The 72,089-nt window shown below is 38.4% G+C and overlaps 2 long non-coding RNA genes across 3 annotated transcripts in view; both read left to right on the top strand.

Moving 5' to 3' along the window:
* The first annotated feature begins 1,241 nt into the window (after positions 1 to 1,241).
* Positions 1,242 to 45,678, top strand: LOC122820610. Of its 2 annotated transcripts, XR_006368844.1 has the most exons (5): positions 1,242 to 1,446; positions 1,787 to 1,901; positions 2,693 to 2,728; positions 42,902 to 43,051; positions 45,591 to 45,678. It is a non-coding gene; the product is annotated as an uncharacterized LOC122820610 (long non-coding RNA). The 2 variants fall into 2 exon arrangements; XR_006368843.1 differs by lacking the exon at positions 1,787 to 1,901.
* A 12,441-nt stretch (positions 45,679 to 58,119) lies between these two features.
* The window catches only part of LOC122820611, a 19,769-nt gene continuing 5,799 nt past the window's right edge, over positions 58,120 to 72,089 (top strand). The window contains exons 1-3 of the long non-coding RNA XR_006368845.1: positions 58,120 to 58,368; positions 64,917 to 65,011; positions 65,103 to 65,206. This is a non-coding gene — a long non-coding RNA (uncharacterized LOC122820611). The remainder of the gene's footprint in view (positions 58,369 to 64,916; positions 65,012 to 65,102; positions 65,207 to 72,089) is intronic.

A 72,089-nucleotide genomic window follows, 5' to 3' on the forward strand; every position in this document is an offset into this window, starting at 1 on the left:
GGATTTGCATTCGAGGGGGTAAATAGCTAGCTTGAGTGTCGCTGGGGATAAATCACATAATTTGTCAAAGACAATGACTAATTTGCAGACCAACTGTCTGTTTTATTAAAGAAGGCACAGGCAGACATTCGTCTTTGTCGGCCCAGGCTACTTATGGTCACATTTTCCAAATGTGTAGTTTACATTTATTTCCCTGTGGCATCTGCTCTTTTCTTCTCTCCTTCACACATCCTCCAAGTAGCGGCTGCAATTATCCTCCATACCTTGTAGCATGAAAACACTCCGCATATTTCTCACTCTCCTCTAAAGCTTGAGAAATAGACTGCAATTATATTAGAGGTGCTTTAGATCTGGTCAATTTGCATGCAAGCAGCTGCACTTATGGATCATAGAAGCACAATTAAACAAGAAGCACTTCCTCACAGTGCCTGCGGCCTCATGGAACATGTGATCAACTGCATTTTACTAATTGTCAAATAAAACCTGTTTAAGATCTTTTTACCCCTGGGAAGGGAAGGACTATTGAGTTCAAAAGTACTCGCAAATGCTCAATGCTCTACTCAAAAGTAGCCTTAAAAGGGGAAGTTAGTCAAGGCAACTGTGGTTCACACCATAAAGTGTTGACAACCACCATATGGATTGTATAGGATTTTTCTCTGTGACTTCAACTTTAAATCCTTAAGCACCAAAAATGGCTTCATATACCTTAGACCAGAGGTCCCCAATCTTTTTAGTATAGCGGACCGGTCAACCCTTCGTAAATTTTTTGCGGACCAGGGGGGTGCGTGCGTTATATGGATCGACATCGATGCTGTTCTTTCTTATGAAGGGGGGGTGGTGCGGTGCTGTGAGGACGGATGCCATTGTTTCTTACTCATTCTGCTGCATGTTGGCGCGCAAGACGTAGCCAACAGCATCTGGTTTAGGATTTTCAAAATAAAAGCTCCTCCAGACTCAATACATACAACAGACATATTTAATTATTTTTTGCGCGGCCCGGTACCAATTGGTCCACGGACCGGAGGTTGGGGACCACTGCCTCACCACAAGACGGAACAAGGTTAAGATGACCAGATTACTAGTCTTCAAAATACAAATTTAAACAGAGTTTGCAGCAGTTGATTGCACTGGCTCCTGCTTGCTTTGAGGCCTGCACCGGCCAGAACAATCTAAGCATTAAAACACAATGAAACAGGCAGTGTTAATTTGCTGTACATCTCACTAATTCACTTAGCCCAGAAACAGCTTCATGGTTGTTGGATTCACTCCTCCTGTTCCACTAGAGGGCTCTGTCGTTGCTTTGCATTGGGTACATGAGTTGATGTGAGGAGGAAGAAAACTGACGGTGGACCAGTAGTGCACTTAGGTTGCCGTTACCTGAAACTAACAAGCTAAATCTGCCATAGAATCATATCCTTCTGGCGTTCATGAGTGTTGCCCAACGTGGTGAGTTATATTAATGCTGTAAGCTGTGGTGTGATGAGTTTTTTTATCTGTTCTAAGCATGCGCTTGGTGAATTTGCTAGATCTAATTAGCCTAATGCTAACTGTGTTTTGCTGCACTGTGATATTTGAATGCCGATGTTTATTACATTAGGAAGTGTTCTAAGAGTAAACTTTGCCTTATAACCAGTTAGTCAACTGCAAACTATCTCGATCTCTCACCAGCTGTCTCTCTTGAAGAAAGTAGCAGAATGAAAGAATTGTTGCCTGAAATCCAAGTAAAACTGTGTTATGTCATATAAAACTCTGTGATGTCATAACAGATCAGATTTCACCCACGCAGGTTGAGTCAACTTAGCAACCGTTGCTAGGTGTGAAGAGACATAGCCACATGATCATAGAGGTCTGAATGGAATAAGAGCAGAAAAGATTATCTGACAAACTGAGAAAGACCACAGGTGATATTAAAGAGAAACACTTAAAATACATCATTATGAGACACGATTAAATGATAATATGTTTATATTTCATATTTCTCTCTAGCTTTGTCAGTTTTTCTGTTTTCCTCATTCATGCAGTTCTATCCTGTCTCATCTTTTAACAGTATGGAAGTATTCTAAAACAGAGACATATTATCATCTCAATCTCCCCCAAAAACATTAGAATGTACAGATGACATAACTAAAATTTACAATTTAAGAAATAAAATTGGATTTGCTTTCTTTGGTTTGGAATTTGGTTATTTTGAGATGAAGAGCTGGATTCTTCCTAGTAAAATCTTAGTATAAATACTAATCCTTTTAATCAGCTGATGAAATGTTAAAAATGCCATATTTAGCAAAACAAAAGCTTTTTTTTTCTAATTTATAAAACGCTAACATCTGGGACTTTTCCGGGGACGGCTTCACCCGGGGACAGGCCATCTAAAATGGGGACTGTCCCCGGAAATCGGGGACGTCTGGTCACCCTAGTGTAAAGGCACTTGGCAATAAAAAGTTACCAACAGCAACAATGGCAACGGTTATCTTATGTTCTTTGTAACATGGTGTCATGGAGGATCAGCTTGTGAGCCGCGGAACAGACAGAGCGCCTCTCTGTGTAGGGTTTTATAACCTTCAAGATGTCACTGGGGATCCCAACTGCCTATGAGTTCCCTCGGCCAGTGGGTTTATTCTGGGTTTTTCTTTCCAGTTCCTTTGTTCTCTGTAGTCTCTCAGAGAATAATTGCATTCCTTTGTTTTCCATGTAGATGAGGAGGATCCCCGACAACGTAGGCTTCGTACAGGTGATGGTGAAATTTCTTCTCTCTTTTCTTAAGCTACGCAGCAGAATACACTACTTTAATACTTAAAGCTGGAACCTTTCATCTGGTTCACAGCAAAAAATTATAACCTACAATCATGCTCAATGGACTTTTAGTGGTACTTCAAAGCAATATATCGTATTTATATCCAGGAAGACGACAAGTTACCAAAAAAGTCACAGATAATTAATAGATGTTTGCATGAAATCAGTAGAAAATATGGTAGGACTCAAGGATAAAGAACATTTAATACGAAACTAGATCTTGTGTTCAGCACTACTTTTACCCCATAAAACTTAAGGACATAAATCAAATGATCTGGGACAACTGGGATGTTTTTTAAATGAATTTAAATTTACAAGAGTGTTTTCAAGGTGACAGGTGACAAAAATACACAAAATAGTTTAATCATCATTGTGCCCCCATCAAAGCCAGGACACAATGTTAAAGACCCACACCATACATGGATCTTGCAAATATTCCCCCCCCCACCTCCAAAATAAAAAATAAATAAGACAGATAAGCAAGCAGTAATGTAATGTTCCAATACATAGGCTACATTTTTTTTAATTCTACCCAAAGCTAATGTAGTTCTGAGTTTATTAACTATCATATGTTTTCTTATGTGTATAAGAAAACATATACACATTGCTTCTTTGCAAACACTTTTGCAAAGAACCAAAAGTGTTTGCTTCTTTCAGAAATCCAGTCAGACCTTTTGGTAATGACTTTTGTTTGTAGATTTTTTATTTTTATTTTTTAAGCTATGTAAGATAACTAGGTTACCGATTCTGGTCAAGTTGTCATTTAATTATAGGTTATAGACAAATTGTGAGTTTCACCAAATATTTCAGTGGTTTTAGGAAAAAGTGAAAAATTTTCCAGTTGTCCCATAAATATGCTCCAGTCAATTGAACAGTGATTTAAATAAGCCAAGAAGAAACCCATTCAATGTACATTTCTTAATATATTATTTAGCAGTTTAGCTTTTTTCCCCCACTCCATAACACGTTGAGCTTGTAATGAAAATAACAGACGCTCAACAAAAATAAAAATAAAAAAAGGCTTCCTGCCACAAATCCCTCTGAGCCAGCCCTTATCGTCAGGCTGTGGCAGGCAGAGATCGAGCACAGTGATTGAAGGGTTCCAGTCACTTGGCAGGATTACTGGTTTTGAGATGATAGCAAGATTTAATAGACCTCCGTATCAGAAGGCAATTCACCCTTTGAGGAAGAGCGGAAACCTTTGCCCCTCCTGTTGACCATCTTCTGCCCACTTACAGACCTTTTAACCTTCCTCTTGAATTGGCGTTGCCCATGTCTCTTTGAGGTAAAGCCATCTTTCCAGTTTTGTGAACCTATCGCTTTTTTCATATTGCTTAAATCTTCACAATTTGTCAAATGGCTCAGTCCAAAACGCTTGGCCCTGGCTACAGTGAATATCCTTTGCTCTGCCATCGCATTTTAAAAACCCTAAAAAAATAAAAATAAAAAAAAAAAGGCTTAGGCCGTGCAAAGGAACTTAAAATACATTCAAGGAATTTGCCTGATATGTTTATAATAGCTCACGCTTCTTGGGCCATCTTTTACTTTATACTTAGTGAAGCAATTCCTAGTATTACCCTTTTATTCAAGTCATCAATTTTAAGCTTAATCTTCCCCTCTGACCTTAATCCTTTTTAACCCAACTCCACTTCTCTTTAATCTTCTCCTTTTTATCTTTGGCCTCAGTTACTCTCATGTTCAGTATATCCAGAAGGACCATAAAAGGACATCCATGCCCTGTCTTGACACACATTCTGACTCAAGAAGTAAAAGAAGTGGTTTCATAGCTGTAATATCCATTGTACATGAATCATCTTTGATTCTTTGCACAGAATTGTATACGTTTATTAGATCCCAGTTTAGCAATTACTGTAATATTTCAAGGAAAACAAATTGAAGCAGTTTTGAAATTTTGCAAGCTAAAACTTTTTCATTGTTGATTTAGTTAACTAGTAGTCATAACCGTAATTGACAACAGTGCAAAATTTTCTCTGGACAATGATTTTCTACCCATTTTTGGTTACCGTGGTAATCAAAAAGCTAAAAAAAAAAAACAACAACTATATGCAATACTTTTATTTTTTATTTTTTTTTAATTATACATTTTTCAACTGTTACTTTGAAAGTAAGTGTTAGCTATGCTGAGGTGCTAGGAGTAGCATTTGGGTAAACAATAACAAGTGGATATTCATGTTGATCTTTGTCTTGAAGATGTTTCAGCCCTCATCCAAAATGTATCTTTAGTTCTGAAACTTATCAGACTTATAAGTTGTAGTCAGCTTTACGTTTACCTCACATAGAGTGTATGGAGTATTGATGAGAAGATGATGTGAGATTCCAGGCCCAACACATCCTAAGGCCACTATCAAAGTAACCTCGGCTTCCATTGGACCTAATTTGATGCAAGTGTGTTGAACCAGGGACACCTTTAAAAGTCGCAGGACACTGGACCTCGAAGAAAGGAGTTCAACTTGTATTATAAACTGAGATTGATTTCCCTTAGCATGCTAAATGCTTGGAATTGTGCAACATATAACCTTCACCTTAAACCAGTGGTGTCAAACTCCAGTCCTCAAGGGCCGCTGTCCTGTAACTTTTAGATGTGCCCCTGCTGCACCACACCTGAATAGAATAATTAGGTCATTAGCAAGACTCTGGAGAACTGATCTACACAAAGAGGAGGTAATTAAGCCGTTTCATTCCAGTGTTTTGTACCTGTGGCACATCTAAAAACCGCAGGACAGCGACCCTCGAGGACTGGAGTTTGACACCTGTGCCTTAAACCATGAATAAAATGGGACCTGTTCTGAATCTGTACACAGCAGTGAATTTTACAACCTCCAGTCTAATACACATACAGAGTACAAAATAGGGAAAATCAAACGCGGCAAGACAACTTATAACACATACAAAATGTTTTACATTTAGATCATGGTAAAATATGATTGTAGACGACATAAACTGTAATAAGACAGACTGAAGATCCTTCCTTCGCATTTTGGTGAAGAAGATGAGCAGCCGTTATCACAGTTGCTGCTTGGATAGCAGAGAGTAATTTTCTTCAACAATATTTCTGTTTAAAAAAAAAAAAAAAAAAAGCAATTCAACCAGATCTTTAGTGTAGTGTGACTTTTTGTACCACATCACAGCAAAAAGAAAAATACTCCAGATGACATTTCAGGTATGAAACGCATATTTATTCAATCTGTGGTGTCTTTTGAAGCAAAAGGAATTGGACTGGGATTAATGTGACAACCCCCCAAAATTGGATATCTACTCAACTGGCCACTTGGAATTTGATAGAAAAATAATAATGATTTGAGGCTGTGAGACAACACTGTTGATCAGCACTTAAGCTACAAAAAGATTTCTTGGTAATAAAGGCGCTAAAATCTATTGCTTTGGAATTGCAGGAAGCAAGAGGATGGTGTCGTGGTCATGGTTCTTAAGTTGAGCCTTCGGGTTAAGTTTGATGCGTTTTGCACTTTTGATGTTGTTTATTAAAGCTGCCTTTATCACATCAGTACTTCGGATTAACTGTTTCACTGTGCTTAAATACCAAGGTTTTCTACCATCTGCAAAATTTCCAATCTGTTCTAACACAGGATAAGTGCAATTACGGAGGTACTGAGGCAGTCGATTTCTTATGATTCTGAGACACGCGGCCTGAAATTAATTTTCTTTATCAGATAAAACTTCAAAACATCAGATGTCTGCTGCACCCTTTGGAAGAAGCAGATAGGGATCCAGCAAAGGTTTTACAACCCTCTTCTGCGAGAAAATATGCGGCACATATAAATAAATTTGAAAAATACTGGGAAGAAATAAGTTTGTACTGGTGGACAAAACATGCCGTTGCCATAATTCAGTGTACACTGTCACTATCAATTAGTAGGGTCATTAAATATGAGACCATTTTGATGTTAGGAAATCTCATTGTCTACGATGCAAAGGGTGTGATATCTTATTAATTCATCTTATGCTCACAATGACTAAATAGCCTAAAGTTAAATGCATCTGAATTAAAAGTGAAGAGGCCATGTTCCAGAGGATTTTGCTAAGTTGCAAGATAAGCATCCTTTTATGAAGGGCTTGATCTGATTTCCAACTTGTGCATGTAAACCAAGTGACCGTAAAACAAAAGAAGCTTTCCCAAGGCTTAAACTCATTGATTTCCAATAAGTGTACTGTTTATAAACCAAGCTACTGTATCCTATTTCTCCTCCATTCAAACCATTTCTGCACCTCTCACCTTCCTCCCTAAAATATATATATATATCTTGCATCAAAACCAGGGTAAAACTGTAATTAGTCACTTTTTTTTTTCCGCCTGAAGCAGCTGTAGACAAGCAAATTCAAATCGAGTGGTAATGATGACCTTGTAGAAATTTTAATCAACATAAAAATCATGCACTTTGTGAGGGGAAAAAAATCCACTTAGCATTGATGAAACATAAGGCAAGGACATCTTTAAAAATGTGCAGTAACTTGAGTTTTAATGATCCTGACTGTGAGTTGCTAAATAAGATAAAAGCTTCAAATATGTATCGAATTAACTATTTTAAAAGGGCTAGTAATAAAAGTAATCAAGTAGTTTTTTGGGGGGTTTTTTTAGTAAAAATGCTCACTTAGGCTTTGTTCGTTATCTTAAACCTCGACACTGGTAATACGGTAAATATTGATGGTAGAACAGAACAAATCAATCTTTGGCCATCAAAAAACTCTGTTCTTTCTGAGCACTAAAGCTGCTCAACTAGATTTCAAGATTAAGAGAAAAACCAGCCTTTAGTTTAGCCTTTAAACGCTATTCAAATAAATACCATTGGCTTGTATAAAAACGCTATCAATGCGAATGAGGTCAGCTTTGATACTTTGCTCTGAAAACGTTCCGCCTCTAAAATGCCATGAAGGGAGATCCAAATATGGCGATACAATTTCCATCCCAAAAATCATCCATACTTGGAGACAAAATAAAGCAGCAGAAAAATTGCTGTTGCTGTCCTATCCCAGAGTGGCCTCTATGACAGACAGAAGCAGCGTATCGTCTTACTGCAGTGATCTTTAAACCGAAGACATGGTCTTAAGAGAAAGGCATATTGGTGGCGATGTAGTCAATTTCGTGAGGAATCAAAGCAATCAGCTCGTGTGGAACCCAAATAGGCACTCTCTCCTTGTCCCGCGGGGATTCTGATGTGAATGCTGGCAGATTCTCTAAAGGTTCATATCATTGTAACTTTTTTTTTTTCCCCCCCTCACTCCCATTTTGAGCCAAGTTCCAAATTAGATCATTAAAATGACCTTTTTCTTGACATTTAAAAGTCAAAACAGATTCTTGAAAACTTGTAGGTCTATAATCAGCTTGAATTCCTACAGCAAGGAGTTTTTGTCTTATTTCAGAACCAGAGATGAAGATTGTAACAGATGAACATGGAAGTTGGACTGAATGAGGGAAAAGCTGGAGCATCCGGAGGGAACCCATGCATACACGGCGACACTGCGCTTTTTTAGAAAGAACTAATACTACTACTACAATTAAAACTAAGCAATATTTAACTAGTAGCAACTAATAAAAATGAGCAAATACAAACTAATTAAAACCACCTGAACTGGACAAACAACAAGTCACTACTAAATAAAGCTAGATTATAATAACAAACCCTAAACTAACCATGGAGGCCCAGACTTCTCTCACCTCGTCCCCAACTCTCTGGAAAATCTAAAATATCAGAGCCCATGTTAAAATCTACTGCGGCTGCTTTCCACTTCTCTCTTTATGCTGCCGCAGACATGATGGAGGGATGGCTTTTTAAAGTCTCCTTCACAATTAAATCCTTTCTACTGGGCTACTCTCCAGAAATGTTGTCCTGCTCAGCCTGGACAATGACTTCTGGTGTTTCTGATCCATGAGGAGAGACCGTTTTCATTTCATCCACGTCTCCAGAAAGTCGTGCATTGCTTGCTGACTGACCGTTTCCATTTGTGACTTCCTACTTCCTGATTCTTCGGATTGTAAGTCTTCTCCTTCCTGGCTGGATCCCTCTTTGGTTGTAGAATCTTTTTCTGCTTCACTAAACTTCTGTGTTTTCTTTCAGCATTTCAGATGAAGCTGCAAGTTGTGTCTCCTTTAGCTCAAACACTGTCTGGAGGTTCTCTGTTTTTATTTGTAAAACAGTTTGTGGTGCCAGAGTTTTGGCTTCTTTGCCAAAGTTTTCAGTTTCAGAGGTGTCCATCTTGGTTTGGTTTATGAGAACTTCCAGTTCATTTTCTCATATTCAGATTCCCTAAACTTATGGAAACTTGCTTTCCTTGCTGCCGTTCTCATTTTCTTATATGGCGTGTTCTTAGACGGCTTCTTCTCCACTTGGTGCTCCCCATTTTGTTGCTTTCCAGAGACCTTTTCTTCCTCAGTAACTTGAAGTTTAGAGAGAAAAGCTTCATTTGGATTTATGTCATTTTTGACAGTGGATGTTTGATTCTCAGCTGTTTCTGTTATTGAATTTGTTGATCAGAGTTTTCTTCAGAAGCCTTCTGATTATTGAGGGTTTCCAGCTCAGAAACAGATTTTATTGTCACATTTTCCTCTTTCAGTTTAGATTTCTTAGATGGCTCTTTCTTCACCTTATGTTTTTGTTTGTTGTTTTTTTTCAACTCCTCCCTCTAATTTTGTTTCAGTTTGTGTTGCGTCCAGCGTCTCACAGGTTGGCTCTTTCTTGAGGACCCACCTTATGAATTCTGGTTCAATCTTTCGCTTTATTGGCCCCAAATGATTCACCGGTGACCAGTGAATCATCTCGCTCTTCACTAGAAAACGTCTCATGAACGGGGTCGTGCATCTCCAACCAGGCCGGCAAAGGGATCATTTTCTTCTTTTTGGGCTTAGGTGCCTGTTTCTCCCCTTGTTCATTTACTATCTCTTGTGTGTTAGAACCAGCTGCTGGTACCGTGACCTCTGAACCATCTTGGAAAACAATGCTTTTTTTGTCCTGAAGCCAAGCGTTGGACTGCCCCTTATTTTTTTCTTGTTGCGCCTGGCCCTGGGCGCAACAAAAAGGTTGTTCAATGCTTCCATGTCATTGATTTGCTCGTTAGGCTGCATCTTATTAGATTCTTCAAAGTGGAGAAACTTCTTTTAAACCCGCAGATGAAACGTATCACGAACGGCTCCTAGACTGTTGTGATGAGATTTGATTGCTATGACCAGCTTAAATATAACAATTGATGTCGAATATATATATATATTTATATGCTGTAGACTCATGTTGTTTTGAAAATACTAGAAACATACCTACTTTCTGCAGTTTATGAGAGAAACAATGCAATATCTTTGTGCGTGTGAGTTCCATTCTGTTTAATTGTAGAGTTGTGCATAAATGAACTGACATGAGGGCATTTAGAAGTGTTTTCTTTTTTAAATGAGAACAAGTGTTTGATAGTCTTGCACACATTGTTTTTATTCTTTTTCTAGGACCTGTTGTTGACAAATTGCATGCCTTCTGCCTTACTTCAAACATTACTGTAAAACCCGAAGCCCTATGTTGCTCATTAAACTCGGCATGCACCCTGGGGAGTGTGCGTAGCCTCTGCTTAAAACTTTATTAGTACAGAGCAGAAACCACGTAATAGTTAGACAGTGGTCACAACCAAAAACATTTGCCTTAATGGGTTGCTGTACACTCATAGCTTAAAATTGTTTAAAGTTGTAGCATAAGAGAATGTTGAGTACATACGAAAAAATAAAATAGCACTTTTACCATTATCCAAATTTTGCAAATACTTTTAGAAAATTATGTAATATACTGATAATAAACTAAATATTTCCTTTGGGACAACATTTTCAAATAGTGAAATATGACTTTTGAATGACTGTGAATACAAGCAGGTCATGCAGCAAGTAATACTCTGTAGCAACCTTTTGTAACTCTAATACATAAATTAGCATAATCTAGTTTGAATTTCGTATGGAAATTTTAAATATTAAAAGTTATAACTACTTATATAAACTTTCATTTAAATATGAAAACAACCTGATCGTCGAGTAGATAATGCCTTTTAGCATTGTTTTAACATGACCTCGGTTTTACTTAGTATCTACTCAGTATTTTACTTAGTACTACAAAACTATGTTACGTGGAGCAATGTTTTAAATGACTCATTTGGGATTAGAGAAGAGTTCACATTTTTGTGCTGTTTAAAGGAGTTAGAGAGCCGACACTAAAAACTAGGAATACCCTTTTGCAGACTCTCTTTCTTTGTCTTTACATTTTTCTACAGTAGTTTTCATGTTTCTTTGTGAAAGAACGCATTTCTTTCCTTGTACTTTAGGTTTATTCAGACAGTTGTGAGGGCAAAGAAAAACATCCTAGTAACACCTAGCCAGAATTTTTTAATCATGAACTACCATTGCTTTCTCTTGCCTCTTTCAGAAATCAATTTCAATCTACTTCTGAATCTTTTTGGCTACATTCCAAAACCCAATCCTGTATTGACAAATATGGGAGTTTTTAATAACTCTGCAAGACATGCAGAAACCATTGAATGTATTCCAGAAAAAACTGCCTTGCTCTTCCGCTTTGTATAGAACGCTTCCTTAATTTAATTTGTTTTTTTGCTTCTTAAAATGATTTTGTTCACTAAACAAGCTAGAACTCAAAAACAACTTCAGTGTATCCAATGCCAAAGCAGAATGCTGGATTTAAATGTTCACGCTGGCCATGGGTAACATTTTATTCTAACATCACGCCGCCATTCACAAACGCAAATAATTTCCCCAACTGATGTTTCCTTCTTCCACTGCCGCTCACTAAGCACAGGCTGTGACAGCAATTTTCTCCGGCTGACTCGTCTACATTTCTGCCAATCCTCAATATCTCTTTCACCGCTACTGTATACTCATTCCTGCCACACGACTTTAATTTGCAGTTCTGTTGTTTGTGGGGGGTACGAATAAACATCCAGCAGGTTGGCGGGCTGACATGCAGCTCTGTAAAGACAAAATATTGTTGGCATTTAATATTCACAGTGAGAACTAATACATTTGTTTACAGCGTTATAACTTATAGTTTCCTTTATTTTTGTTCATGTCTAAAAGTGTGCCTGTTGTGATCTTGTCCCCAGTCTGCTGACAAATAATCAACAAGAAGCCAAAGTAAGTGCAACAGAGAGAGAAAGAGAGAAAAAGACAGACAGAGTTTCTGCCTCTGAAAATGTCAAGTGTAGGTCAGAATTAAACCTGAATAGATTTTGCTGCAGCTTTGTCCGTCACTACCTGGCGAGTTGAAAACTCTGTTAAATGTTGTTCGTTTTCTTCCTTGGTTACGAGTTTCTATAACTCATTTAGAGCAGCTTCCTGATGTGCTGTCAGGGAATCCAGAGCAATGGATCTTTTATTTACTTCCATATAGAATATTGGTTGTAGATCTTTAGCTTTACTTCTGGAAAAGAAAGGAATAAAAATATCACAGTACTCTTGTCTTTCCACTAAATTATTCAGTTGATGAAATAATTTAATGCATACTGCCTTTTCCTTTCTCGCTGTAGTTTACTCAGGAGACGTTAATTGCATCAATTTAAAGCACAGAGTTGAATTGTCCTTTTTTTTTTTTGCGTGTTATAATATGTCAGGCCATAAGTAGTACTCAAGGAAACTTTGGACAAATCCATTTCAATTACCTAAGAGAATCAAAAACCAATTAGGCCGTCAGAATTAATTCCTATTAGAGCCTCTGCATTTGAAAAAGCACATAAAATCTTAGAAAACTTATGACCGACAGGACAGTTTTTTTAAGATGTTTATGCCCTTTTTCTCACAAATATTGTCTGTACCTTTGTACAATCAACAACGGTACCGTCTCCATACCACATGCAGTCCAAAAATTGTAATTTAGATTGTTGGAGAACGCAAAGTATGTCAAGGACAGTTTATAATGGGTGATAACAACTGATGTGGTACAATAGCGGCAAAAAGAAAGAAAAGAAAAGAACAAGCGCGAGTGGAGATTACAGAGCAAAATAATTGAACCATGCCACAAAGCTGACTATTAAAAAAAAATAAAAATAACAGGATAGTTTAATTCTCCCATCAATTCATAAAATTCTGAACAATTTTCTGTATCTATGCATTCATGTTAGCCTTTTCTTATTTTTTGGTAGCATTTTCTTCCAGGTGAAATGTCTTCAGTCACTTTTTTTGTTCCCCTTTTAGAAGTTTTGACAGTGAATTATGAGTTTAACATTGCATGTGCGAACATTCATGCACGTATGTCTTTGCGACAAAGACACACATGCACCTCCGTTAGATCCAGAGTCAGTGACTCGCCATAAGGTGGAGCACAGATAATAGATTTAGGCAACTGTAAGCAGATTTAAGCGTGCCCTCTCACTTAGAGGCAGATCATTCGGTGGCTGTAAACAGGCTTTGGAGAAATCAAACCGTTAAATGGAAAATACATTTATTAATTCAATCCGCTTAGTTCAGGTTCAGCTCCTTTCCTTCAAATTAAGTTTGCTGGATTTCACAGGATATTAATAGGCGTGAAGCAAAAGGAGGGCATCAGGATGGCTGTCGCGTTGCTGCAGTCGTGTTAGGTGACCCGATGTTTTGCTAACCAGAGATTGGCCACTTTACACAGAATGGATAAACAGCCCTGTCGACGTTAAAGACTTCTGCTGGTGGACACATTTTAATATTACTTCTAAAGATACTTTCTAAGTACTGGATGTAGCAAGAAGAAGAAGAAGAGAGCTGCGTGAGTGTGTCAGGCAAAAAGACTAAATAATGTGTTCTCTAAACAGCTGCTTGGCATTTTGAACAACCAGCGTACAACGCAAACATAATTGTGTTAAATTTATGTTGAAAAAACCCTCCAATAGTTTGCCAAATTTGAAATCAACAAAGTTTTGAATAGTTGTTTAATAATGCATTAATTAGCCATCATAGTTACTGACTAAATAGATAATGTACTACAAAGATAATGGCTTAAAAACAGTTATAGATGTTTTTATAGACTCAAAATCTATAAAACCGTTGTGGACTTTGCTTTACAACAAAGAAAATAGTGACTGTGTTGCTCTTTGGCAGCCTCTCTAATTCCTACACGTACCTCACACATGTTGCAAAAGTAAAGTGACTCTTTACCAGTAGTCAACTTTACAAAACAAAATGATCAGATTAAGCTCAGTGCCCTGTGAGGACTAAAGCAGTCCAGCATCACAAACTAACCAAAACACAATTAAATAAACAATAATATTTTGTTTTATCTGGTGTTGATTAATCATCGCTGCCCAGACACAGCCTCTTACTCTGAACTGTTCCGATAAACAGGAGAGCCCTGGAGTTCAGCAGGTTTGACGAACAGAGATCTGGTGGTTGCTTGCAGCCTCGCAGCTGTGGCGAGCGTCTCATTGAACTGGATTGTGCCTCGGGTGTGTGGAGCTGCAGTTTCAATGCTGATTTCTCCACAGCAGTGGAGCAGAAACCACGTTATAAATGAAGGAACCAGTCTTTTCTTGGAGAATCTTTGGCTCATATTCTTTTCACAGACAGCCAGGTTTAGGAGGGTAGTCTTGTCTTCAGACGGAGTGCAGTCACTGGGTACAGAGGCAACAGATCCTCTGGTTTTTCTGAAGATCGGGACGTTCAGGACGACTGTCCTCCCCGATGCTGCCTGTGGAGAGCCGCATGCACAGAGACACGTCTCCACACAGTTTTGTAGCTCTATAAGATCATGAGGAGTGCAACTGTGAAGCTTCTCCTTAAACGGAGCATGAAATTAATTAATTCTGTGCATCAAGGGGAGTTTTTTTCCAGTCTCCATGATTGACTTTGCAATGGGTTTTTTTTTATTATTATTTATTTTTTATTCCTCTACGCACAGTTCAGTTACTGTTCTCTCCCATTGCTGGACCCGCCCGCGTCTCAGTATCAACCCTCATCCTTTCCTACTCGGTGTTTGTTCTGAGGATAAAGCGATGGATTATGTACACCTGTAGATACAATTGCTCTACGCTTGTTTGCTTACCATAGATTCATTACACATCCCGGAGACAAAAATGACATCTACTCTAAAAGTGTAGGGTGCTGTCTCAGCCTTAGTAGATGTGGTAGGGATTATTACATGCTCCCACTAAACAGGCAATAGACAATGATTAATATATTCCCAGGATAATGACCTTCTTTGTTGCTGTTTAAAAAGTCACACTCCCTTCATACATATAATAACTTAGTTTTCATACCCACGCAACATCATAAGAGAGAATGGTACTAGCAGTTACCTTTGCTCCATTTTGTTCCTCCGTTCTTTGTGCTTCAATGATGACAATAACGTTTTTTTTTTTTATTATTTGTCCGACAACATTAAACATGATATGAAACATAAAGTCATATTTCCTATAGGTTTGTAAATTCAGTTCTGCTCTAGAAGATGTTCTGTGTTGAAAGCCCAGGTTGTGTGAAATTTCTTGGCTACCGCAGAAAGTTTTGATGCACACCTTTGGAGTGTGCTGTCAGTGTGTGGAGGTCAAACACAGAGGGTGAATTTCAAACAGCTGTGGACCTCATGAAACATGAAGGACGCCTCACTTTTCCTTTGCTATTTCTCTTTGGTCATCTCACTTTCACCCCTGCGGCACCTCTGTGCTTGTGAAGACTACTTTTAAGGCAATCCTTGAGCTGATGTTATGGAGTAAGGCTCTTTGAAAATAGAGGTAGATATTTTGTAAACGATAAAATCTGCAGTCTATATTGTTGGAAACTGAAATCTCCAGAATGATTTATGGTGGTGGATCATATGAAAAAGAAAAAAAAACCCAACAAAAACATTCAGCATACTGGAATTGGAAAAGCTACGTTTTGATGAAATATTTGACTGCTATATTGATCCGAACTGCAGCAATCATTCATGAATACATCTTCAATGATGTAGTGGAAAAACATGATGGCCCAAGTGGTTGCTCATGACTTGGACTCAATATTACAAAAAGAAAAATCCTTTTCAAAATTAGAGGCAGAGTTTTTTTTTTTTTGTTTGTTTGTTTTTTTCGTTGATAGGCCACATTTGTCTTTGTAGAACTTTTAAAAACTCTTATATGAATTAAATTTTTAGTATGATCATGTGAAATAAATTTACTATACTGTCACAAAATACAATTTTATGAAACTTTTAACTTTTATGAAAATTTGAACAAATAGGCAAAATAATTTATTTTTTTTCAGAAAATTCATTCTGCAACATTAAACCCACTGCTATAAATCACTCAGATCCACCCGTATTTAACTCAAAATATGTTAGATTTTGGGTTATTTTTGTTGCTTCTCTTTAGTCTGTTGAGGTTATTTTCTTTCTTCAACACAGCAATAATTCAAAACACATTTCCCCTCAACTAGGGTTGCATATCATTAGGAAATGCATGTGGTGGCGATGTTGACAAATATTGCACTATGATAATATCACTTGTGACAAATTCACATTTTCTCAATTTCTCTTTCTCATCCGCGCTACTTTACACTGTGACCTTTAGCATCTCGTTCACTGTTATCTGTGTCAGTGTTATCTGCGTGGGCATCTATTGCTGTGAGACATCATCCAAAATGCACATGACACGAAATACATCAGATTCATACCAGCATAATATAATCCTGGAACAGATTAGATCCAACAAGACACAGTCCAGTCTGAACGTAAATGTAACACAAGACAATCTAATCCAGATAATCATTGTTACTGTACTAAAGTTACTTTTGTAAGGAAACTCAACCAAGGCAAATAAGTCTGATCTAATATGCCCTTGTTTGATTTAATTATTGTGTGCACTTTAGCATTCTAACCAGCAACGACTAATTAACAGTAAAATTGCGAATCAGATCCTGAGAAGTTTGGCAACCACTGATCTAGGTAAGGGCGTCCTCTCTTTTCCTGTACAACTTGGGCAACTTCAGGTTTCTTCATGTGTAGTGAGGATGTTATAAATGATTGGATGTGTGCTATTAGCCTTTTCTCTCTTTTTTTTTTTTGATCATTTTGAAAAAGCAATTAAATCTGTCTCAAGAGGAAATGAAAGGAAACTGAAAAAAAAAATACACAATTTCATACAGAATCAACCTCCATTGCCCTCATATTAATATGAAAATTGTTTTAGATATTCTAATTCTGAAATGAGACAGAAGCCTTCATTTGTGAAAAAAAAATTAAACAATGTAATTAATTTTTTTATGTCTTTCTGAAACCTTCCCATTTAGGTTATCAAAGTCAAATGAAAAGAATAATAATATATTTAAAAAAAAACAACAAAGTCTGAAACAGAATGCAAAACTGTGGTAGCCTCTGCATATTAAACAAGCACACATATCGACCGAGACACCACAAATGTCTTTCTGACTGCAGTTTAGCTGAGTTAATTTAACCTTTTAAAACTCACTTACAGCAATTTGGCACTCCATTTACATAATTAACACATGCTTTATTTTATCACATATATTACTGAGTCATTATCATTCAGAATTGCTTTCTCTGTCACTGTTTCTTTGGCTCAGAGAGACCCCCTCAAGACGTGTTTCACTAGAATATTGAGATAACGTGCATCAACAAGCACAACATGCTATGGAAGCAGGTTTTCGGGGCAAACAGACTAAACCCACTCTGGTAGGTCTTCTGTACCCTGGAGAAGCAGATTGAAGGCCCATATGTACTTACACATTCACATAGTGATCTCGTATACAGTCCGGAACACTTGAAACAATGCTTCATAAGATTGACCGTTGACTTGTCCGATGTGCAGAACAACGTAACTTTTTGAATGATTATAATCAGAGATTGCATTACTTTTTCAAAGTAACTGTAGCACCATTGCTTATTTAGAGGGAAATTGGAACATGTTCAATTTTCTTCATCACATTTAGCCCATGGAGGCTAGTTTTTTTCTTTGTTTGTTTGTTTGTTTGTTTGTTTCTGGGGGGTTTTCTTCCTAGATCAATAGTTAAGCATGGCTAGACTTATAGCAATAGTTGTGTGATCTGTTGTTATATTTGCTTTATTTAAGAAAAGCTGTAGTGTTGAAACTGTCTTTCTATATTAACCTTTTTTTTCCTTCAAACATTAGAAGTGCTTTTTTTTTTTTTTACTGCGTCTTGCTTAAGAAAACCTGGTTTATGATAAATATGTTGTACCAGCATACAGTGAGTGCACACAGTGGCAAAGGCTGGAAAAGGCTTATGAACAGCTGGTTGAGCTTGTGTGACACTGGAGAACAAAAGAAGACAAGCCATTACATTTTTTTTTCTTTCCATTTGCATTTCTTTCAGGCTGAGTAGCCAGTGAGGACGTGTGTGTAGCTGATGCAGCTGTAGTGTTGAAAATGTCTGCTGGCCCACAGAGTCTAGAGTGGTCTACTTGATCTGTAATGTAAAGGGCATATTTAATCACTTTTACACCTTTTTCCTCTTTCCCCTCACAATAGCTCTATTCATTTTCATGGACAAAATTGTGAAACACCTGAAAAACTATGATAATGAAACTGAGCACAAGTGAGCTGAACTCACAACCAAAAGTTGTGATACAGGAAGGAAATTACATTAAGGACTTCAACTGTGTATAAGTGCACAGTTATACACTTAGCACAAACAGAACGACAGTAAAATCCACAATTCAAATAGGAGTTCACATACGTCGGGTTCATGCAGCGACGTTACAGTTAGAATTTCAGGAAAACTGTTATTTGATAGGGTGAAACTCTGTGACCTAACAAACTTGTGACCTACAAAGGAACTTTGAACAAAACAAAAGCGCTCTCAGACCAGCCTGGCAGCAACTTGTTACATCATCGATAGTGACAAATATTCAAAATTCTGTTAGTAATCGGGCAGGTGTGAATTTTTTGCAACATTTTCCCATATGTATTATATTATTATATATATTAAGATACTGTGCAGTGGTTTTGTAAAACACAGTGACTAAAAATAGCTCACAAAATCTCACCTTTTTGCACTTGATGAATTGATTTGCAATTAATAGAAAAAATAAAATCACTTTTGCTTTCATTCAGGTTATTTACAGTTTCTTCATTTGACCATAGCAAACGCAGTCAACAAAATTTAGGCATTACAAATTTAGTGGTACGCGTACATCATCTTAGTTGAGCGGTTGTTTGAGGCATATTAGTGACGATGGCATACAAGGAGTGAAGTAGGGCTGCATGGTGGAGGAGTGGGCAGTACTGTTGCCTGGCAGCAGGCAGGTCATGGGGATGAATGACGATCTTTCTTCATGTAGTGTTTTTGTATTCTCCCTGTGGGTTCCCTCCAGGTATTGTGGCTTTCTCCTACAATGTAAAAGCATGACTGTTGGCTTAATTGATCTCTCTAAATTGCCCTTGGGTATGAATGTGTGTACAAAGTTGTTTGTCCTGTGTGTCTCAGTGTTGGCCTTTGAAGGACTGGTGACCAGTCTGTTCTTTTTCCTCCCTTTCTTGCCCTCTGTGGCCGTATGACCACCGGAGATAGAGCAGTGAAGGATGCCAAATAAAAGTACTACATCAATTCCATTTTTGTTTAGGATGTATGTGCACCCACCCACACAGATGCACGTAGATATTCTTACGTTTTGGGAAAAAAAAAAAAAAAAAAAAGACTATTTTTACTTTTACAACTTTCTTAATAATGAAGGGAGAAAATTAAAAGTCAAACAATTGTAATGAAATAATTTTTAAAAACAACTCCAGGTACACACAACATGGACACCTGCGACTTATAGACAAGTGTGGCCAATATAGGTGTTACCTATTTGTGTAATTCTTTTACTTTTCTGTGGCTTATATTCAGGCACTCCCAGTAGTCCAGAAATTACCGTACTCTACACACCACTGTGTTATATACTGACAGAGGACGCAGTAAAATAAGCGTTATTACCTGAGAAGCCTAATGTTTTCTAAGTAACACTCTTGGTGCTTCTCTAGAGCTCTTTGCTAGCATGCCGGATGAACAGTCCCTCACCCTTTTCCATTATTCCTTCCCCTACATTCTTTTGATGAATCAATTCTTTCATAATCCTCTTGAATGAAAAAAAAGTGTTTCACTCAGAGAGACTGTTTTTGCTAAACAAGTAATGCTTCCTCTGTTTTCTTTTCTGAATCTTATCTCACTTTTCCTGCACAGCGGATCTTTGCGGAAAGTGTGCCCAGTAAATCCTTTTTCTGTGTTGCACATCCATCTGGCATAGTCGTTTTAGTCAATGACAAAGCAATCTGTTTTCTATTTACAGCAATGGCACATTGCACATGTAAGGTGTAATGATGTATTATCATTACACCATAGGATAATGCATGTTCCATTTTGTGAATGGATGTCTGTAGAGATTGTAATTGTGTGAGAAAAGTGCTTTTAAAAAAATATTCCTTCTTTAATAGTGAAAGGGTGACTGGGAAATATTTATGTTGATGCTGTCAAGATTTGCAGAGAAATATGATGAAATATTCTGTTCAAGAAAACATTCACATTTTTGGTTTAAAACCAGATGGGGATTTGTTTTTCAATTTTTTTTTATGCTTGAGTCTTATGTTTTTCTTTTTTAATAGAAGTTCTTTCTTAACTGGCTTTGGCCTTCAACTAGTTTTATATCTGTATCAAAAATAAATAAACATCAAACAACACAACTGAAAAATATCTAGCAAATGTTACCTGGAAGTGTCAGACATATTATCTATTTAAATACCAAACACTTTTTTTTATATTTTATCAAAGATAACCAGAGACAACCAGAAATACTTCTTCTATTAAATGGGAACGATTTCTAAACCAACTGACCCCATGAAAAACAGCAACCACCACCACTTCCTAAATCGTGGTTTCACTGGTTGACAGAAAAAAAGACGTCCCTAAACAAGAACCTTAGATGACAGTAAAGATTAGTCTAAACTAAAGAAACGGATGAAAAACTAAATCACTAAATCATCATCTATCGGTCTGTATAAGAAATCAGTTTATTTGATTTGGGACCTTCAAACCAAAATCAAGAAAAGTATTGAAAGCACATAGATGAATTATCTAGGATGTTAAGAAAAGACCACACAACAGCGTTATGTGCACTCTGCTCATAATTCAATGACAAGAATGAGAGTTGGCAAAAAATAAGCTTCCTTGGGATGGTTATAAACCCCTAATCAATGGACAAGGAGCACAAAGGCTGGCCTCTCAATAGCCAGGAAAAAAAAACAACAACATTGTGACACTCCCCCCAAAATAATCTGTGGACAAACAAGACTAAGTGAAACTTTTTGGAATGTGTGTGTCTCTTTAAATCCGAAGATGAAGTAGCATATTGATTAATATGAACAATTAATTCAGATGTTTGTATGAAAAGCTTGCAGAAGAATGTCCGGCTTCCACTTCATGACCACAGGCTAAAATGGGCTTAGTTTATCCATCACAATTGTAATCCAAAAAATACCCAAACCTTTGCCTATGACTGGCTCAAAAACAACAAATGAAGGTTTTGTACCCTGCAATTGAGTCTGATCAGACTCTTCAGTTGAGATTCTGTGGCATAAACCTACACATGCCATTAATGCTTAAAACCATTCAATGTGGCTGCTTGGACATGAGTGTGCAAAGACATGTGGGTAAAGCTACTGTAGTTGTAAAAGCTATGTGGATGCCTGACTATTTGCAAGTTATCACAAAAACTTTAGAGGATTGCAGGTGATTACTCTGCATAGGGCCAGGTGGATATGGCCCATGAAATTATTTCAAAACTGAATTTTGTGTTTATTCATATTTGTCTGATCTTATCATTTTTCATAGTCAGGAAATGATTTTTTTTAACAAAAAAATGTCTATCAAGCATTTTCTTTTTCGATTTGAGCTCTTGGGGGTTTATTTAGTTAATGTTGAACAAGTCTATCTAGTTTACAGTCTTTTTGCCTGTGATGAGGTCTATGCCTTTTTTGGCTTCTCCTTAGCAATTCCTGTTTTACCTGCAACTACATTTAAATACCCTTTTCATTTTACTTCTTCTCCGTCTTTTTAGTTTGTTTTCCTTAGTTTACTCCTTTTTTTTTCAGTATTACTTGAAAGCTTAGCCAAAACGACAATCTGCCAGGGCCATAGGTTACAATTTGCCATCTGTTATAAGAATAAATGAGGGGAGGTTGTGAATCTCATTGTTTGAGAAGCCTCTGCCCTCAACAATATTTCCCCTCTCATCAGGCATGGCATGCTGAGAGCATGTAAAAGAGGAAGGGAACAAAAACAGACAGGGAGAGATGACCTGGATGGCGACCAAAGTCGAGATGTGCTTTGGTGCCCAATGTGTCCAATAGTGAGATTAGTTGGCATTTCATTGTGGCATTTTGTTTCATTGCATCAGTGCTGTACTGGAAAATAGTTAGGCCCCACACCTCAGCATTGACTTAGTCGTAGTTAATTTATTTCCCAAAACAAGGCCTTGGACAATACCGGTAGTGGTTTCAGGATTGAGCGATGTATGAAGTCTTAGTGGAACTCTTTGGCATTCTCCAGAAGGTTTCTGGCCAAACAAACACTGTGGGATGACATCTGTTTTTAGAGGTGACATCTTCCCAAGCTCCATCATTACCGTCTCAGTCTTGGATAGGGGAGACACAAGTGACGGCAGAAATCAGACTGTAGATCTTTACCACCTACAGAATTACTTTTCACAACTTGACCTTACATGATTTGAGCTGTAAGCCACATCATGTAAGCCTTTTGCATTGTGTTGGCTTTGAACTCAACCAACTACGGCTTAAGCAATCTCAAAATGCAACACATATCGTGGTGAAACCGAAAGAAATTCAAGGACAGATGAGGGAGCAAAAAGCAGATGCCAATTGCTTTTTGGACTTCAGTTAATCAAAATGAAATCCAGTATCCACAAAGGAAACATGGAATACTGTTCAACTTCCCAAGAGCAACTGGACTGCCAAATCAGTGATTCATTTGGGAGATAAAGGACCCATAAATCCTATGGGTTTCAGTTGCCTCACTTACGGCATCGACCTCATGATTTAGAAATGACAAGAAGACAGGGTAGCAATGACATCTATAGAGGACTTCCAGAGTGCTTATATTTTCAATGGCTATGCAGCAGGATGATGCAAAGCTAACCAGTTCTTCAAATTAGGGTGGATTAAAATTAATCCATAGTGATGTAAAAATTGTTTCCATGTAGTTTTCACAAATAACTGATGTCAGCAGTCGCTATCAAAGGCACAACCAGGTTGAGGTGTGATCCCTTTTTCACACAAGGCCGTGTTGGTTTGTGTAGCCTGGCCTGCATAATCAAAGTGCGCTTTATTGCTAAAGAGCATAATATTGAAGTCATCATTTGAAGACTGCTTTTTGTATTTAGTCTACTTATCTTTGACACGTTTTAAAATGTGATTTAGGTGTGAGCAAACAGAATTGAGGTAGCAAATACTTTACACAACACTGTAAAAGTATTAAAAGCACTTTGCACAAACCTAGTATATTACTACGTTTCTTCAGTCATGTGTGTTCAGCAGGTGATCACAGCCTTTCACACTTGGGAAGATGAATTAATAAGTGAAAATTCTGTTTGTTTCTCCCTTCGCCTACTCTGGAGGCAACACGATTAAAAGACTTGAGAGAGACTGCAAATTCAATAAGCATTTGTTCCACAGGCCCAGAGCAACAATAAGTCACTAATGGCAGCATTTTGCTGTCTAAAGCCACCTTGTCACTACATTTCCCCTGATACACAGCCAAAACAAACAAAAAACTACTTTTAAGGCTGGTCAGAGGGAAACTTATAGCATCCCCTGTGTTTTTTTTTTTTTTTTTAAACAACTACAAGCATGTATATTTTTGTCCTTTTAGATACAGTTTAACAATATCAAATATTTAAATTTGATGATTTTCCACGCACCAGCACAATGCCAGCCCATACATGCCATTTTTTTTCTTCCTTTTTAAAATCCAATATACTCCTCTGATTTTAGTAGATATTATGTGCTTCATCTGCTAAATGATGGGGAAACAAGACTGCTTGAAATCGACTGGCCAAATGGAGCTTGGACCTCGCCCTGTCTGTCCAGGCAATTAGAGAACACATTAGCCCAAGCAAAGAGGATGATACAGTGCTGTATCTCGGCAGCGTCCGATGATGTGGAAAAAGACACATAAGCAGGCAGACACAAATATAGGCTACACTGACAAAACACCATTTGCTCATGAGGAATATTTAGGTTGTGAAACACTATTTAGGTTTAGGTCTCACTAAATAATCACAATTTACGTCAGGAAGTGTTAAGGCAAGCCATTGCAATCTTTATAACAGTGGGAAATTGGCAAAAAAAAAAAAAAAATGGAGGAAATTCTAATAAAGTACTGTACTAAATGAAGAAGAGAAATGCCACGGTGAGGTGGACTGGGAGGGTGAAAAAGAAAAAGAGGGGGTCTAAACGAGAGAATGAGGCAGTAAAACCAGATATACAAATGCACACAGTCTGGCCCATCCCGTCCAGTGACATCTGGACAGAGGTAATAACACGGTGCAGAATGGGATTCTGGAGAAACTGCATATTAACACCCAGCTAGTGGCACGCTAATGGCAGTTATCACGGCCCTCTCTCCTCAGCTGTCCCAGGAACAGCCCAACAGAAGGGAAGAGAAATAAAGTCGGTATGAAACAGAACACAATGTTGCGAATGATATGCACATCACGGGAGGCATTAGACTCCTGTTATGCACTTTATAGTGGTTCATTACCATATTCATGAGGACTGTAGTGGCGTAATTTCTGAAGATATTTTATGACTTATAAAGACATATGCAACCGTCTAAGATGTATATAATGTCTACAAAAGGTTTAAAAATGAAGCATGAGGTGTACTGTGTGCAGTTTAATGAAAACAAAAAGACCTAAAATGATATTATAACCTAATAATAAGGTGATAATAAGTTGTTAATGATTTATAAATCTTAAGTCAGTAACAAGATTAATAATAAATCTTATGTGAAAAAAAATACTTGCGATACGGGCAACCATTTGACTAATTTTCAAGTCCTTCACAGACTAGTTTTAGGTATCAACTGTCCCTGGATCTTTTTTACTCAAGCTTTGGTCTACATCATTCTAATGCTGACTTGGCTGTAACTTTAACCTTGCAGGAGGAGGAAGGTTGTACACATCAGTACAACCTTCAATTTTGTACATAAAAAGAAAAGTAAATCTGGGTTCAGATTGATACGGAATCAATGCAAGTAATACTCAAGTGAGACTGTAATATTCAGATATTCTCATTTTATGTTATGCTGATGCTATTTATACAATAATGAAGATTGATGCTTTTGTTCTATTTGTTGAATGAAAGTAGGTAGTTGAATGAAATGGTTTACATTTTACCTACTCTCACAATATTGATAATGTAAAATTATGTGGAAGGTCAGTACATGAGTGCTGGCATGAAATGAAAGTCTTGCAAACTAGTCTGCTTTGAATATTGGATTATTCATGAAGGCCAGTTCTTGGACTCAAGTCTGGGGATAAGAATTTAAAAAGGGAGCCTTCATTTCAATAAATGTACAATTCTAATATTACATATTAAACACAATCTTAAATACGGCATGAAACCCTTTAGGTCAAAACATTTGAGATTAAACCTGCAAGAAAACTTTTCTGAGTCCTGAGAATGTGTGCGCGCAGAAAAAAGCGGTAAGTGTGTCATTCAGATATTGACCATTAGCAAAAGCTAAAAACAAAGAGAATGAAAAAAGCAGAAGTAAACCCAATTGAAGATGTGCAATAAGACGCATGTCATGTGTCCGACAATTTTTCCCAAATTTTGTATTGTACCAATATATCCTTTTTTTTATATGTTCCTAATATTCCCAAGAGATTGCGAGTGTGAATTATGTGGAACATGGTCTGAATAGAAAAGTGTGGGAGGACATCTAATCCAGTTGAGTCAACTTTAATATTCTTGATAACAGGGAAACTGCAGCAGACTGCTTCAACAGCATAGAATTACTCAGCTCTGTAAGTATATGTTTGTCTCTTAAACTTAAAGGTCAGTGATGCAGACGTACTCCTCCACCCCTAATATGCATGTTGGTGTTTGACAGCAACAGAAAAGTGTGTGGGGAGGAAAAAGCGCAATACATTAGCAGAGCCAACACACAGGATTGTATGACTAAATTGGGGGAAAAAAATAACACCCTCAAAGACATTTGTAGACCCAAAACAATTTAACTAGGATATGTGTGAAGACCATTAATCTTTATGTTTTTTTTTTTCATGTGTGTTTTTTAATCACTCTGATTGTATTCTGTACAGTGACAGGTATACCTCAAGAATAAATGTACAATCTTGCTCCGAAGAAACATTTATATATATTTTTTTCCATGCTCTATGATGCAGAGGTGTTTCTCTTTTGTCTTCAAAGTTACAAATATGACAACTTGTTGTAGAAGGGAGGCTGAATGTGCTAGGAAAACTTACAGCAACCGTTTCGGATTCACACTGGGCATAGTAGTGGACAGTCAGGCAGCGAGCATTCTTCCACCCAGATGACAATGTGTTAACTGATAAGTGAATGCTTTTGATTTTTGGAAAGGGACAAATAGCTTTCATTATGACTGAAGGAAAGACAACATGGCGTGTTCTCCGTCCTTGATCATTTTTGCTCTGTTTAGGACAACAACGAAGAATTTGTTATCACCGCCTTGAGGTAGTGGCAGAACGTGCGGGGTTGAAAATGAAAAGAAATCAGTCAACTGAGACTTGGAAAAAAGTTCCAGAACGTTAATGTTCAATAACACTGTGATTGGATAATGTCATGTTGCATGGCGATGCTTTGTTTGGCTGATGCCGAGCACGAAGGGATTGTCCGTTCTCTCTACAAATCTCTGAACTCCCTGCATACGCTAATGCTAGAAATGAATAGAAAAAAAAATGAAAGTAGGTTTTACTCTTCTGGTTTCATCTCTGATTAAATTCAAACAAATTGGGACTAAAATCCGTTAAGATGTACTTTCAAAAAATAAATGAATTAATAAATGGAGCTTACCATTATTGGATATGCTTATGTTTGTAAATTGCACACATTAAAATAGTTGTTTTTTTTCCCCCCTCACCTCTCTCACTGCAAATTAGGCTCATATCCGTTCAGAATCCGCATCATCATAAACCCTCCATCCCCAAAAGTCCACATGGAGATTACAATCAGAGGCTTGTCTTGTTCAATTTTAAAGGCGATTTGTCCCAATTGCCATCTCTCCATTTCCTCCTCATTTCATTCACTTATGTCAATGCGATCACAGGAGCTCACCTCAGCTTCCATGTCATAAAGGAAAGAACAGGTATTTACGCTGGCACTTTCAATCAGGCTCTCCGGACAGGATCGCATCAGCATAACCAATCCTGGGAACGAAACAGGGTGCACAATGCAGTTTCTGGCAATTTCTGCATAATTTTAAATTCTTATCTGAAAAAAAAAAAGATTGTTTCAATTTCAAATAGATTAGAATGTGAACGGAGAAGGTACATGTCGTAACTCTAGGTTTGAAACTGAGCAGGGGTAAAAAAAAAGAAGTCTCTACTTGATATGTTTAGAGATCATGGACTGTGCATAGACAAAAGGTCAGCACACAGTTCAGCTGCCTGGAGGCCAAAACGTTGCCTTCAATCAAAACTTATGTCATGCGAAAGGGCATGAACCGTGATTAGAGACTACTCTTGGATATGTGCCTCTTAAGGCACAGCTGAAAGACTGGCGGGACTGTCATCTGATCTGGTCAGTACATAGAGGAAGCTTGTAGAAGAAATGGAAACTGTGCAACTATGAACGGGTTTTCAGTGGCTAAGAACCAGTGAAATGGCACAAGACACGCCACTGCAAATGTGATGAATTTGTTTCAGTAACTCAATTAACTAAGTGAAACACATTATATAGATTAATCACACAGAAACCAATTTTTTTTCAAGCCTTTATTTGTTAATTATGAGGATTTTTTTCTTATAGCTAATGAAAAAGTGGCTTATTAGAATATTACATTGGCAAAAAAACAGAAATGTGGATTTATTGACAAGTACGGTGAAGACTTGGGATTTAATTTAAAAAAACACTTTTAGTTTAATAAATTAGTTTATTGGAACACGTATTTTGTTTTATTGAATATGATTATATCCAATACGTTTTAGAGATAATATAGAAGTAAAGTATGTACCTGATTTAAATTTGATATACATTAATTTCTTTTGTATACATCAGATGTACATAGGCCTGTCGCGATAAACCGTAAATCGATTAATCGTACGATAAAAAAACCCTATCGACGTCATTTAATTTATCGTCCATATCGTCTCTGCCTGTATTTTTCTATTTCTATTGATGGCGCTGGATGTGAAGGCTCAACTCCGGTGCTATCCACTGACCCCTCCCTTCCTCATTTTTTAGGAAGGGAAAAATGAGAAGGGAGGAGGAGTGGACTATTACATCAGGTAGTCAGCGCGCGCATCATTTTGTACCGCTGCAGCTTTAGAGCCCCGTGAGGAATTAGCAAGGTAAAGAAACACTATCTCATATTGGGGGAGGAGGGACTCGAAATGGAACTGGTTTCAAAGCCGAACGCAACTGCCGCAGTGTGGGAGTATTTTGGATTCAAACCAAGTGACCGAGGCGAACCGCTGAACCTTTGCGAGCCGGTATGTCGCATTTGTCATAAAACAGTAGCAACTAAGAGCAGCAATACAACCAACTCGTACGTGCACCTAAAGCACAACCATCCAGTAAAGTTTTTCCAGCTGAGGACGAAAAGTAGCTACAACCGGTGGCCCGTCTTCGTCTTCAAGTTCGGGACACACCACCGTCATTGAAACATTTCATCGACAGGAAGCGTACAAAAAGGATGGCGCAAAGTGGTGCGCGCTCACAGACAGCGTAGTTCGCTTAATTGCTAAAGAGATGCTCCCATGTAATATTGTTGAAAAGCCGGCATTTCGAAAAATGTTGCAAACATTTGATAGACGGTACGAAATCCCCGGAAAAACATACATATATCAAACGGCAATTCCACAACTGTACAGCAGTATTAAAGAGGACATACTGAAGGAGATAAAAGACATTTCATTTTACTCTGCTACGTTGGATATGTGGTCAAGTTCAAATATGACCCCTTATATGAGCAAAACCATTCACTATATAGCTGCTGACTGGACCCTGCACTCTAAATGTTTAGAGACCAGATATGTCCCAGATAACCATACTACTGACACCCTGGGAGAAAACCTGAAATCTGCTTTAGCAGACTGGGGACTGGATGAGCACAAACTGGTCTGCATTACAACAGACTATGGCCCTAACATTGCCGCTGCAATAAGAAATCTTGGCTGGCCATGGCTCAACTGCTTTGGCCACAACCTCCACCTTGCTGTTTCCCATGGTCTAGACAGTGACAAAGAACGGACAGCACGTGCCATAGGACTCTGTAAAAGTTTGGTCAACACTTTCAACCTGAGCTTCTTTAAAAAGAGAGATCTGAGGAAGGCACAGAATGAAGCTAATCTCCCTCAGCACAATCTCATTCTGGTGAGTTTTTAAAGTCATTTATTCATTCGTTTGTAACTCAAAATATTCAGAGCCATGTTTATGTATTTTTTATTTTTGTAGCATGTAGACCTGTAGAATCTAATTAAGACCGTTGTCTGGCAATAATTTTACATATAACAACACAAATTATTAAGGAGAATTAGTATCATTTCTTTAAAGAAGTTGAAATAAATTAACTAATAAAAAATAGTCAAAACTCAACATGTTGGTATTTCTTGCTCGGAATCTGTCTGATTAAAGTAGCAACAGATATGCCTAAAGATTGTTGAGGCATCTGGTCTTATTTAAAAATGTGCTTGTTTCTTTGCACTTTTTGTTTATAAAATGGCAGTTTTTCCCCATCTTTATTTAAATCTAATGATATACAGACTTCATAATCTGTATTGTTTTGGTTGAATGTAGTTTCTATTTCCACTGTGGTTTTATCTTGTGCTTAGTTTTTATTCAAGTACATTTTTTGTTAGAGACCCATTTTATTTTTATTTCTGCTTGTTTTATTTTATTAACCGGTTCCAGTGTTGAGTGTTCTTTTGAAAATAAAGGGTATACATCTTTGGCAAGAAATCGCATGCATTATTTCGTCATTTCCATTAAATCAGTGTAAAAAGGTCTTCTGACAATACTATCGTCTATCGCAATAGTTTTTTGAGACAATTAATCGTTCAGCAAAATTTGATATCGTGACAGGCCTAGATGTACATTTAGGTTAAGATTGGGATACTAAATGGGCAAATAGCTACTTTTTGTTCATCCAGACAAATCAGTAGAGGCAAAAGTGTGGCTATAAAAATTAAATATAAAATTGCATCTCATCTCAATTTCAAAGAAAACATAAAGATGAAAGAAATTTCTAATATTTCTATGAATGAATTATTATGAGTTGGTCTGTATGTGTTAGAACACACAGACCCAGTAGAAAAGTATGTTTTGCTGCCAGCAGCTTCCATAGATCATGAGAATAGATCCCAGATGCACAATAGCCATAAGACATATTTTGATTGAAGGAAGCCAGTTTTTTCTTTCTTTCTTTTTTTTTTTTTTTGTTTGTCTTTGTTTTCTAGCTGTATTGCACTTTTTGCCTTAAACCAAAGATTTGAGCTTCTCTACAATAATATTTGGCCAATATATATAAAAAGTAATATAAGTTTATATTATGTTTTTTTTTTCTTTTTTAGGTTTGGAACTTACTTCAGTTCATTCACTTGTTTACAGCCATCCTTGACCTCAAGGGTAAAGGACCTTATTGGAAGAAAGGTTTCAAAATACAATACAAGAGGTTGGTCTACACTCAGTCAGTGATGGGAAGTCTAGTTATAGTTTTTAAGTTGAGAGAAGAACATTAGAAGTTAAGGTTGTACTTAGACCCATTTTGAAATTCATGCACAGTTTTTGGGGTGTACATTTGTTTGTAAAAATGATTCTTGAAAAGACCAGAGCTAATATCTTCAAAGAATCCTAAGACTAAGAGATGTAGTAGTAAGCAGAGTGTTTGAGAATACAGGGCCAGGACCCAGATTTTCAAAGATCCCACTTAAGACACTCAGAGTCCTCACTGAGAGTTTCTAACTTAGCACCAAAAAAAAAAAAAAAAATCATGCCAAGGAGTCCTAACTTAGTGATTCAGTCAGGTGGCGGAAGTGAGTCTAAGCCAGGAGTAGACAAAAATTCCTGTCTTAGTAAGGAGGTGTGGTTGACCCTGTTGCTAGGTGTGACACTGTCTGGACTGTGATTGATTATTCTTCTACTTCTTGTTTAATGGTTGTTTGCAAACAACTTAATGGAGCATTACCACCTCCAACTGATAAGGAGTGTGGACCAAAATCTAACCCAGAAAAGATTCCTCGTGGCATATATTCAAGAAGGTGTCTGAAAGATTCTAGAGGAATCCAAACTCACCAGATGAGGCAACATTTTGCCAGTCTGTTATTATTCAATTTTGGTGCGTCTGTGTGAATTATTGCCTCGATTTCGTGGTTTTAGATGTGGACGACATCTAGTGTAGCTACTGCTGCAGCCCGCCTGCTTTAATTGTCCATGTGTTTTACATTCAGAGAAGCTGTTTTGCACTCTTCATTTCTAACATTCAGCTATATAAGCTACCGTTACCTTTCTGTCACCTTTAACTGGTTTGCCCATTTTGTTCACACAAATGGCACACCTCAGATACTTGTAGAACAGCCTGCCTGCCACCAAGACCCACAACATTTCTTCTCTACTCTGATGCTCAGTTTGAACTTCAGCAACGTCAAGATCTCGTATAACTAATTGAGATACTTTCCTTTTTTTTTTTTTTTTTACTGTCACTGTTTGAATCTAAAGCGAAAACTTGGACAAATGCTGGAGGCATCGAGACAAATATGTCTGTGGATAAGAAACTCCTGAAAACGTGTTTTGGTCCCTTACTAAGCTATCTGTTTCACACACCTGAATCTATATGCTCTGGTTTAAATATCATTCAACAGCCTGTGAGCTACTAATCACTGCTATTTGACACTGACCAATGCTGGTGTGTAAATTTGCCTCCTACCTACATAAGACTGCATCAATAATCTCCAAGGAAAAGATGTCGACAGATCAGCTCACCCTCATTTACCGACGCAGATAATAATTGCACGGCAAACAAAATGGACGGCAAATATTAGCATGGGAAACATTGTAAACAATAAGCTGCGCAAGGAATTAATCATTTCTTGTGGCAACAGCACACAAAGCGCTCCTCACACTATCCCTCGCCTGCCGTGTGTTTCAATTGCAAACGAAGAAGTGTGACTTTATGTAAATACTGCTTCAAATGCCAAACTGCTGTATCTTAGAGATGCACTGTGCTGTATGATGTTACATGTGTTATGTTTTTATCATGTATTTTATGTTTTTATTGCAAAGCACTTCATAAATTCTGACCTGCAAAAGGTTATATAAACATAACATTCGCTTTCCCTGTAAACAAAGCATAGGCCTCACGTCTGAAACATTTATGTACATGCTTCTTAAATATTACAGCAATCAAGTTGTCATAACACAGAATGCTACAAGCAGTGTGCAACGTCGGAACGCAAAGCTCTTCTTATTCAAAACTGTGCTCGCAAACCTTCCTTCCCCTTAAGGCTCTGTTCTCAATTCATCATTCTTTGTTTCACTGTATCAAAGACTGAAAATAGGGATTTTCTCTCATAATTTTAAAACATAAGCTACTGGCCTTAACAGAAATAAAAGATCAATTTTTATTGCAAAAAGGGTAGCGGTGTGCAAGTTATAATTCTTCTGTTATGTGGCATTAGCAGTGTTACTTCCTGTATGGAAATGTGGGGAAAGAAATGCAGTTCTAACGCACGCCAACCCAAGCTACGTCAGAACTTGCTCGACCAAAGTCTTTCCATCTCTTCTTCAGCAAGAACTCTTTTCGAAAAAGCCAAATCAAGAGTGCAGCAAAACATTTCATGCGAAATTGAAGAAGCTATTATGAATTTAGCTGTTTCCATCAACTTTTTCTGAGATACTTCAAAATGTGCATAAAAGTTTTTTTTGATGCAAACATGATGTGTCTTGAGCTCATTCATTTTACAAAGCTTAGCAAAAAAAAGACGTTTGTTTACAAAGAAAAGTAACTCGGTGACAACTGATATCATAAAGCCTTTTTGAAGAAGAGTTCGGTTTTGTAAGGAAACATTTTTGACCTCTCTGTGCTTCAAAGCGTGTATTTGAGTGCTTGAAGGCACTACCAACTTGAAAACCCAGAAAAACACACAACATTAGCACTTCTGCTTTTTTGGGGGAAACCTTCTAGATTTGTAAACATCCCAATCAGCAGGGGGCTTTGAGGGGAGAGAGTCACATCACATTTTAAGTTCAAAGTGGAATCTCTGAGCTTCCTCAGCCATATATCTCTTATCAGCTTTAAGGTCAAATTATGCAGCATACACGCATCTTGAAAATAGGAAATCTAAACCTGCATGTTTTTTGGGTTTTTTTTTTTTGGGTTTTTTGCTTTGATGTTAACTGTATATTACTCTTAACTTCAAATATACATTATTTCTTACTCATGCCTTCAATGTATTTCTCATGCAGGCTTCCTAACACAAAATCTCATTCTATGTTGTACTTTATTTAAAAAAAAGAAAAAGAAAAAAAAAAAAAACTCAAAGAACCTATCTATAATCACTGACATCTATAATTTCGTACCTTGTTATTACAATGTAATAATTTTAATTTACAGTGCAAGTGCGCACTTTAGGAGAAAAGTCAAATCTCAAACGACGATGCAATTCTGACATAATTATGGTATTGGTGCATAATATGTCAGTGATCCAAAGACCCCCTGTACTCCCAAGAAAACAAGAAAATATTGCACAAAGAAGGAAGGAAAACACTTCAAAGTACCGATAAAAAGTATTTACCCCTTAGGTGTTTTTTTTTTTGCCCCCAACTTAATGTATTTAAAAAACAATGGTGTTCAACAAAATGTGACTTTTTTTAAACAAAATAAAATAAAAACTGATTTCTACAAAATATTGACAAATAAATAAATATGTAGGATAAAATACGTGATTACATACAAATTCACCTTCTTCAAGTCATTATTTAATAGATGCACCTTTGGCAGCAATCAATCAGGCTCTTGCATCTCAATCAATGGTGTAATTTTCTGCCTTTCTTCCACACAAAACTGTTTTAGCTGTCAGGTTGTGTAGGGATTGGCTGTGAACAGCCCTTTTCAAGTTCTACCACAAATTCTTGAATTAAGGTCTGGACTTTGCAACTCGAGAACTTCCACCTATATATCTCGATACCACTTGTGTGTAGATTTAGCTACGTGTTTTGGGTCATTTCCTTGCTGATAGACACTAATTGTCCTCCAAGACTTTGCCATGTTTGGCTGCATTCATTCTTCCTTCGACCCTTACAAGCTTTCCAGCCAGCTGCCAAGAAGCATCTCCACAGTAGCTGCCCCTGACGTGCTTCACAGCAGGATGGTGTGTTTATGGCGATGTGCAGTGTTCGATGTTTGCCAAAGATAGCATCTTGTCCAATGGCCAAAGAGCTCCATTCTAGTCTCATCCAACCAACAAACCTTCCTCCACTTGACCAAGGAACCTCCTTCAGACTTGATATGAGTTTTCTTCAACAGTGGCTTTAACATTCCCACTCTCCCATTAGGCTTTGACTGGTGAAGAACCCGGGCAACAGCTGTTGAAGCAGAGTCTCCTCCATCTTAGCTGCTTAAGCTTGTAACTCCTTTGCTGTAGGCAGAGGTGTCCTGGTGTCGTCTCTCGTTATTCTCCTCTTTGGACATTGACTATATATATATAAATATATATTCCTTTTTTCTGTCACCATCTGACTGGACCAATTAGCACAGTTAGTGTGGTTAGAATTACTAAAATAGAAGTCTGTAAATGTATTCCTCAGATGCTCTCTATATCCTTATGATTACTGAGATTTCCAACAGGCTGCCAACATTTCCAAATTAAACATCTTCAGTGACACTCAGAGATTAAAAGCTCAAGAGCATAAACAATAAACCAGATCTACTTTGTTTTACTTCCTGTTATCTAACCCTAACCTCTTTGTCTCCCAAACCCTGAAGGATCTCAAATATGTCTTGACATTTAGGAGAAAATGCTTATTTTGGTATTTACACAAACTGGTCGATGTTTGGGACTCATCAGGCAAAAGTCGGACAATTTCAGTCGTCAGTCAATTTGTCTGTCTCTAAAAATATTGGTTGTCATGTCTCTGAGTAGGTTAGATGACATACAGAAAGAAAAATACAGAGTAAAACGTAGCATAAAGTGAAGCTATACTTTAAAAAAAAAAGTAAAATACAATTTCAAAACCCTTGCTAGCAAAAAAACTAATTACCTTTATGGTTTGTTCACTTTTTTTTATCGTTACATGCATTTAAACAGTTGGCAAACCGGTGTGTTTGGATAGCTTTTTGGGTTTCAATGTAAACAGCCCCTTTGGCCTGACAGTTTTCATTAGTGACCATATGAACTTATATGATCCATACATAGAAAGCAATTAGGGACTTGTCATAAAGCAACAAGCCTAGGACCGGCTGTTCAGGCCGATAAGCAGGAAATCAGTTAACAGCTTCCAATTATATCCATAGAATAGCAAAATATGAGTTTCCAAACAAATAATTAGGCTCTTTTTTTCCCCCCCTCAATTTTCTATAAACTAAAATAGACCAAGAACTTTTAACGTAAAGACAATTAACTTTTTTTAAAGAGTTTTTGTCTCACAGTCGCAGACAGAATAGCTACATTCTGGCTGCTTTTGTAATTTAAGTCAGAGGAGCTCAGAAACGTGGCAGGGTTATCTATGGGTTTATCTTGTTGTCTGGAAGGCCCAGGGAAAAGCAAGCGGTGTTGGCACTAAGCTTTGTGATGCAGTGACGCATGTCCTGGCAGATCTATTAGTTGCACCTTTCCCTAATTTATTGTTTGTTTGCCTCACTTCTGTCCACCGGGGCTAGCACCTAATTGGAAATAGAAACCTAATGAAAAACTGATGAAAAAGGCTCTTGCCCAAGATATGGAAAAAAAAACAAAACAAAAAACTGCAGAGCCAGGCTTTCTTCTTAACCATATGTAAACCTGACTGTTGGAAAACAACAAGAAGTTGGAACGGATCTTGATTAAATTGGTCAAATCTCTCTCCCATTTACAGCACCCGCCATTTTGTATCTTAATTAAAGCACAGCTGTTGTGAGTTTTTCCCCTCTTTAATTGTTGAGTGTTAAGTCACTCCAGAAAACAAATGCTTTGTTCAGCAAATACTTCATCATAGCACAAGGTCTTGAAAAAAAGATGAGCATATTACAAATTAATATATAAAAACATTCAAAACCCTTCAACTTTTTTATTTATTTATACATTAATATATCTGTTAATGACCACAAAGCTTGGTTAATGGCCTGTTGTTGTTTTTTAATGATTCTGTTGAACCACAATTCAAAATTCAATAATGGGGGGGGAGAATATCAAGAGTTTGGTTTTAAAACCTATGGCAGCTGTAAATCAGAAATAATCTTTCTACTATTTGTTTTAGAATGGCTGGATAAAATGCCAGTGACTGCCCACATTGCATTTATAGTCTGTTGTTGTTATTAATTTTGAAACATTTTACAAACTGTTGAATTTTCTGGAGAGGTTCAAACTTGCTCATTGGTACATTTGGAGCATGAAAGACAGCAACTCTATTTTGTACCTGTTCCCTGGAAGAGCCGCCACGTTGCTCTTCCCCATTCGCTCTGCCTGGGCAAGCACGAACATCGATGCGTCTTCATAAGTCTACGCTAACAAAGATGCACAGACGACACAAAGAAACATATGAAACAAACTCATGTCCACACACTTGCTGCCCTATAACCAAAATCCTAAAGTATGTTGGCATTTTTAGCCGTCAGTGTCTTCTTTTGATTATTTTTCTGACACCCTCAGCCCGCAAGAATATGAGGGGAGTTAAAAGGCAAGACATGAGTTGACACGTAATTCCTTGCAGCCTCTTTTGGCTATAGGTCTTTCCTCTTTCACCAGAGTGCGCTAATGAGTAGAAAATAAGCATTTGTTTGTCTGTGTGGATGTTATCTGAATCCTTCTGGGGTACCGTGAAGGACCTACCCATGACTCAAGGGGAATGACGGAGAGGGGGTTTAACCCAGTCTCCTCCAGTGAGCTGGCTGCCTTGACACCTCCCCATCACTGCCTGGCTCGTGCCGCCACATTGCTCTTCCCCGTTCGCTCTGCCTGAGCAAAAACGCTGTGACACACTCTTGACCCAATTTCAAGTCCTAATTCTGCGGCTGGGTTGAGCCTAATTTAAGCAAGCTGGTACACATAATTACAAGGAAACAGATTGTTACTTAATTGGAGTTGTGTCTTCAGGCTTAATGGCAGCCAATGTTTTTTGACTTGTGTGGGAGTCGGATGTGTTGTGCAGTAGAGTTAACTTGTAGAACTGACTACGTGATTGATGTTTCCTTGAGCAAGAAAAGAGTTTTAGGGGGACTCAATTTATGTCGCATGCATTCATCTTAGAAAGTGCGAGACATAATGTGGAACATTTTAAAGTAAATTTATAGTTGTCATTATAATTTAACCCTCTTTATAGTAAAGAGGGTTAATTTAATTTACGACGCCACATGAGTTGTTTTACTTGTGCTTGCAAAACTTTCACTTCAGTACAGAGTGGGAGCCACAATTCTATCCATTTCCAATCTCCCTTTTATTAAAAAAAATAAGAATGTTTTCAGCCACGGTGAAAAGAAATTCATGGCATAGAAACGGCATAGGTGAATGAAAGATATGTCAATAACTTGTCATTTAACCTAAAATCTTAGATCTGGAGTTATTGCAACCCACAGCAACACAATATAATAGAAGCTTTAAAGCTGTGAATTAAACTTGCAAGCTTTATTTAGGACATATCTATTTTAGATATTGCTGTTTCTCCTTGAAAACATGTTTTTTGAAGATCTGAATAAATGTACTAACCCTCCCACAGTCTTAAGAGACTTAGGGGGTTAGACCCCAGGAGTTTTTTACTCTATGCATAATCCAGCAGTGTCACACTGACCCTCTGTTTATATTTTTATGGTGGTTTGTTTTTGTGTGATTTCTCAAACTGATGGTCTGACGGGACAACGCCACCTCCGCCCTCCACTTCCCTGCTGTCCAACCGTGACATTTGCCGCGCAGTAGTACATTATGAAATCTTCTTCAAAAATTTGTTTTCCTCATAAATTTGTAAGGACATGTCACACTGGAGTTTGAACATTTGCTAATTTTCCATCTTTAAAAGCACATCAAAAGTTTTTAAAGTTTTATTCTTTTAAATTAATTTTGACTTGATGTCAGTGAAGACTTTGAACTACTCACTTTTGTTGGCTTCCTGAAAGAACCCAATGCAGTTTGCAGAATTTAATATTTATTTAGTCTAAAGCTTAAATATTATCATCACTCACATTTTTAAAAAGCCTTACTTTTCTAACTGTTAATGTATGCATCTACAGGTAAATTATCTTTTACAAATTTTTCACTTTCTACTGTAATTTAGTCAATGCTATATCTAGTTTACATTGGGGGAAAGAATCTGTCTTCAGACATCAATCTCTCATGAATAATAGTAAAAAAAACAAAAAAAACATCAATACTATTCTTAGAGAAAATAGGGGTTTGCTGTTTGACCCCAGGCTTGCCGAGACCGTCTTGGTATCAAACCAATCTGTCAAAACACTGTCCTCTCCCCCCGTCACACTAGCATCAGTCTTAATCTTCCTCAAAACCACACACAGGGCTGACAAGACTGTATATTTTCCTGGTGAACAAGCCAAGGCCCTGGAACATCATGGCAGGAAGGAGACTGGCTCAATGAGAGGTGGGATATTGGCTATGTGCAACAAAATGACTAACAATTTATTCAAGATCTTGACACACCTGTGCCTTACAGTATGAACAAGGTGAGGGGGGAATTTTCAAAAAGGAGTATGCGGTTTTTATATCAGTGACAGATGTACTAGGTTTTAGAACATGGATATTGTGCAGATTAATTACACTCAGGGCTGCACAGTGGCACAGTTTGTAGAGCTGTTGCCTTGCAGCAAGAAGGTCCTGGGTTCGATTCCCGGGCCGGGGTCTTTCTGCATGGAGTTTGAATGTTCTCCCTGTGCATGCGTGGGTTCTCTCCGGGTTCTCCGGCTTCCTCCCACAGTCCAAAAACATGACTGTCAGGTTAATTGGTCTCTCTAAATTCTCCCTAGGTGTGAGTGTGTGTGTGAATGGTTGTGTGTCCTGTATGTCTCTGTGTTGCCCTGCGACAGACTGGCGACCTGTTCAGGGTGAACCCCGCCTCTCGCCCTGAACGTAGCTGGAGATAAACACCAGCAACCCTCCTCACCCCATTAGGGACAAGGGTGAACAGAAAATGGATGGATGGATGGATAATTACACTCAATTGAAGCTGCAAGTCTTTTGCACATCAAGAAAATATAGATTTTGTCTATTCTCCACTGGAAAATAGCTAAAAGTCAGTCAGACTGGATGAAGAATGCATGTAGAAGTCTTGCAACAAATCCTCAAATGGATTTAGGTCTAAGCATTCAACCATAAGTAAGTGATCTACACCAACCCACTATAGATCTGGCTGTGTGTAAAGAGGTGGAAGGTGAACCTCAGCCCAGAGTTGCTGTCTGAAATAGATTTTCCACCCTACACTGACCAGCTTCCAAGTCCCTGCTAGAAAGCATACCACAATGTTTCATAGAAATGTTTTAAAACATTTTAAGTGCTGTAATCACTTCTGATTTAGGAAGTCAAAAAATGCTCAAAATAAGATGTTTTAAGATGCTCTAAAGCTTTAATTCTGTTTTAAAGCACTTTTTCAGAAACTTTAGCAATGAGGTGCTAATCTCTGAGTGAGTTTTAGAAATATTTGACAACATAAAAAAAATAGTGTTTTGGATGTCAGAAAGGTCAACGTGTATTTATAGAATAGGTGTGTTTTTTTTTTTTTTGTTTTTTTTTATTTGTATCCTTTAATGTATTCTTGTTGAAATGTTACAACCACCAATACTTTACCTGCAGTCAGTATTTCTTGTGCACCTCTACAGGTTGATTTTTTTCCGATTAATCCCAATAAGTACAATAAAGTTTGAGAATATAGCTTGACAAAATGGGAAAAAAGTAAAAATAATGCAAATACTTTTGCAAACACTTTGCATTTTCGTTACTTTAAATGGAAAGAGGTGTAAAAAAAAAACTTCACAAAATGATTTAAACTGACCTTTTTTCTTATGTTTCAAATGATGAATCGTGCAAATGCACACACATGTAACCATATGACATGACTGCATACTCATTTGGGTCATCTATGAAGGTGCAGCCATGCCGGATGATACTTTCCACATAAAAACCAGCCGTTCTACAAAACCACAGACACACAGCCTTCGCTACTGTTTGGTGGTAATTTGTGCCTGAAGCTACTGCAGTCTGCAAGCCGTCACATTCTCCTTCTGTCATCTTTAAATCATCAAAATTGGAATGCAAAAGCAATTGCAGATATGAGGCATTTTCACTTCCGAAAAATAATTGAAAAACTGTGGCGCTTTTGCCTATGTTGTGACTGCAACTGAGCCAAAACATTGAGCTCCTTTTGTTATATCATTAATGACATGTTTCAGAGTCGGTCCTGACTAATTTGAATAACAATATGGCCCATTTAATTTTTCCCCTTTCTTTATTTCCAGAAAATGTGGTCTAAACTTTGTTCAAATGTGTTTTGCAGCCAATTAGCGGTGTGGTTGTAGTAGTAGGATCTGTCATTTCATTTTCAATACTTCCTCTGGGGAACTTTAAAAACAGGCAAATGTTCTGCTAAACACAGCTAAAGTATGGTAGAGGGGTAGCATGATTTGTGAATGTGTCACCTATTAGGATGTAAAGACAAAGCCTGTTTCATCTCTCCTCATCTCACCTTGCTGCTCCTGGGAAAATTAACAGACAACATTCCCATAAAAAAAAAAAAAAAAAATGTTTGAAGTTTCAGTTTTCTCCTGTTCAAAAACAAAGAAAAGACACACAACCCAACAAAGAAGTTCAGTTAGAATGAATAAAATAGTCATTGAAAAGTCCCAACTTCTGAGGCAATTGCAAGTACGAAAGTGGGAAACAGCATCTAATGAGTCTAGTAGTGATCTCTAACTAGCCATAAAACATTCAAAACATGCATTTAAATATAGATATTCCACAAGACCTGTAGATTCAAGGTCATTCTACATGTTTAAATGTATAGCACAATTTTCGCATGTGTTTAAAAAGCAACTCAAAACCATTTAAAATTGTCCTTATAGTTCACAATGATGTGGTAGGACTACTATATGTCAGTCTGTCATTTAAACAATCATATCTATTTATTAAAATAGACTGAAGTTTGTGAATGTAGCCTGAAAAGAACAAGATCAAGAAACCTTTTGCAAAATTGAGTCAGTGCAATTGTTTTGTAGTCTGAAGTATTCTTAAAATAGAGGCTGTGTGCACCAAATCCTCTTTTGTAATTACAGGAAATTAGCAAATCGCTAAATTAAGCATCCAAGAGGAGTCATGGAAGTCCTTGCCAAAATGTTAAGAAATTTTGAAAAAAAACCCATATTTTCACTAAGTAGGGAAACCATGAACACCAATCAAAAGTTGAATATGGTTCACTGCTGCTTGAGAAAGAAAATACTGTTTTTACAGTTGTTTACCCTGATATTTTTATTATTCATTTTTATTAGAATGTTTTCTACCATCTTTCGTCACTGTTTTTAGATTTTTCTTCTTTATATTCTTTAGAGGATTGGGAACTTGGCCAGGGAGGCAGCCAACTTTCTGGAACTGATTATTCAGCCAGCTCAAACTCTTCTACACCTCATATGCTGCGCTGCCTCCCTGTGTGTGCCCCATCTCTGAAGGCAAGGGACCCTTCTCCATTATTTCCTCATCTGATCTCCCCCAATGCACTTGCAGTGCTCATCGCAGCTCAACCCCTCGTCTGTTAATCCTGCCTTTCATCTGGCACCACAGGACCTTTCAGCCTGCGCTTCACTTATGATATCAATCAGTTGCACAGCTACCAACATGGCCCTACACATGCTTATATACAGACACGCACACTCACTCTCAAGCACGCAAACACACATAGGTGATCCTGTGAGCCTCACTTTCTTTTTTTGATCATCTCAGAGGTGAGGCGTACAGTGTTGGGGAAAAAAAAAGAAGTATTTATTGCTTAAGGATTTATTTTGCTACTACTTTTATAACACACTTACATGCTTCAGATTATCAAACAAGTCTGAGTATTGGAAAAACATAACCTGAGTAGATATTTGAATAAAGAAAAAATCTCTATCTGAAGAAACTTGACCATATATATATCTATATAGAAAAACAAGAAAAAAAACAAAAACCTAACATTTATACCAAACATGTTTTTACAGCAGTGTGCAGTAAATATAGATGGACAGTATTGCTCTTTGCTTGTGATGAACACACTGATCTGACCAAGCTGTCTTCCTTGTTCTGTTTACGCAAACAAAAACAAAAAAAAGAAGAAAATGAACACAGGCCTGCTGGGATTGTCTATGTTTACAAATGCTCAATATTGGCCCAATCAAATATTCTCTGAGATCAGCTCAATCAACTATTTGTCATTCTTTGCTTTTGTTTTGTTTTGTTTTTTTTTTTTTGTTTTTTTTTTTCTGTAGCCACTCACTCTTGGGTTTTTCAGCATGTCAGGAGAAGTTGTTTTCTCATTTTGTAATCCTTGCAGAAGCGCTGCCTGAACAAAGCGTTTGCGCGTGGTCATTTAAAATTCCCTTTTCTTGCGAAAGCTACAAAACAGTGCAGTTGCGAGCGTTTTTAGAGCATCGGCCCCAACATGGCTATGAAGCTTGTCCTGTCATGTTTCATCAGGCCATTGTCAAACTGGTAAAGGCTAACAAGGGTGAATGCTGGAAGCGTACAGAGCCATAACCTAGCCTCTCCATCCCCCCTTTTAGCATGCTTCTGAGGCCCGCTCCTACCGCAGCCTTCACATCGCATGAACGTCACGCAGAGAGTGGCTGGAACTGAAAAGTTTATCCTTTAGAGAATGGGAAGAGAGGCAGTCTAAAACAAGAGCTGACAATGAGGATGGAAAACAATCTGAGGTAAGCAGTAGAAGACAATTCTGCCGGTGTCATAAAAAAGGGGTTATCGTGCAATTCAGAAGCTTAAAAGGTTGCAAATAGTCGCGTTTATCACTCAGCTTTAATTAATTCTGCTTTAATCAATGTTCTGCATTAACCAGGAATGGATTAATTACATCAGTTTTAAGACAAAGCAATAGATAATTCCCTCTGCCTAAATATTTCAGTGTTTTATTAACCTTTTGTTTTATTTGCTATAGTTTAGACTCAACATTATCATCATGACTGTTCCACAACTGGGAGTTTGTGTTAGTTTAAGATAAGACCCACTTTGTCAGCTAGTAAAGAGCAACCAAAGTCCTAGTGGGCCCATCTTGCTCCAGATCAGCTGTCTTGGAAATAACTCTAGGCTGTTACTTTGCTTCCCCAAACTCTGGCAAAAACTTAAATGTCATATAAAATATGCTGACTTTGCCCTTATATAAGATGCATAGATCCAGTCACACTATTCCACTTCTAGGAGCCTTGTGCTACGCTAAGTTTCCATCAACTTCAACGAATTTATGGATAATTTCACTCACTGATCACTTCATTGGGTACACCTGTTCACTTGCTTAACACAAATAACTCAGCCCCTCAACTGGCCACAAATCAGGGCATTGAAAAAAATGACTTCCTTGAGTCCAAACCGAGCATCAGAATGGGGAAGAAAGTGACTTTGAACCTGGCATAATTATTGCTCCAGGTTTTTGAGAATCTGCTGATCAGCAGATATTTTCATACATCTCTTCGGTTATTGCAAACAAGTAAAATACTGGAATAGCTCAAGTTGAGAGAGAAGTTCACATAAACAAACACATGTTGCCACTATGGTCTGCCGAGACCAAAGGCAAAAACATGAAAAACTTTACAATAGATGAACTCCAGCGTCAGAACAACACACTAAGTGTCACTTATACAAGAAAGTACTATGTCCAGACAGAGTTAGCTAAATAATTTATAAATTTAGCTAACTCTGTATGGACACAATTTTTTTATGTTGTATGCAGGATCTAACAAACCACTTTACCCACTATTCAACTGCAATAATAATAATAATAATAATAATAATAATAATAATAATAATAATAATAATAATAATAATAATAACAACAGAGCTGGTAAAGTGTTAGGACTGGGAAGAAATACCTACAGTAGTCTGCAATGGTCAAGTTTGCCCAAAGTTGTCAGAAGAAAATAAATCAATTAATCTACAGAGTCATTGACAATGAAGATTCATTGGTCCGTGATACCAATAATGAGAACCTCTGTAGCTCAAAGTGATTTTAAAGTTAACTTTGACCAATTTGGCATATTTCAAAGTGAATTTACTGTGATCGCAGTTGGCTGTGTATTATGTGAAATGACAGAATGTTTTTGGAGTTCAGACTGCTCCCTTTCCCTAGCCAAGACACAAGAATTACAAACAAAACTGGACAATAGCTGTTTTTACATCATGGGCTTTCCTTAGTCCAGTGCAGTAGTCTCAAACTCCAGACTTGAAGGGCCAGTGTCCTGCAACCTAACCAACATTATGTCAGTCAAAGAGATCTGCAGAGCTTGACTTCATCCTATTGAGACAGTTTAGCCGTTTCATTCATGTGTGTAGCACCAGGGACATATCTAAACGTTGCTGGACTCTGGGGCTCGAGGACTGTAGTTTGAGACCACCACTCAGGTGTGACAAATTTTTCTTTTTACTCCATCTAGATGCCATTCTGTATGCATACTGTTTAGCTCTGTGGAAATTTCTTGGAAAAAAATGTCATTATGAGGTTGCAGTAAGACTCTCGGGACAATGTTCACCTAGAAAGTCTGAGTTAGGTTTTGACTGAGGACAAAACGTCTTAGAAAGTATATCGCCATACATCGGTGGCTTTGTTCAGGAGAGGAACATGCCGTATAGTGCCAGAAACACTGGGCTTAAGTGGTTTGAGAAACACAACAAGGTTTTTCAGGGCTGAATTTTGCCTCAAATCCCCGCCAATCTTAATCATTTAATCAGCATTTGTCAGATGTGCGCAACAAACGAGTCCAATCAAACTTGTGTGCATCAAGCAGGCATCACATGTACAAAAGGATGTTAATTCCTCTGGACAGCAGGAAAAAAAGAACCCGATACCCCATGCATATGCCCACCATTGCCCACCAGCAAACCAAGCTTCAAACAGACAATACAACTGGGTAAAGCTGAGATCTTTTTCCTTCCTGGATTTAACGAAAGCCCTTACCAGCTTTGTGTTTGGCACTGAATGAAACACAGCCACAGGCTTGTGATAAAAGATTAATTGAATAAAAATGGTGCTTCAGTCTATGGGAGAGAATTCAGCAGCATGTGGGAGATGGAAGATTATAAGGTTAGAGCAGTGTTACTTAACCACCCTGGCATGCTGACCGGCCCCAGCAGATTCGTTTTCAGTGAGCTGGCTATACTCCTAACATTCACATCCAGATAAACAGTTGTGTGTTTTTAACTTTTCATTTTCTTTTTGTTACTGTTTCCCCCATCGTTCTCTAACAGATTCACTTCCACCCTGTGCTTTAAAGTGAGATACCTTGAACAGGCCTGTTAAAACTGTTTCTCACAGGAGCAAAGGCAGAGATATACTGCATACCCACCGTGCACCTGAACCCACACAACCAATAAGGTATTTTTTTTTTTACAAGCCATTGTGTTCTTTGTAACACTGTTGGCGCATTAAAAGTTTACTGCTTCTTTTTTTCTTTTTTTCCCCAGGCTCTGAAACAGTCAAAATGATGCCGGCAGATATGCACCTATTGGAACATGAGAACGATAAATAAAGAATTTCTTTATTTTAAAGTATGACACCAAATCATTTAAGTGGTCTATTATAAGACCACTATTATTACTTAATCATTTAAGATACTTTGGTGGGTTGAAATAAAACACAAAATTACTGGTTTTGGTATAGTTTATTGAATTTTTACTACTGCAGCAGAGAATATCTTACATTTGCTTTATAATTGCTACTCGCATAGGTAAAAAAAACAACAACTGTAAAATACAGTGCCTATCAAATTACTCATTCCTTTGTGATGTTTAACTTGCTTCTTTTACAAATTGTGATCAACATTTTTTTTTGACAAAAAAGTGAAAAGCGATTGTAACAAAATAATAACAAATAAAAACAAGTAACATAAACGATTGCATAGATATTCAGCTCCTTTAAAGTGACTAATCTAATTCAATGGACGTCCAGCCTGCTGATGCTAGTAGCCTCTGATAATTGAAATTGTGATCACCTAAGTCCACTGACTGTGTTTTAGATGATTAAATGAAGATGACACCTGTTTCTGGGAGGTCCATCCATCAATCAGCATTCTTGGCTACCATTAGAGCATGAAGACAAACGAAAACTAAGAAAACGCCAAAGAAATCTGTGAAAAGGTTATTGAAAAGTAAAGGTCAGGGGATGGATACAAAAAAAACCAAAAAACTAAAGCACTGTCCACTCCCTGGAGTTGTGGCCTTGATTATAGGTGTAGTATTCATGCATTTCTAAAAAAGAAAAAAAACTCTGTAAAATTTGTGGACAATAACAACAGCAAGCAGCATCAACATCTGATATGTTTCCTTAAGAACGGCTTGTTGTTTATCTTTTTGCATAAATGTGGTCCGTTAACTTTTGCACAAAGTCAATACCCAACACAGTAGCTTTGAAGACCATCGACTGAGAGATAAACAGGATCCTAATTTGAAGGAAAATAATATCTTAATATTCATTAATTTTGGAGGGATTGAAATACAAAGCAGTAGTTTCAGCTATCTACAGATGCACTTTAGTACAAAATTTAACTAGCAGAAATGCAACTTTAAATATTAACAAATTACACTACTGAACAAAGTCACAACCCTAAGAGTTATTTTGGATAACAGAGTTCAGTATACAAGAGGTAATGGTATTTGTGGCCAGCTGCTCATACAATATCCTTCATAAAGGCGGTGCTCACATCCTATCCTGGTTTTAGCTATGAACCAAACCCTTCACAAGCCTTTCTGTCATCCAATAAAAACGTATGGTGAGTATTAAAATGTGCACTCATCTGCACCTTTGCTCATCAGAACAGGGAGCCTCAAACATATTGGAGTGCTACATGCAAGCACAATTACACACGCCAACCTTTTGATGTGGTGAAACCAAGAGGCAGCTGTTAATTAAACATTTGAAAGGGTAATGTTGGTCTTAATGTAATGTTTGTTACTGTTATAAAAGGAAACTAATAAAAATTTGAAATGACTCCTTTTTAATGTCACCCCTTCCTTCAAGGAAGCCCAGGAGATGGAAGTCAAAGCTGTAACTAAGAGGAGGTTGAGCTGTAACCCCTCAGCCAATTGGCTGAAGTGACAAACATCAGCCTTGTTGTCTGCGGTTCAGAAGTTCAGATTTTGACGGTCATAGGTAGTGGTGCAGACTAGGGTTGGTCCATCTCAAAAACCATAGAGTTGTCACATTTGTTTTGAAAGTAAACTTATCTCGAGGAATTGTCATTATTGTACTTGTACACAGTCTTTATAAACTTTAAATGCAAAATGATAAAATTCCTTTATCGACAAGTTCATATATATATATATGTATATATATATATATATATATATATATATATATATATGTATATATATATATAGATATATATATATATATGACCTTTTTGAGCTTTACATCATGTTATTGTGTTTTTCCTTCATCAAAGCTGTACCTGGAGTGTTGCCTGGATTCTTTCATGCATGTTTGACAAATTGTTTAATCTCCCGTGGAAACTATTCAGCTGTGCAAAATGCCTGGGTCGACCGAGTTTCCAAGCTTCTGCCTCACAGAGCACACCTTCGCCACGACCCCACCCCCCCTGGTCTCCCACTCAATTCCTTCAGACTAGACAGGAGCAATTGGCAAACACCTGGTGGAATTGCAAATCAGCTGAGCTCAATTAGCAGAGCTACATCTAAGCGAAATGCTGGTAAAAAATATTTTTAAAAGGATTAATAGAGGAGCACTGCTGTGATGACTTCCTGATGGCAGAGTTTCAGAAAGAACAAGAGTTTTTAAAGAGACAGAAGCCCATTTTCAAGGGGTTAAATTACAAAGTCAAATTCCTTTTCTGTCTTACTTGACACGTAGCATTTCTATAACAAGTGACATGTTAACTGATAGTCTACATTGTAACTGCACAGATAGAATCATAATACATTTATTTGAGCTAATGTTTTTATGCATAATATAAGCAGATCTAAATAAGAGACTTTATCAAGGAAGGATGATTGCCACAAAACAAGAGGAAACATTGTCATGCACCGATTTAAAAAAGCACCATCCAGTCTCACAACTGTGCCTGTTTCCAGCTGCTTCCTTATGTGAAAGCTGATGTTTCTAAAAGCCAAAAGCTGATGCTTCTTCTCATATTTAAAATGCGATTCATTGAATCAATATTGAACTCTGCGGGTGCTGCTAAGAGCCCCATTTACTGTAAACATCTCATTTCCTCCAGATCTGAGAGGTTAGAATTGGCACGTTGCACGCTCCAGCTCGTCTGCAGCTTTTGCTGTTCAAGCTAATGTCTCGGCTCTGTCAATGGACTGTTCAGATAAAGCCGTGTAGCTCTGGAGCAGGTGCCATTTACTCAGGGCAGACTGCTCTTAAAGGATGCAAACATTGAAGGGTTGTGGTATTGGGTCACATCCAGTGATGTAGATTAGGTAAAGGGTAAAGACTGAGTCACAGGAAATTAGATTTGTCTGACCTTAATTATGTATCAGGTAAAGAAAGAGTTTTCTTACGTCTGTGGGTAATTTAAGATCAACTATCTGTCTGTCTAATCAAGAGAGGAAAAAGATGAAAAATCTTTTTGGCCTTATGAGCACAATGAAAATGTATTTTGCAAGCTTATTAAACTGGATTGTCTATGTATGAGGTTAACATTAACATTTCCCTAGTTCATTTTGGTTTCAGTTTGTCCAGGAATTTTATGCCCATGTTTAGTCGTGTATGATAAGTTTTTGCTGTTAATGATGAATTAGAGGAATAGGAATCGGTGGGTTTCTTGTTCATATCCATTAACAATTGCATACCTCTAATGACAGCTTCCCTTTTCAATTTTGATATCTTTTTCATCACTTAAAGTCTAAGAGTTTAATGCAATATAGGTTGTTCATGACGCATGTCAATTGTTAACATACTTCTTCTTTCATAAGCAAGATATTAAAGTTTGTTCACAAAGCTTTATGCTTTTTGGATGATAAAAAGCATAAAGTTTGTACAAAAAGCACAGTTTGTACAAAATATGAGACAACTTAGACCCCTTTACCCTCTTGAGCTGTATGATGGCTTCACTTTCCTTTGGTGTTTATGTGAACGTATAATTGCTTGAACAAATGAATGAGGCACATTTAGGCATCTGGAAACCATCAAAAGAAGAACCAGACTTCAAGAGATTCCATTTCAGAACAGAAAATTGAATCTGATTTATGTCAGAAATTGAAAAAAAGAAATTATGTGTTTTTCCATAGATCAACTTCTGTTTTCAATTGCATGCTTTTTGATTGTGGAAGGACAGCTAAGTATCCATACATCTGTCTTTTGTCAGTAATCCCCTTCACCTTGAAGGGTCGCAGAGGAGCTGTTGCCTGTCCCTATGGGTCATTGGGTGTGAGTCCATCACAGGGCAACAACCATGCAGCTGTACACTGACAAATAAGGGCAATGGAGAGTGACAAATTAACCTGAGAGCGATGTTTTTAGACTATGTGACAAACCTAGAAATCCCACAGGGAATGCAAAAGGGAGAACAATCAAACACTATGCAGAAAGACCTTGACTTCGGGCCTTGGCTTCGAACCTTGGCTTCTTTTTGCAAAGCAACAGTGCTACCAACTGCACTTCTGTGCAGCCCTGTGATACCTGGGGAAAAAAGACATTAAAACATCCCTGTAAAACATTCTTCACTAGAATTATGCCATTATGCCATTAAAATCAATTTGTAGCAAAGCCTCCATTGCTGAAGTGCAATTTTGTGATACAGACAAAGCATAGAACCAATTAAAAACAAACTAAACATCCTTGAGCACCCATATGTGTAGCTCCAGCTCACACTTCCAGTAATTAATGGGTACCAATAACTCAATACTGCAGCCAGGGGACTAGGGGCCGTTTAGAATCTTCACATACAGACACATTGATTTCTCAGAGGACACAGAGGTCCATCCACACGGACCATGTGGTTGGTGTTGCCATAGATACAGTACCGTTTGCAGAAAGAGTCTTTAATTGCTTGATTAGTCTTTGAAAGGGCAGTAATAACAGCATGGTGTAACATTATGAACACATGACTTGTCTGCCAAGAACACCAGCGATATTCAAAGTCAGGCTATATCAGTACTAATCTCCAACTTGAAGCTGTTGGCAGGCTACCAATTTACTTGCCATGTGTGTTTGTCAGGTTTGTCACGTCATGCATGTATGAATGTTCAGTGAACCGATTTGCTGCAGTGATGTGGAATTATATGCGTTTTCAGGAAGAGCCTGCATAGAATGTGAACAGCAAGAATTTGCTACCGTGCATTTTATTTCTCCTGTCTCTATGTGGCCTTGTTTGCTCTCTGATAACTGTTGATATATAAAATGCCAAAAGCAAAAAATCAAATTAATGCATTTAAAATGCTGTCTGTGACATTATTTCTTCCTAGCCACTGTTCCTTCTGGCTGTCACTTCAGTTGCTCAGAGAGCTTTGATGTCTGTTTTCTTTCCTCTGACCCACATCAGCACCATATTTTTCATGTTGCATTAACTTATTATTTATCAGGAAAACATCACGCCTTGTCTTAAAATAGATCTGCTTGCATAGTTCACCAGATCTTCTTTTTTTCCTGGCTAACTGGTTGACATGTTCAACCCAAGCCAATCTGTTGACATTGAAAAATGAAAACATTCAAAGATCAAAACCTGTACATTTTTTAGTTTGAGTTGTTATCATTTCAAGATAAACTTTCTTATACCCAAGAGTTGATTTATTTTGAGAACAAACTCCCACCATGTACACTTGGATGTATTTAAAACACATGCTTTTTCTGAATCATGTCTGTTGGGCACCGAGCTCCAGAAAACTATGACTTGTAGCAATGGCCTTGCAGATATCAAAAAACAAAGAATGCACTTTTTGCTATTTTTGATGTTGTCTGCTCAATGTTCAAACTGGCTTTTATTTTGTTATTAGTAGATGACAACAGTATCTTTGTGGATATTTATGGTTAAATTATTGCCTCTTTACTTACTGATGTCTGAAATTGATTTTGAACTGATTGCAGTAGAAATTCTGAACATACAGTATCTACTGCTATTTCTTCAGTATATCTTGAATGTTATTACAGAGAAAAAAAAGACTTGTGAATATCTCTGTAATTTGCTTTCCATTTGAGTTGTATAGAACATTGTAAAAAAAAAAAGTTTTTTTTATGGACTTTTTACATTTAAGTTTGAGTTTAACTTGATGTCCTGTCCTCAGTAAAACTCTCTCTTCTTCCTGTCTCTAAACTACATCTCTAATAGTTTTTAATACCTGACAATGAGGTGTCAAAAAACCCCGTCAAACACAGCATGGCTGTCCATTTCGCCTGTAGACCAAAAACCATCCTTCTCAAACACGTTTCTTAACCTGGTGAGGCTGAAGATATGCTTACACAGTACAGTAGGTGCCTCGTGGGTTGATCCGCCATCCGCCTCCATCCTGACCTCTTTCAATAAATAACATTCGGATGTATCTCCCTGCGCTTGAAGAAAGAAACCACGACAACCTGTCGACGGGGGAATAGAGAGCTCCATTCAGCTGAATGAATGCATCCCCACAGAGCATTTTGCTGCGGAGACACGGCAAAAATCTGAAGTGGCTGCAGCCCTACTGTAAATCATGATGCCTCCCAGTGCTCTCTGCCTGCCTCTATTGTGTCGGCCCTTTTCGCTTTGCTGCCCATGTGTCAGAACGGCTCACGTCCCCAGCATGAAACATCTCTCCCCTGGCTGCTGCCTCTTTCTGTGAGCCTCACGCAGCTGTCTGTTTGGCTTCCTCTAACATAGCGCCCATACCCTTCTCCCCCTTTCTTTCTCACTTTGTCTTTAACCATCAACCTCTTGCTTTCTCTCCCGTGCATCTCTCTTTCTCTCCCTCTTTCTGTTTTGTCAGTGCTCTTGCTCTCTTTCTTCCCCTCTCGACCTCTACCTCACTCTGATTTTCTGCCTGCTGAATAAGCAGAGCAGAAAGACGCGCCGTTGTAATAATGTCTAAGTGTGTGGTAGGCTCCAGACTTTAAATAAATCCAAAGACCAGAAAAGAACCTGCAGGGTAAATACCAGCAGATTTCGGAACCAAAACCCTATAAATATCAACATTACAATGATGTAGCCACACTTCTGGGAAAAAAATTAAGTAAGTACCATAAGTAGATTATGTCCCTATGTATCTGATGAACCCACGTTTCACAGAACACACAGAATGAGTTATTGGGGAAAAAAAAAAAAAGTTCATAAGCTAAAAAGTTATATTCCTTTGAATCCCTTTTACATTAACAAGTGGTGTAAATGTTATTTATTACAACTTTATTTTTAACCTGATGGTCATTTTTGGTATTTATTTTGTATGCCTTAAAATTTAGCAGAATAGTAGACTTATATGAGTCATCAAACTCCAGGTTATTTCTCAGAGACAATGTTTAGCACCTGGAAGGAAAGTCAGACTGTCTCCCCAATGTTTTGTTGTATATCTTCTATCCTTGGATATAAAACTCATGTGTTGACTCTGTCTGGTAGAGCTTATTACTTGGACCTGAACAACAGTGTGTGAGGTGTGAAGCTCTCATATCCTGTGCAGTATATGAATAAACTTGAGTAAGTGCTTTTCACCTAGCACTTTTAAAGTGCTTTTCGCCTTAACAGTGCTTATTTGTTTTTCCCCACAACATGTCTCATTTGACAGCACAAAAAACATCTATTGATGTCCAAAAGTTGTGCTCAATCCCACAACTTCCCACAATCCATGTATTCCTAAAACATGTTTAGCCACAACACTTGTGATGAGAATCAGAGTAGATATTTTGTCAACTTGCATGCTGGTGGAGTTTCAGGTTTTTTTTCCTTTTCTTTGTTTTTAAATTTACAATCTTAGGTACATGCCGTCATTAGGCACAGCGGTAACTGATAGGTGAACTATACTCATCAGAAAGAGCTTATAAATCCCTGGGTATGGTGCCAGTTAGATAGGTTTCAAGGCTGCTACACTCAGACATAATTGATTACTTCCTACTGCTGACTGGGTAAATCACTATTGTAAAGTTTTATATGCTGAACTGAAATTAAAGGCAAAGTTTTTTTTGTTTTTATTTATCTTTGCCCTGATTTCATACGTTGATGCCCAAGACTGATATGCCAAATGTAGCATTGTCCATCTTCTACAGCTTACAGTTGGCAGCATTGTGAAACTGATGATATATGTCATTTAAATAAGAGGGAATATTACAGGAAGCAGATTGTTCTGTCTCAGGAGGGACCGCTCTCAGAAATGACTGAGATTAACAGAACCGTGTGTGTATTTGAAACATTAAATGACTAAAAAAAATAGAAACTGAATGAAGTTACATAGAACATTAAACAGTAAGACTTCCATAATTCTTATATCTGTCCTAGAAACTAAATAGCTTCAGTCTACAGGCTCCTCTCCCTGGAGATCACATGTTCCACAGTGTCCTCTTTTGGAGAATCGGCAAACTGCATGCTCTGAGCTGAGCAGTCAAACCCGCAGTCATGCAAGAAAAAGAGGAAGAGGGGGGAATACAGTGATGGACAGACAACCAAAAGAACAGATATTCTTTCTTGTCTGCAGAACAAATTCCTTGGAATATTGTGTTTATCTGTAGATTAAGTAGCAATCCAATATCAGTATGTATGACAATGAAAATCAAATCTGTTTTTCAAACAGATTTTTTTTCCCCCCCAACTTCCCAAAAAACATGGTACAAAAATCCTGGATGGTTTAGTTAGCAGTAAACAGACGGATGTTTGTACTCTGGCTTTAAACACACTGACTGTCTCAGCTTCTCAATAGTAGACTGCTCTGCAAGATTGATGCTCTGAATAAGCTGTGATGTCTCCTCCTCACCCTATGTTCATGTGTGTTTACAGTGGATTGACCATAATGTTAATATCCTCAGTGTTTGTGTAGTCCAGCTTTGGGAGTTGCAAGTAATAATCAGTGTCCGCCGAGACCATATAGCAGAGGCCTCCCATCAGAGCAAAGCCCCTACCTTGCATCAAGGCGACACGCACTCTGTCTTGGCAGAATGATAAATGGCTCTTCTGGGAATAAGAAGTCACATCTTAGTCTTTTTGCTTTTTTTTTTTTTTACCCCACAAGGATCTAAAACAGAATGGTATCTTTTTATGATATACTGCACCTGTCAGGTTCCATGTTTATCTGTGTATTTATTTCTAGTTTTCTTGTGTGTCTGAGTCTCTGTGTTGTCCTGTCTCCCCGTGATTAGTTCCCAGGTGTGTCTCGTTCCCTGATTACCTCATGTGTATTTAGTGTCACCTGTGTCTCCGTGTCTTGGTTGGGTCCTCGTCTCATTTTGGCTTCAGTTCTGCACGTGTCAGTTTGTCCATTCGTTTATCCTGTTTTTGCTACCAGTGTTGAGCCTTTGGATTCCGCTCAGCTGTGCCGCCAGGAGTTTTGGACTTATTGTGTTTTTTTTGTCTGGATTAAATTCATTATTCTACATAACACCACACCAATTCATGACAGAAGGACCCAACCAACAACAACGAGGTGAGGTTGCTGCATTCATGGCCCAGAATAACCGTGAGGGATGGATCCAGCAGCAGTTGGAGTTGGCACAACGGGATCTCTACGAGGACGTAGAGATCCTGCCTTCTCCGCTGCTGCTGGAGGAGATGGGCTTAGAGTCGGACTACGACCTGTTGAAGAACCAGACTCGCACCCCGACAGCCACCTCCAATGCTTCTCCGTCACTCCCATCAAACATTCTTTTAATAGAATCCGAGGAGGATTTTTCTTACCTTTTTGAGCAGTTTAAGAGAGACTCATTTATGTTGGAGATAGTTTTCGAGCTCTATGACGAGTTTCTTCGGAGAAGACAATCCGTCCCAGCCACTCCTCCGGCCCCAGTTTCGTCATCTCCAGTGTCTGCCACACCTGCTCCAAGAACTGCTGCTGCTCCTGCAGTTCCTGCGTTTTCCGGGCCGGCGCTGCCTTCAGTCTCCGCCACAGCGGTCTCTCTGCCTCTCGTTGCCGCAGCCTCCGCTGCAGCACTTCCGCGACCAGAGCCGGCAGCAGCTTCTCCTCCTCGTTCGGAGCACGCTGCAGCCGCTGCTGCAGCCTCTGTTCCTGTCTCTGTGCCTCCCGCAGCCACTGCAGTCTCTGTGCCTCCTGCCCCAGTTAGTGGGTTTTTTGTTCCCTCGTTGAACCCCAGTGCTCCTTCCGAGAACCCCAGTGCTCCTTCCGAGAACCCCAGTGCTCCTTCCGAGAACCCCAGTGCTCCTTCCGAGAACCCCAGTGCTCCTTCCGAGAACCCCAGTGCTCCTTCCGAGAACCCCAGTGCTCCTTCCGAGAACCCCAGTGCTCCTTCCGAGAACCCCAGTGCTCCTTCCGAGAACCCCAGTGCTCCTTCCGAGAACCCCAGTGCTCCTTCCGAGAACCCCAGTGCTCCTTCCGAGAACCCCAGTGCTCCTTCCGAGAACCCCAGTGCTCCTTCCGAGAACCCCAGTGCTCCTTCCGAGAACCCCAGTGCTCCTTCCGAGAACCCCAGTGCTCCTAGTGTCCCTTTGTTGCCACCTAGTGTTTCCTCTGAGTTTCCTCCCCTTAGTGGTCCCTGTGTTTCTTTGTCGCCCTCTAGTGGTCCCTCTGAGTCACCTCCGCCTTCTAGTGTTCCCTCCCAGCCTCTTAGTATTCTTCCCAAGACCCAGCATCTCAGAGTTCCCGTAGTTTCCTCGATGCCTCCCCTTAGTAATCCCGAGTCTCCTCCCCTTAGGGGTTCTAGTGTTCCTCCATCACCTCCTAGTGTCCCCTCCGAGCCTCCTAGTGCTTCTGGCGTCCCCTCGTTGCCCCCTAGTGACCTTTCTGAGTCTCCTCCCCTTAGTGCTCGTCCTTGGTCTCCGTCCCCTAGTGCCCCCTCCGAGTGTCTACCTAGTGTTTTCTCATTGTTTCCTAGTTTCCACTCTGAGTTTCCATGTGCTCCCTCCTCAGTCCCTAGTGTTTCCAGTGGCTCCTCGTTGCCCTCTAGTGACCTTTTGTCGCCCCCTTGTGTTCCACCCAACCTCCCTAGAGCTCCTCCCGAGACCCCAGCTCTTTGTGTTCCTCCTGAGCCCCAGCCTCATAGTGCTCCTCCCGTGTCCCTTCGTTGCCGCCTCCGGGTGGCACCAGAGACGCCTCGTCGCCGCCTCCGGGTGGCACCAGAGACGCCTCGTCGCCGCCTCCGGGTGGCACCAGAGACGCCTCGTCGCCGCCTCCGGGTGGCACCAGAGACGCCTCGTCGCCGCCTCCCTTGGCGCCATCGACGTCCGCCGGACCTGCCTCCAGGTGTCCGGCCACTGCGCCATGACGCCCCGGACCTCCTCCGTGGTTTCCGCCTCCTGCGCCGCGGACGCCCCCCGGACCTCCTCCGTGGTTTCCGCCTCCTGCGCCGCGGACGCCCCCCGGACCTCCTCCATGGTTTCCGCCTCCTGTGCCTCCACCCACCCTGGGGGTAGTTTTTTGTGTGTTTTGAACTCTTGGCCTCCGCCCACTCGGTTGGGTGTGTTTTTTGTTGTTTTGGACTCTGGCCCTCCTTCCAGCGCCCCTCCGCCCACTCGGTTGGGTGTGTTTTTTGTTGTTTTGGACTCTGGCCCTCCTTCCAGCGCCCCTCCGCCCACCCTTGTTGTGTTTTTGAGTTTTGGACTGTTTTTGGGCGTCTTGGAGCCGCCCTTTAAGGGGGGGGTACTGTCAGGTTCCATGTTTATCTGTGTATTTATTTCTAGTTTTCTTGTGTGTCTGAGTCTCTGTGTTGTCCTGTCTCCCCGTGATTAGTTCCCAGGTGTGTCTCGTTCCCTGATTACCTCATGTGTATTTAGTGTCACCTGTGTCTCCGTGTCTTGGTTGGGTCCTCGTCTCATTTTGGCTTCAGTTCTGCACGTGTCAGTTTGTCCATTCGTTTATCCTGTTTTTGCTACCAGTGTTGAGCCTTTGGATTCCGCTCAGCTGTGCCGCCAGGAGTTTTGGACTTATTGTGTTTTTTTTGTCTGGATTAAATTCATTATTCTACATATTTTCTGGGTCTGCCGCGTCTACCTCACCTCACACCACACCAATTCATGACAGCACCGACTTGGTAGAATGCCACACAGGTAACTGTGCTGACTGATGATGTTACATAACAAACGAAGGTGGAAAGTAAATACATTTAGACAAGCAATCCAACATGCACACATCCGATGTATTTATAATTTACATGATTATTTTTTTTAGCAAAACCTCATACATCTTCTGTTAAAAGGAAAAGTGTGTACTTTTCGTCACACATTTAATCAACTTCTATATTTTCAGTTTAATGCCGTGCTCAATCTAGCAGCTCTATTTTTGTTTTAACTTGAAAAAGAGACCTTTAAAAAAATATCCAAAGTTATGCTTCAAAACTTTCAAAACAGATCCTGGCATGAATATATGCCAGGTCTGGATATTGATATATAACCACTGAAAATGAAAACAGAAACAGAACTGACCAGTTTGTGTTGTGGCTGTCATTATTGTCTCATGTGGAGACAGAATAATTATGGATAAAAGCAGAAATATGTGAATAGCCCAATAAATAAATCAATACACCTAAAAATGCACCAGTTAGATTTAAAAAAGGAGAAAATTATTTGATGTTTTATAATTTAATTAGCATTCATATTTGTTTTTTTAAGCTTAGTTCAAACAAATTAAACACGTGCATTATTTTTCTGTCTCCCATTTGTTTCTAGCGTCAACTTCTCCCTATTGGTGGGTTAGCATTACAGCTAGCCCGAGCTAATGGACAACAGTCACAGCAAAGATTGAGACCTACGATGGGTTTGTCTGTGAGAAGGCATTGTTGTTACTCCTGACTTTATTTTTACTTTTATTTTTTGGACACTTTGTGTTAGAATATGTGTTGCACTTATGGACACAAATGTCGACCGCCTGGTTTTCTTAATTTGGAGGAAGCAGTTGTTGACTTCCGATTGCAACTTCCGTAGTTTTCCAGAGGTGACCCAGTCGTTGCAGGGTAAGTCAAAGCTAATTCAGAAGTTTATGTTGATTCCATAATTGGCACATTGTCAATAGCACGACTTGAGTTAAACATTTAACTTTTCCGTAAGCTTCTCATATTGGGTGCTGACAGAATTGGTGTATTGACCTGTGCTCACAAATTTTCTAACATGACACTGAGATAGGAGTTTAGTGGCAGCCACACTAAAGTTCTCTCCTTTTAATTTCAAATTTAACAATGGTCTTTATGGTCATGCTATTGTGTTATCTCATTAAACTACAAGACATGACCAAAAATTAAGCATTTTGGCCCTATTTACATTACAAACAGTAATCTGGTTTTTATGTTGCATTTGGACTAGTGGATTCTTTCTCGTTGAGTGGGCATTTGATACAGACTCCTTTAAGGAGGTCGTAAAAGCAGTTATGAGCACTAGACCATGAAAAAAATCAAAAGGTATTTCAAAAAGGTATTATCTTAAAGCTCCAGTGTGTAACTTTTATGAAAAATATTATTTTTACATATTTATTGAAACTATCATACATACAAATCTGAGATCCAGTGTATATTCCTTTTGCTACTATTATACTGTGATACAGTTTTTTTTTTTAAAATAGCTGAAAGTTATGTTGTTGTAACACTGATTATCAAGATCTGAAACTTAATTAATATGATAAATCTGAAGCAAGTAATCATCATTTAGAACATCTGTTGTGGAAAATCTCTATGTACAGTAGGCGTGCTCCAACCAGCCAAAATAAACAAAAACTGTATGCAGTAATTATATTGCCCAGCATGCTCCCTGTCCATGTGCCCCTGGCTGGTAATAACCTTTAGCTAATTACCATTTTTTTCCCCCTGCATCTTAATATCAGTTCATAAAGCAAAGCAGTGCTAATTAGGGACAGAGTGTGAGATGATATCCAATTAGGGCTCTGTCTCTCGTCTCTAAACAAGTCAGCTGACTTGATTCATCTTTACCTCATGCTTCCCCACAGCTATGTGGTTGGAGGGAGAGGGTTTCATTGAAAGGATGGACAGTGTTCCCTAATGGTGTATACTTTTAGACAGCAAAAAATAAAAATAAAAATCAGGGCAGTGATGAAGATTGCCAGCAGGGGTAGAGGCCAATAAAAGTACAGGCTTTTTAATTAATGTCAGAAATATCTCCTAATTTTGTGCAGCAAATATTTTTGCCACTACATTTTTTTTTTCTTTTTTTACAAAGCATCAAACAAGATTTAATGTATATTTAGTGATGGTCTGCAAAGTAGCTTTTTTTAATGTGTGTCTAAACATGACCCCAGATCACATTCCTCCGCAATGCCTGCAAGTAACACAAGAATGCCCCTGGCCTGCTGGTCATTTCCTTTTTTAGAAGAAACTGGAAGGTACCAAACAGGGTTCTTTACAGACTAGAATCAGATTAGTGTCATGGGGCCAGCTGCCATGAATGGGTGTCATGTTGGTGGGTGTCGGAGAGTAGGGTCTGCCTGTCACCACCCTGTGTCATTTCAGTCTGATTGCCACGTCCCCGCAGACATCAGCGACTTGCCGATGTAATCTGCAGTCATTCAGCAGTGACCTGCGGAAATGGAGACCGATGCCGGCGCCGAGACTGAAAGAGACTGAACGAATTGGTTGGCCCTTATATTTATCTACCTGACACTCTGAACTCTGAAGAACCTGCAGAAAGCCATCACTCCTCCGCTGTATTCACACAGAATCCTGACACATTTAAGAGCACTGGCAGCAGCAGTGGCACATTAAAAGCTTCAGATGGAGGAGCACTTGGCTAATTGGTTAAATGATGCATTAAGACATAAGCTTGACTAACTGCAAGAACCGTCCAGCATTTTTCTGTATTGCCTCACAAAGCCTTGAGGTTCTCGTAAGTAGCCAAACAAATTTTGTCTGCTCCTGGTCTGAATGGTGATGAGTTTATCATCACCATTCAGACCATTCAGAATATAGCCCTACTTTGGTAATTGTAATGTAACCGGACCTAATAATTTATTATTAGAATCTCCAAAACGCAATCATGACATCGTGTGTTGGATGCTATGGATGCTACCATTAAACAGAATAATGAGGACATCAAGCTATACCTATCCAAGAAAGCAGCAACTGGATCTGTTCTGCAGATGACCTGAAATTTATTTTTGTATACTAAATACAAGATCGCAAATATATTGGCAGTAAACTTTTCCAAAATTTTTTAAGATTTAATTTATTTATGATATTTAGCGCTATATTACTCTATTTCTCACAGATTGCTTCTGTGTGTTTTCTATTGTCATAGCCATAGGTTTCAGATCATCAACCATATTTTGTTACAAAGACAGACAAAGATAATCTTAGTAAATCCCCAGAAGTAGTTTTGAATTGGTGATTTCATTTACCAAAACACAAGAGCTATGTAGACCAAGCAGATCCTATGTGTAATACAAACAGTGATTATGTTATAATGGACATAAAACGCTTTTTTTTTTTTTTTTTTTTTTTAGGTTTTTAACCTAGTGCTTTGTGCAGAACTGCTTTTTATCAGCTACATTTCATGAACATGAATAGCTTGTTAAATGCCAGGCCAAAGCATCCCAATCAGATTTTATCTCAGGCATAATAAGACCAGTCTCAGTGTTTTCAAGCTTTAGGTCTAAAACCAATGGGTTAACATTAGTGATGTTACGTGATGAGCCGAGGCTTCGAGGCGTGTGTCGAGTAATGGAGGGGGCGTTTCCGTAAAGCGCGTATCGAGGCTTGCTTCATTTAGGGGAGGAGCCGAAAACGATGACGTCCGAAGCCTCGCTGCCCGGCTGTACCACGTGACTGCTTCGGGAAGTGGCTCAGATTTTGGCGCGGGGTTTATAAACCCCACAGGCTCCATTCAAAATGTGGGTTGTTGTAGTCGAGTTGCGGTCAGTTGAGAGAGTGGATAGAGTTTTGATAGTTTGGATTGTGGTTATTTAGTTTGAGACAGGTAGGGAGAATAAATAAATAAACACTACAACTTCCCCCACCCAATAGGGCAGTTTCACTAGGAAGTCATAGGAAAGCACGGGCCGTCCTCTGAGAGAGAGATAGAGAGACAGAAACAGAGACAGAGAGACACAGATACAGAAAGAGGGAGAGAAAAAAGACACAGGCAAAGAGAGAGAGAAAGATATATAGATCTAGAGATAGAGAGAAACAGAAAAATAAAAAATAGATATTTACAGAGAGAAAGAGATAGATACATACAGACAGAAAAAGAGAGAGAAAGAGAGAGAGAAAGATATATAGAGATAGAGAGAAAAAATATATATATATACAGAGAGAGAGGGAGACACAGAGAAAGGAAAAAAGAGAAAATCCTATCCTGTCCCACAGCTATCCTATTTTTAATTTTAATTCTAATATTAAGGATACGTGAGTTTTCACCACTTGATTTAACTTGAGTTACCTTGAACTCCAATACCATCATCACACACATCATAAGCAGATTTGCTCTGGAATAAACAAGGTATTGATCTAAATTAATTTTTCCCCCCTTCCCCCTTTATTTATTTTTCTGGGATTAATATTTAATGTTTTTAGACTTTATTATTTCAGGACTTATAATTGGGTTATTTATTTAATTTGAGCTTTTTACTAATAATCTCACTATTATAAATAGGATTGGTTAGTTAGTTTTAAAGTTCTTAATTTTTATATTAGGATTTTTAAGATAGCTGTGGGACAGGAAAGGATTGTTTTGTATATATATTTCTCTCTATCTCTATCTCTATACATCTCTTTCTCTCTCTCTTTGTCTCTTTTTTTCTTCACCTTTTGTGAAGTCATTCCCAAGAGCCATAATAGACAAAAATTCAATTCATCACACGTGTTAAGATACAGCTGGTTGTGATTATACACCTGGCCAGTAGGTGGTTTCGTGTGCACATGAAGCCTCAAGAAATGAACCCTTTCTCGAACCAGTTGGCTCAAGTGGTTCAATGCCTCATGAGGCTTCATCTCACCATCACTAGTTAACATCCTCCTTCTAGGAACTGAAGCAGCAAAGCAACAACAGACCATAACACCATAACCATGTTTCACAAAGGGCCAAGTTAGTTTAGATCAGTGTTTCCCAATTCCAGTCCTCGGGGCCCCCCTGCCTGCATCTTTTAGGTGTTTCCCTTCTGCCACACACCTGGATTGAATCTTTGGGTGATTAACAGGCTCCTGGAGTACTTGGTGGCTGCAGAAGACGTCATGCAATCATTTGAATCAGCTGTTCTGCTATAGAGGCACATCTAAAACATGCAGGCAGGGGGGCCCCGAGGACTGGAATTGGGAACCACTGGTTTAGATGTAAGATACCCCTGCTAAATTACTTGAGTTGAGAGACATTTCTGAATTTTGTGGGTCAGTAATGCTTTCATAATCTGTAATGACTTCATCTGCTTTGTCCACTGTGTTTGACCAAGTCCAAAGTCAGCACATTTGTCTACCAAAATGTTTTGGAGCACTTTATTCTTCTTCTTCCTTCTGACCCAATGTATGGAGATTGATTTGCTCGCCTAAGCACCAATATCTGCTGTAATGACCATAAAGAAAGACCTCAAACCCAACAATGAGGACAGTCTGAAAGCCACTAGTTGAGAAACTATGGGCTTCCTTATGTCCTCAGCAGCTTCACACACAGATCACGTTAATGCTAAACTGCAGGGGCGCAGCAATGCAAGCAACAGGAACCTCAACTAAGTGTTGAATGCACAAATTTCAGAGTAAATGGGCATATTTTAAACTAGGGTGACATTTCTGCATTAAAAATAATTTTCTTTTGTCAGTTGATTTCTGAGAAACAAATCTTTGGGTTTTCATTAACTGTAGGCTATAGTCATTGAAATGAACAGAAACTATCTCTTGGAGTATGTCAATGTGTGTTTCCCTTTATGAACTGAATTACTAAGTTAAGTTTAGTTACCTTCCATTTACCTTGTTTAAGATCTATGTCAGTCCTTCAGAATAGCTTTAACATCCCTTCCCAACAAGCCTATAGAGAGAACATGTCTGATCTCCTGACAATATTATTGTATTCCAGAGCATTTTATTAATAGAGCAAACATTAGCATAATTCTTTGCTTGGCTATATTCCAGCCATCTCCAGTATCTGTAGTGATGGCAGCTTGGCTTTCTTTACTTCCCTGACCTGCATTCTCAATGGCCTCCTAAAAAAACAGAGCTATAGGGCCATGTCGACACAGAGGGAATTAGCCATGCAAGCACTTCTATTTTGGAGATTTTGTTATGGAGTTGCACTTTGCCAATGCTAATTGTCCAAGCTTGTGCAGGGTCAAAAAGGGCTACCTCTCTTTTGGGAGGGTATGTTTGCTCTTCATCTGGACATTATGTTACCTCCGGCCATGATTTGCGTCAGCAAGGCTTGAGTTTAAATCCCCTTAATCACATCCAGGCACCCTAGGAGAATCAATAATTGCCAGCCCCCTCTTTTTTTCCCCCCATGTATTCCATGACGAATCCGGAGATCTTAACTCTGCTAGAGAAATTGGGAACTGCTATGTTGTAAAAAAACAAATCTAAAATATCTGAAGACCACAAAGGTATAAATCCTTTAAATGACTTGTGAAAGAAAGTGTTGTCTCTGAAGAATAAGCCAATTTTATTATATATGCAGTCATATTCAGCAAATTAGAATATTATTGAAAAGTTAATTCATTCTATTAACTCACTACTAAATACAGTGAAGTATATTACTGTGATGTCATACAATTTTAAAGCAGCATTAATATTTTTGCTAGGCCCAATTGAGCATCCTGAAATAATAATAATAAGAAAAACAGATTGTCAATTAAATTACATTGCCCCATAATAAACAGTTTGTGAACTGAATAATGATAATTATGATTCTAATTAATTCCATTATGCTGTACATTCAATTTGAGTAAATAATCATAATTTAAAGTACATTTAGTATTGTCTAAATAAGTACATTTTTGTTGGAACCATCTATCTGTTCTGGCATCAGTATATTCTTTTTTTTATTTTTATTTTTTTTATTGATTCACTGTCCCTGCGGTTCACTAGTGTAGCCATACAGGGACCGGAGAGCAAAGCATTTTAATCTGTCAAGATGTCACAGGCAAACGGGAAAAGAGAAAGAGGGGTAAAGTTTTGATGAAAGAGGGCAGATGACACCAGCCAGTCAATGCTGGTGTGCACAATTGTGAAAGCCCACACGCATACTTGCACCTGCACATAAAAAAAACAAAAAACAAACAAGCGAAACGTGGAGCTTGTCTGTCAGTCAATCAGTCAATGTCCTCTTGAGGGACTTTGACTTCTGGTCTTTATATCCCCACAGACATCTCAACACGGCTCACTGAGCCGTGCAACAGGCCACTGGTGGCGCTCCACTTCATACTTGATATGTTACAAATGGGGACTTGTGACCTCAACGATGTGACTGTTGTGGACAGAATACCTTTACTTTAAAAACTAAGGCAAAGCATACAAAGGCAAATGTACACATCGACAGCTTAAAATAAAACTTGCTTGTTTCTGTTTGCTTGTGTTCCCAGCTGAGGTTTTTTAGCAGCAGTTAATTCCCCAGACAGCTGCAGCAGTCTTTGAGAGTATGCTCCTGAGCAGCTTTTATTGGCAAAACATGCTAAAGGTAAGATGATGAATTAGAACATTGTGAGCTGCATCTTCTGTGTGTTTTTTGCAGAGTTGTATACACAACACAAGAGAAAGTTTGCTCCCAGGAATATTCAAGGTGGAATTCCAGCGAGACATCACATCTACTTCAAATGAATCCAGACGAAGAAGGTGGCTGCCAACAAACCTTGGTTTTGTGCTAAGGCAGAAGGTACATAGATTTTTTTTTTTTTTTTTTTACATCATAATGCTGATGAATGTGTGCACTACTATTTTGCTCAGAAGTTTACATACTGATTATACTTATAAATGTCATAGAACTTTTTCGATATGTTTTGATGGATTTGTACTATTCTTTTTCCGAATAAGAATAATGATACAGCATGCAATTTTGGTGAGTTAAAAAAGTTTGTGTGAACAAGTTTGACTCTAATCCACAAAGAGATTAGTCAAATTATCTTTGACTATGAATCACTTACTTTTTTTTGTTGTTGTTGGCATATGCTTAGCATAGTGCACACGTTTTTACATTGATCAGGGTAATTCCAGAACGTTAGTCTTCTTTATCTGTCCCAGAGACAATTTAGATGTGAGATAGGCATCACTTTCCTCTTGGGTTACAATTTCAATTTTTCAACCTCATTCATCTGTACAATCCAGTGAAAGTGAAGAATCACAGGGTGACATGGAAATCTTTTCCACACTCTATAATAGTAATCGGTAGAAACAATGGGAATTTGGCTTATGATGGGGATCTGCAGTCCACTGCTAACCGCAGTATTGCTTGTTGACGACGTCATCGGCTGGCATCAAAACAGAGCCAGCAGGAAAACGGCTTGTCTGAGAACGAAAGGGAAGAGATTGTTAAAAAGGCAGGTGCGAAAACGTCAATTACATTTCACCTGGTTTGGGTTAAAACCAGGGCTGTCGATGTTGACGCATGCAATTTAGTCTAAAAAAGTTTAATATGTTAATATTACTGAATGCAGATTAATTGTATGGCTTATTTTGACCTAAAAGCCTCTCTTACCTATTTCACAGCAGTGCTTTATTTTACTTTGGTAAAATGCAGAGTCCCAAACGAGTGAAAAGATGACCAAGGTTTAAAAACACTCCAATGAATGTTTGGATAAAACCAAGGTAGTATGTGGCCTACTTACTGCAATGATGAATTATCCTTACACCAAAGCACAAGCAGTTTATTGTTAGAATTTTGAAATTGGAGAAATGCTAACTAAATAACTCCACTTTATTTCAAAAGTAATGAATTAATTAGCAATCTATTATATTTTTGGCTTGTTCTGGTTATAATGCAGACTTACGACTACACAACTATTCTCTCCACTTTCTAATTTGTTGAGGAGAAGAAAAAAAGAGATGAGGGCAGGTATGAAACTGTATGATAACAAGCCAAAACAAAAGTAATGCTGTGAACAATTACTTGTGGATTCAGAGCTTTGTGTACAAGCTCTGAATTGCAACTTTGCAATGTAGCAGTTGTTATGTTGTCCTTATGTTCAATTCCATAAAGTTAATATGAAGCCAACAGAAGAGGGAAACTCTTTGAAGGCAACAGGGGCCACAGGGTAGTGTGAAATAAACTACTTCTAAGAATTTGTAATAGTGGTAGGCGTGGTTTCTAAAGGAGATTTCAGCAGTGGGTAAAAAGTGTAGTGTGTGTGTGTGTTTGGGTATGTGTGTATTCTTTGTTGGCGGCCCATCTGTAATGTACAAAGGCGATTAAGTTTGAGCCGCAGTCGGGGCAGCAGACACTCAGCTGAGTGGTGCAGTACAGATAAGAATGAATGCAAATATACAGCAAGAGTGACACATTAACCTTGGACAAGGTTGGACTTTATTGCTGCAAGCACTGGGGTGCCTGCTGAGCGTAAATACACAGCCTCATATCCGAGCACACGTACATTTTCACCTGCACTTCAAACAGTTTGTAAACATGTAAAAGAGCTCCAAACCCACTGATGCACACACACACAAATGACAGCTGATTATTTTTTTTTATCACAATATTCAGTGGTAAACTCAAATATTACACACTTTTATTTGGTCACTAAGCACCAGAGAAAGAAAGTGAAGTTCTCAGCTTATGTGTGGCACAAAAATGATTTGTGTAATACTTATTGTTTTTCTCTATTTATAAACAGCCACTTATCATTTTTGACTGTAGATACACAATTGTGGAGGACTCAAGTTTTTGGTGCCGGAGATGAGAACTCGTGCACACATAAAGACCTAAAACTTGACTTAGACTTGTGCCCTAAAGACTTGAGACTTAGTCATGCTCTGAAGACTTTGCTTGGACTTGTGCCCTTATTATTTGAGTTATGACTTTACCAAGGAAATTCAACTCCAATCCTCATGGGCCAGTCTTCCTTCTCCAACAGACCTTAATAAAATGGATGAAATACATCCTCAGCATGCAATCAAGTTCTCCAGAATCCTGCTCATGACCAAATTATTTGACTCAGGTGTGTTGAAGCAGGCACATCTAAAAGTTGCAGTACATTGGTTCTTGAGAACTGGAGTTGAATACCACTGACTTAATCTCACTTTTAACGAGTCAAGACATGAAATAGGCGTCTTCTCTAAAGACTCAAGACTTTATTTAAACTTAAAATAATACCCAGTTCATATTAAATCTGCAGTACAACTTTTATAAAAACAAATATGTGTTCTCTATATTTGTTGAAGCTGCACTATATCGTGACAGTGTAGTATAAGACTGATATTCTGTGAAAAAAGTCGGGCTCCTCTGCCTTCTCCTTCTGTTTTGCAATCATCTGCTGAAATACGCCACTCAGCCAGAAATAACCAATCAGAGCCAGGAGGAGGGTCTTAGCTCTGCCAGGTATGCTCATGTATGCAGTGCTCACCCTGTCCTCCTTGCTATCTGCTGTGCTACAGCTCTTTCTCCACAGCAGAGCCTGCCATGAATGCTCAAGCTAGTTAGCACAGCCACTGATGACTGTGAATAAACAGTTTTCCTGGAACATTGAGTTGTTTCCCCACTATTTGCACATTGAACCACGGGTGCCCTTTATAATAAAAATCACTCTGTCAGCATGAAAACACAGCTCTTATCAGAACCGTGTCTCTAACTGTTAAATTTCCTAGAAAAAGGGCTGTAGAAAGCTAACTAAAGTGATCTCTAATAACACTAGTTAATAACGCCTCTGTGTCTGACAGTCTTTCTCTCCCTATATTCCTCTCAATTGCTTTGACGTCATATGCAGGCAGACAGCATCTAGGAGCAGGTAAAAATAGTGCAGCAGAGGTAAGAGACATCAGGTTGAGATGTGCTGAACAGATGGAGAGGGAAAACAGTGGATACCAATAAAGTAGCTGGAAATTGGCCATGGCGGCTCTTACTGTACAGTATTAGCCACGTTGCTCTGTGATGAGTTCTTTTGGGGACCCCAGGATATTAAAACCTGGACCACTATGTGAGCAGGAAGTTAACTTTTTCTTGGTGACTTCATTTTAAATTAACTGTTGGACGGTAGTTTTATCATAAACAATGGAAATGAAAATCTGATAAAACGCACTAGTTCAAATGTTATAGATTTTAATCATCACCCTGTTTAACGTCTATTTCTGTGAAACATGTTTGGTGGACAGAATGTCATAGACTGCAGTCCAATGTACTGCAGTTGTAGTTCAAAACTTGAACAATTTTTTTTTTTTTATATATATATATATACAGTACAGACCAAAATTTGGACACACAGTTGTGTCCAAATTTTGGTCTGTACTGTATATATTTAAGACGCTTTGCACTGTAAGCATCTAGACTTGGTCTGGTAAAACTTTCAAGTCATTAAAAAATGGGAGCCACCGTTCAGTCCATTTCCAATCTCCCTTTTATTAAAAAGAATGTTTTCAGCCATAGCCAAAATACCTTTATGGCATAAAATGAATGAATGAAAGACCTAAAAATAACTTGTCCATTAAAATCTTACACTTGGAGATATTGCAACCCTATGAAATAAACTTACAAGCTTTATTTAGGACATATTTATTTTATTTCATCTTGAAAACATGCTTTTGTGAACACACTGGAGTTAAACATAAATGAGTTAATCCCCCCCTGGGCTTCAGAGACGGGGTCATTTAGACCCCACAAGTTTTTTCAGTCTGTGCACTGTCCAGTGTGGTCGCACTGATTGGTGTGTGGGCATGTGTGTGTGTGGTTTCGAAAACTGACGATGTGACAGGACAGCTATCCCACTTCCTTGTTACGTCAATGTTAAGGGCGAGCGTAACATTTTCCGTGCTCCTCCGTAGCGTTGAAGTAGCGCCGCGGGAAGGTTAAGTAACACCACGGAATAAATATACATTTTTCTTATGCAGAGATAGTGTGACTATACCGGCAATTATAACCCTTTTTGTGGGCTCATTTTCAAAGAGTACTATACCAATGTATAGGTCAAGAATAAAAGCTTCACCACTTGTTCAACCGTCGTTGAGCTAAATGCAAACCTCTAAAAGTGTGACTATAACTCACTATATACCATAACTCAACCTGGAGGGTTTTTTTTGTATTTCTTTTCTCCTAATTCCCTTTGCTCAATTTATGTGCAGCAGTGAGTTTGAATTAAAGTTAAGTTTCCATGGGTACTGCTCTGCTTCTTATGATTATTATTTTTTTATTATTCATAAACTATTAACTTGTTAAATATTGCATACATTAACAGTTTTCTGAAGTCTTAGTCTTACTAATAAAAATTTAAGTCCAAATCAGCAAACTGATAAAAATTCACTAAAAGAAATCAACCTTAAAGGACTTCATGTTCAAACCTTTGTACTTGAGCCTCTGTAAACACTTAAAAACTCCAGCCAGTGAATTACTGTCAGAGTATGCGGAGACGCAGATCACTTTGGTCCAGTTCAACTTGAAATGACAGAAGCTTAAAAAGTTGTAATGAAGGAAATCTTAGTTGTTCCTTCATTCACTATCCAGCTTCTAAATTCTTTTTCTGAGATAAACATACTATTCATAAAGCTGTAATAAATACATCACTCTTGTGATGAAGGGAAAAAAGATAGACTGTTAGCGGAATCCCACTGTTTTTGCTAAAATAAATTATCTATGTAGTCAAACAAGTAAATTATTATAAAAATGACAGAGGCTGACCTTAGTTAGCATCACATCCATGAATTCTGATTTATGAAAATATTGCTTCGAACCTTTTGATGAAAGACTGTGGTTAAATAAACAAGATGAAAAGCTTGTTTATTTAACTTCATTTAAAATGTGGATGAAAGATGATTAAAATTTGAGAGGACTGCTGAATTGCCACAGGGTAAATAAACTGCTAAATCGAGACTGACGTCTAGATTTTGTCAACAGGTGAATTCAATGGATAGTTTCATTGATGTTTCACATTTAATCTGTTTCAGGCTTATTAACCAGGATGCCCTTTGATTAAATTTGAGTCATACTTCTGTGAATTTTGAAGAAAGTTGACACTAAACGACACGCTCCGCACATTCACTTTGTAGGATTTCTGAGGTTAAAACGCATTAAAAGTAATAGATTTTGTTCATTTTCAAGGCCTTAAATGGCATTAAAAAGTATTGAATCTGCTTCTCGGTGCCATTCGAAATTGTTCATCAGTTTTCAGTTGAAAGAAGATGATGCCTGAAGTGCTTAGCCAGACTCGCATGTTGGAGGCGTTACGTTAGCGTAGCACACAGAACCATTTTGTTAATCCTTTCTATCGAGTTGGTAGCTTAAGCTACTCTCCTATTGAAAATACATCAGGTAAGCGAGGGTCACAATTTTAGTCTACATTTTTTCAAGTTTATTAAAGCGGAAAGTTGCTTAAAAGAATGAAGTCTGTGTGTATACTTTCATTTTGTGCTTCTTTTTGGCTGTTGTGCAGGATAAGAAAAACATAGTCATTTTGCAAAGTAAAAAATAACCAATCTGTTAGTACAATGTACTTTAAGTACAGTTAAAGCAAAGCCTTCACAACCTTACAATAGACAAAACTCCAACTAAAAAAGGAAACTGCTAGTGCAATACAGAAAAGGACAGAGCAGACCCAGTCATAAAGCCTGGAATAGAGTTGTATTTGAGTAGGGATTTCTTTTTTTTTTTTCTTCTCTTTCTGGAAGCCCAAGAAATTACTTTTTGGGTTTGTTTTGGTCTTTTTCATTAAGTCACTTTTTATCACCAGAATGATTTGATTTGATGTGATTTGTTTATGCAGAGGTGGTTCCTTTTTTTTTTTTTTTAATAATCACAGAATACATTAGCACTTCTTTACTTTGCTCCATTTTAAAATCCAAGCCTGTGCAAGTGTGCATGCTATGATAGTGTAGGTGTATATAATTATGACTCAGCGAGGAAGAGAAGTTCTAGAGATACCATGGCAGACAATATTATTCTCTCTCCAACATACCTGCTCCCCCTTAGCTGGTCTGGTGAATGAAGGAGAGAAGGAAAGGTTATGGCAGAAAGGTAGAATATTGAAATTCAGGACCACTTCACCTAGCCCATGAGTGGCTGTCTGAAGATTAATGAGTTATTTGGGGAGAGTTCAGCTATTTCACATGCACAGGGTCCACATTAGTGATATAATTAATTTTACAACACTGAGGTGTTGTCACCCCTCAGTAGCATGCCATACGCCTATGATAAGCAAATCCTAATTAAACAACACACAAGGAAAAAAAAATGACATTCAAAGTCCTGGGAGGAAGAACAAGCCCTTGCTTGAGTCGAGCCCAAGTTTTTTATTTCCTCGTAGGACAGCTTCGCATGGGTTTTGAACACTGTAGAACAAAATAATTGAATTGACTTTGATTTCCTCATCAAGGTTTTTGAGATATTTTGAATGTGCTCAAAGTATTCGGAGAAGTAGATGAGCGTAGTGCAAAACTTACATCTTCACGTACCTTTTAACTGATTAAAAGGAGGAACAAAAACCTGAAAAGTCAGTAATATAAATAATGACATGTTGATGAGAGATGTCCAATTTCACACTATGATCCTCAATATCCATTAGGGAAACTGAAAATGAAGACTGAGTTAAACACGTTTTTTGTTGTAGTTCTAAATTTATATATTT

The sequence above is a fragment of the Gambusia affinis genome, linkage group LG18 (genome assembly GCF_019740435.1).
Source record: "Gambusia affinis linkage group LG18, SWU_Gaff_1.0, whole genome shotgun sequence".
Classification (NCBI taxonomy): Eukaryota; Metazoa; Chordata; class Actinopteri; order Cyprinodontiformes; family Poeciliidae; genus Gambusia; species Gambusia affinis.